Below are 72,089 nucleotides of genomic sequence, written 5' to 3'. Positions count from 1 at the left end.
AGATGCAGATTTAAAAATGTTGAAAATTATTTTTTAAATTACATTAACATGTTAAAGCTTGTTGTTGGTACTTTCCATTTCTGTGGACAATTGTTCTTTATGTTACATGATTTTTTTTATTATTATTATTATTATTATTAGGGATGGGCCGAACACCCCCCGGTTCGGTTTGCAGCAGAACATGCCAACAGGCAAAAAATTACCCGTATTTATCGGCGTATAACACGCGTCGGCGTATAACACGCGTCGGCGTATAACACGCACCCCAAGTTTAGGAGGAAATTTTAAGGAAAAAAACTTTTAGGAGGGAAGTTTAAGTTTAAAAAAACTTACATTTAAATGCCCATCAATGCAGCCTAATCAGTATTCATCTGCAGCCTTGTTAGTGCAGCCTTGCCCCAGTGTCCAGTGCAGCCTTGTCAGTGCAGCTTTGCCCCAGTGCAGCCTTGTCAGTGCAGCTTTGCCCCAGTGCAGCCTTGTCAGTGCAGCTTTGCCCCAGTGCAGAATTGTCAGTGCAGCCTTGCCCCAGTGCAGCCTTGTCCCCAGTGGTCAGTGCAGCCTTGTCCCCAGTGCCGCCGATATACACAAGTTTAGTGTGTATTTTTAAATATGGCGCCGTGGAGTTCGGAGGGACTCGGCGGCGCTCGTTCAGCTGAACGAGCACCGCAGAGAACACAGTGACTGGGCGGAGCCGAGATACACATAGCCGAGGGTTCTCGGCTCTTCTCGGCGCCGTTCACAGTCACGCCCAGTCCCTATGATGGACATAACAGAGGTCCAATGGCGGGACTGGGCGGGACTGTGAACGGCGCCGAGAAGAGCCGAGAACCCTCGGCTATGTGTATCTCGGCTCCGCCCGGTCACTGTGTTCTCGGCGTCGCTTGTTCAGCTGAACGAGCGCCTCCGAGTCCCTCCAAACTCCGCGGCGCCATATTTAAAAATACCCACTATGTGAATGTCGGCGGCGATAGCGGCGATCGCTCCGATAGATCACAAAAATAGCGGGGATCGGCGTATAACACGCACCCACGCTGATAAATACGGTAGTTCGAACACGCGAACACCGTTAAAGTCTATGGGACACGAACATGAAAAATCAAAAGTGCTAATTTTAAGGGTTAATATGCAAGTTATTGTCATAAAAAGTGTTTGGGGACCCGGGTCCTGCCCCAGGGGACATGGATCAATGCAAAAAAAAGTTTTAAAAAGGCCGTTTTTTCAGGAGCAATGATTTTAATAATGCTTAAAGTGAAACAATAAAAGTGAAATATTCCTTTAAACTTCGTACCTGGGGGGTGTCTATAGTATGCCTGTAAAGTGGTGCATGTTTCCCGTGTTTAGAACAGTCCGAGAGAAAGGGGCAATAAATTATCCGATTATCTAATTGGGCACCCTTTAAGCATTGGCAAAAGAAAGAAAGACCCACGATGAGGGAATGGTTTCATAAAATTAATGAGATACATTGTCTAGAGTATTTAACGTTTAGGGGGATAAAAATGGGGGTCTATGAGATAAAGTGGAGAGAATGGGAAAAATTTAAAGATTCCTCAAAAGCAGTCGAGATGTGGATCACTTAATTAGATTGGGGGTTTTCGCTCTAGTGCAAGATACAGAGGTAAATCCAAAGTAGGGGTAGTTAGGAAGAGATTATGGGAGGCTTGAGAAGAAGAACGAGGGGAGATGGGTGGGGTCTCGGGGGGGGGGGGAGTTTTTCAGGAGGGTTGTAATCGCAACTTGTTGAGCAAATACCTTTTGTAATATGATGATTTGGTCTACTAAACAGATCTATAGCCACTATGATGTGATGATAAGATGGAAAAAATTTTGAATCTTTAAATAATTGAAAAATTTATTCCCGGGGAAAACCTTCTCGCTGATGTGGCAAAAAAAAAAAAAGAACAGTTCGAGAGCAAAATGACATTTCTAAAGGAAAAAAAGTCATTTAAAAGTACTGGCCGTAGCTAGTATAATGAATTGTCGGGTCTCTGCAATACACATAAAAGTCATTGAAAAAAATGGCATGGGATTCCCCCACAGTGCATTACCAGGCCCCTAAGGGTCTGGTATGAATATTAAGGGGAAACCCCGAACCAAAATTAAAAAAAAAATGCGTGGGAGTCCCCCCAAATTCCATACCAGGCCTTTTATTGTTTTACTTTAAGCATTATTAAAATCACTGCTCCCGAAAAAACGTTTTTAAAACTATTTTTTTCTTTGATGCATGTTCCCTGGGGCAGGACCCGGGTCCCCAAACACTTTTTATGCCAATAGCTGGCATATAAAAAATTAGCACTTTTGATTTCTCCCATAGACTTTTAAAGGGTGTTCTGCAGCTTTCGAATTTGCCCAAATTGTTCGCTATTCGGCGAACGGGCGAACAGCCAATGTTCGAATCAAACTCATGTTCGACCTGAACAGACAGCCCATCCCTAATTATTATTATTATTATTATATCTATTCCATTGTTCAATTTTCCTTATTCTTCTAATTATTCTTATTCTTGTGTTGTATTATTTTTATTTATTTATTTATTTATTTTACAAAATGACGACACAGAAATGAATAGAGCCACTCAAAGAGAAGGGCCCCAATGTCCAGTTTGCTATTCAACTGATACTTCAAAAATGTGCACGCCGACCTCAGTCACAATCTGCAGAGGCGAAACCGATCAATGCGCCACAATACGTGCGAGGATCAAAACAGCTGGTAATTTTTTTTCTTAATACCCAACTTAAGGCTATTATTTGTGTATGTTTGGTTGACAATGAACACAAACTCATGCCCCATAAACTGTTATGAACGGATCAAAATAATATTGGTCTGCAAACAAAGCAGTGAGAGAAGTTTTTACTTTCTATTCTGAATAGTTGGTGGGAGATTCCTAACTGCTATTAACTTTGGAAAATTGAATAAATCCCTTTGAGTTATTATTATTATTTTTTTTTTAAACTGATATAATCTATATACACTATGTATATATATTTTTTATTCTTTTGACTCTTGGCAGTCTATTTTCCATCTCAGCTCCAAATGGCTGCTTGAGATGCCAAATTAGAAAAGCTTATAACTTGTAAGCTTAAAATGAAATGTACAAATACACTATATTGTCAAAACTATTGGGACACCTGCTTTTACACGCACATGAACTTTAATGGCATCCCAGTCTTAGCCCGTAGTGTTCAATATTGAGTTGGCCCACCCTTTGAAGCTATAACAGGTTGAACTCTTCAGGGAAGGCTGTCCACAAGGTTTAGGAGTGTGTCTATGGGAATGTTTGACCATTCTTCCAGAAGCACATTTGTGAGGTCAGGCACTGATGTTGGACAAGAAGGCCTGGCTCACAGTCTCCACTCGAATTCATCCCAAAGGTATTCTATCGGGTTGAGGCCAGGACTCTGCACAGACCAGTCAAGTTCCTCTAACCCAAACTGGCTCATCTATGTCTTTATGGACCTTGCTTTGTGCACTGGTGTGCAGTCATGTTGGAACAGGAAGGGGCCATCCCCAAACTGTTCCCACAAAGTTGGGAGCATGAAATTGTCCAAAATGTCTTGGTATGCTGACACCTTAAGAGTTCCCTTCACTGGAACTAAGGGGCCAAGCCCAACCCCTGAAAAGCAACCCCACACCATAATCCCCCCTCCACCAAATGATTTGGACCAGTGCACAAAGCAAGGTCCATAAAGACATGGATGAGAGAGTTTGGGGTGGAGGAACTTGACTGGCCTGCACAGAATCCTGACCTAAACCCGATAGAACACCTTTGGGATGAATTTGAGCGGAGTCTGCGAGCCAGGCCTTCTCGTCCAACTCAATATTGAATCCTATGGACTGACACCGCCCACTGCTCTACTGACACTGTCCTCTGCTCTACTGGCACCATCCACTGCTGTACTGACACCATCCTCTGCTCTATTGACATCGTTCTCTGCTCTACTGGCACCATCCACTGCTCTACTGACACTGTCCTCTGCTCTACTGACACCACCCACTGCTCTACTGGCACCATCCACTGCTCTACTGACACCGTCCTCTGCTCTACTGACACCATCCACAGCTCTACTGACACCGTCCTCTGCTCTACTGACACCGCCCACTGCTCTACTGACACCGTCCTCTGCTCTACTGACACCATCCACAGCTCTACTGGCACTGTCCACTACTCTACTGGCACCATCCACTGCCCTAATGACACCGTCCTCTGCTCTACTGACACCGTCCACTGCTCTACTGACACCGTCCTCTACTCTACTGACACTGCCCACTGCTCTCCTGACACCGCCCACTGCTCTACTGACACCGTCCACTGCTCTATTGACACCGCCCATTGCTCTACTGACACCGTCCTCTGCTCTACTGACACCGTCCTCTGCTCTACTGACACCATCCACAGCTCTACTGGCACTGTCCACTACTCTACTGGCACCATCCACTGCCCTAATGACACCGTCCTCTGCTCTACTGACACTGCCCACTGCTCTCCTGACACCGCCCACTGCTCTACTGACACCGTCCACTGCTCTATTGACACCGCCCATTGCTCTACTGACACCGTCCTCTGCTCTACTGACACCGTCCTCTGCTCTTCTGACACCATCCACAGCTCTACTGACACCGTCCTCTGCTCTACTGACACCGTCCACGGCTCTACTGACACCGTCCTCTGCTCTACTGACACCGTCCACTGCTCTATTGACACCGCCACTGCTCTATTGACACCGCCCACTGCTCTACTGACACCGCCCACTGCTCTACTGACACCGCCCACTGCTCTACTGACACCGTTCTCTGCTCTACTGACACCGTACACTGCTCTACTGCACATGTTTGTTTCAGCTTTGGGGTGCACACCCTAATGCAATAGGCTGCGCACACCTATGCCTACCAGCATGTCTTTGAAGTGTGGGAGGAAACCCATGCAGGCACAGGGATAACATGGACGCTCCAGGCAGGTAGTGTTGTGGTTGGGAATGGAACAGATGACCCTAGTGCTGCTAAGGTGACGACTTAACCACGGTGCTGTGCTTGAGATGCTTTTTATTTAATTTGTATGCTAATGTTTATTATTTTTGTATTTTAGATGGTGAAAAGCGTGGTATTACTGCCCAGGGATGCATGTCAGCCTTGGCTTGTCAGTTCCCCGACTACACCTATACGGTTGGACTAGTTGTTGAGTTACTTGAGCATGTGTGCTATATTCCTGAAACAGAGCCTCAAAATGGTACAAAAGGAGATTGATGTTACAGATTGATACAGGAAAGAAATGCATCTAAATCATTTAAACAGCAAAGTGAAAATACAGCCAGCTAAATGCATTGCTTAAATAGTTACCAGTATAATTGCATCTCTGCACAGCCATGCTATGTATTCAGTGATTGACAGTGGTCTGCCTAGCCTGCTGCTTTACAGATTTCTATATCACATCCCTTCCTCCAAGCTGCTGATCGTCATTATTACCTACCCAGCCTGGATCACCATATTTGACACCCCCCCCCCCCCCCCGTCTGCTTATACTATCCTTTGCTGTGGAGAAAGATCCTTCTAGATCAGGGGTCTCCAAACTTTCTAAACAAAGGGTCAGTGTACTATCCTTCAGACTTTATGAGGGCCGGACTGTCGTCAGTGGGAGTAGAAAAGGTTCAGATGTCAGTGGGAAAAAAATAATGCCACATATGTTTTAGTGAGATTAATTGCATCCCATTATTGGTGTAAGTGGGAGGAATTGTGCCCCATTGTTGATGTCATTGGGCCCCATCATTGACATCAAAGTTGTCAATTTTGCACCATCATTGATGTCATTGGGCCCTATTGCTGGTGTCTTTGGGAGGATTTGTGCCCCATCGTTGGTGTCATTGGGTTCCATCAAAGCAAAAAATGTCACCAGCACACCAAGGATCTCCAGAGTGGGTCCAAAGCTTTAATCAGTGATCACATAGTTACAGCAGATAGGAACATTTCGGAGCCACGCAGGACACATGCCTGATGAAAGGGTCCTGAGTGGCTCTAAAACGTTGCTATCTGCTGTATTTATGGGATCACTGATTAAAGCTTTGGACCTGCTCTGGAGATCCTTGGTGTGCCGGTGACCTTTTTTGCTTTGACTTGACACGGTTCCAGCCGTTGTTTGCTACAACACCCACTTAGATGCACAGCCATTTTTACAGGAACGTGTGCTTTGGGATTGGTGTATTGTGCTCCATCATTGACATTCTTGATGTCGTTGGGCCCCATCGTTTGTGTCATTGGGCCCCATCATTGACATCGTTGGTGTCAATTGTGCCCCATCATTGATGCCATTGGGCCCCATTGCTGATGTCATTGGGATGAATTGTGCCCCATTGTTGGTGTCAGTGGAAGGAACTGTGTCCCATCATGTAGGTGTAATTGGAGGGAAATACCCCCTTCATTGGTGTCAGTGAGACAAATTATGGACCATTGTTGGTATCAGTGGATGGAATAGTTCCCCAAGGTCCACGGTTTGGAGACCACTGTTCTAGATGCCAGTAAAGGGCTTTAACAGGATACAGGCTGAGTATTGGTAAGAACAGACAACCCATAAAAAAAACTGATAAACAGGCTGATCCAACCAGGGAGGTATTTCTTTTTATTTAGATGCCCCCCACCCCCCCAGGCAGGCTACACAATAAAAATATCAGCTCAGACAGCTTTACTTACCTGCAATCTGAAGCCGTCCCCCACAATAATTCTCTTTCACCATAAGATGTCCTCAATCTTACTGGTTGCTAATCAAATAAAACATGATTGTGAAATGATTGTCATATGTAATCACAATAAAATCAAACAATTTCAAACAATTTAAGAACTAAATTTGTTTTTGTTTTTTTTTACCACGGTTGTAAAATATGTACAAAGATATAATAGTGCAATGGTCTTCATGTATGAAAACATCCAAAGCGGGATTTTTGTACTTACCATTTCTTGAAGTAAACTAGGGGGACACAGGATCAGAATTAAATGAATAGACAATTGGGTTAAACTGCCATCTTCAGACCAGGGGCGGATCCAGAGTCTAGTCTTGGGAGGGGCACTGCCAGAAAATAAGGTGTTGCTTACATAACTGAATTTAATGTATAATACAGTGTAATACAGTGTACAGAGGTCAGCAGTATGTAGGGTAGTGTACAGAGGTCAGTAGTATGTAGGGTAGTGTACAGAGGTCAGTAGTATGTAGAGTGGTGTACAGAGGTCAGTAGTATGTAGGGTAGTGTACAGAGGTCAGTAGTATGTAGGGTAGTGTACAGAGGTCAGTAGTATGTAGGGTGGTGTACAGAGGTCAGTAGTATGTAGGGCAGTGTACAGAGGTCAGTAGTATGTAGGGTGGTGTACCGAGGTCAGTAGTATGTAGGGTAGTGTACAGAGGTCAGTAGTATGTAGGGTAGTGTACAGAGGTCAGTAGTATGTAGGGTGGTGTACAGAGGTCAGTAGTATGTAGGGCAGTGTACAGAGGTCAGTAGTATGTAGGGTGGTGTACCGAGGTCAGTAGTATGTAGGGTGGTGTAAAGAGGTCAGTAGAATGTAGGGTAGTGTACAGAGGTCAGTAGTATGTAGGGTGGTCTACAGAGGTCAGTAGTATGTAGGGTAGTGTACAGAGGTCAGTAGTATGTAGGGTGGTGTACAGAGGTCAGTAGGATGTAGGGCAGTGTGCAGGGAACAGTAGGGCACACGCTAGGGGGGATTGGGAGGGCATACACTAGGGGGGGATCAGGAGGGCATACACTGGGGAGGATCAGGAGGGCATACACTGCGAGGGGATCAGGAGGGCATATACTAGGGGGGAGATCTGGAGGGCATACACTGGGAGGGCATCAGGAGAGCATACACTGGGGGGAGATCAGGAGGGCATACACTGGGGGGAGATCAGAAGGGCATACACTAGGGGGTCGGGAGGGCATACACTGGGGGGGTCAGGAGGGCATACACTGGGGGGGTCAGGAGGGCATACACTGGTGGGATCAGGAGGGCATACAGTGGGGGGATCAGGAGGGCATACACTGATACCCTGGGGGGATCAGGAGGGCATACACTGATACAAAGGGGGGGATCAGGAGGGCATACACTGATACACTGGGGGGATTCCGGAGGGCATACACTGATACACTTGGGAGGATTCAGTTGGGCATACACTGATACACTGGGGGGGAATTCAGGAGGGCATACACTGATACACTGGGGGGGGGGGGATTCAGGAGGGCATACACTGATACACTGGGGAGGGGGAATCAGGAGGGCATACACTGATACACAGGGGGATCAGGAGGGCATACACTGATACACTGGGGGGGATTCAGGAGGTCAGGAGGGCATATACTGATACACTGGGGGAGATCAGGAGGGCATACACTGATACACTGGGGGGGGGAATCAGGAGAGCATACACTGATACACTGGCGGGGGGGGGGGATTCAGGAGGGCATACACTGATATACTGGGGGGGATTCAGGAAGGCATACACTGATACATGGGGGGATCAGGAGGGCATACACTGATACACTGGGGGGGGAATCAGGAGGGCATACACTGATACACTGGGGGGGATCAGGAGGGCATACACTGATACACTGGGGGGGATTCAGGAGGGCATACACTGATACATGGGGGGGATCAGAAGGGCATACACTGATACACTGGGGGGGATCAGGAGGGCATACACTGATACACTGGGGGAGATTCAGGAGGGCATACGCTGATACACTGGGGGGGGGATTCAGGAGGGCATACACTGATACACTGGGGGGGATGCAGGAGGGAACACACTTATACACTGGGGGGCATTCAGGAGGGCATACACTGATATACTGGGGGGGGATTCAGGAAGGCATACACTGATACATGGGGGAGGATCAGGAAAGCATACACTGATACACTGGGGGGGGGAATCAGGAGGGCATACACTGATACACTGGGGGAGATCAGGAGGGCATACACTGATACAATGGGGGGATTCAGGAGGGCATACACTGATACACTGGGGGGGGGATTCAGGAGGGCATACACTGATACACTGGGGAGGGATTCAGGAGGGCACACACTGATACACTGGGGGGATCAGGAGGGCATACACTGATACACTGGGGGGATTCAGGAGGGCATACACTGATACACTGGGGGGGGGATTCAGGAGGTCAGGAGGGCATACACTGATACACTGGGGGGGATCAGGAGGGCATACACTGATACACGGGGGGATGCAGGAGGGAACACACTTATACACTGGGGGGGATTCAGGAGGGCATATACTGATACACTGGGGGGGTCAGGAGGGCATACACTGATATACTGAGGGGGGATTCAGGAGGGCATAAACTGATACACTGGGGGGGATTCAGGAGGGCATACACTGATACACTGGGGGGGGATTCAGGAGGGCATTGACTGGGGGGAGATCAGGAGGGCATACACTGATACACTGGGGGGGTCAGGAGGGCATACACTGATACACTGGGGGGGGATCAGGGGGGCATACACTGATACACTGGGGGGGAATCAGGAGGGCATACACTGATACACTGTGGGGGATCAGGAGTGCATACATTGGGGGGGAGATCAGGAGGGCATACACTGATACACTGGGGGGTCAGGGGGGCATACACTGATACACTGGGGGGGGGATCAGGAGGGCATACACTGATACACTGTGGGGGATCAGGAGGGCATACACTGGGGGGGAGATCAGGAGGGCATACACTGATACACTGGGGGGGTCAGGGGGGCATACACTGATACACTGGGGGGGATTTAGGAGGGCATACACTGATACACTGGGGGGGGGGATTCAGGAGGGCATACACCAGGGGGTAGTCATAATCTTTTAATGAGTTCAATTTCTCACTTGTCATGAAAATAAGATGAAGATCTCATTTGTCATCTAACAGCACCTCTATGATAAGCTACAGTAACTCAGCAGAGAGTCAGCAAACAAATCCCCAATGTAGTGCTAGGAGAGCTCACCTCCAGGAAAATTCACACGGCTCTCTCTGCTCAGCAGCTGCACACATCTCTATATTCCAGACAAGTGTGATCTTGGGGAAAAGGCACATCCCCATCCCGCCCACTCAAGCAGCAGCCTGCAGGAGAGAGGCTGAAAAACTGCAGGGGGAGGTACAGGGGGCGGAGAGTGCAGTCCCGAGGTTTCTGAGCAGGAATTCATGCTTAGAATGGCTGTCAGTTGTCCCGACCGCAGATCTGGTTACCCGGTGCCTGCTCAGCCTCAGTCTTTAATATTTTCTCGGGGGGTGCAATTGCCCCGTTGCCCCCCCTCTGGATCCACCCCTGCTTCAGACTTAGTTACTTAGATACTGCCAAACAAAAAAAAACATCGTCCAGCCATGTATAAGCCCTCCCACTTCCCGCATACCTCACTTTTGCAGAAAATCAATTTTAGGAGTAGATCACAAACACAGAGAGGTGGAACATTTTATCCCTTAAGCCTGGTAAACACTATTATTTATTTTTTTGTTCAACCCGGCTGAACAAAAAAAAACTGAAGAGCCCAGGAGGAGCCGTTGTACTAACTATGCAATGTTAGTACAGTGATCTCCCCCACTGAGCTATTGTGTTCTATTGTGCACCGCCCCCTCCCCTCCAAAACACAACGATCAGCGCCCTCAGCCATCGGCTGAGAGCACTGATTATATGCCAATCGGCAGACCTTTTTCGGTCATGCCCCTTCTCGACAGAAGCCGGCTTCTGTCAGACTGGCTGCTGTACACATGGGCCAAATGTCGGCCCAGATGTCGGCCCGTGTGTACTAGGCTTTAATGATTTTCAAGAAATGGAGTTCACATAAAATAAAAAACCTTGTTTTCTTTATCATTAATTGAGGAACACAGGGTCATAAATACATTTATAGACAATTGGGATGTTCAAACTCAGGAGTGGGCAACAGTAATACAACACTAATAGGCCCCAGTAACAAAGGCCCAGCTGGCATCACCTGAAACCTAAACTTCTACCTTGTAAAAGTTAGAAACCATGTGAATAGAAGACCAGGTAGCAGACTTTCAAATCTAGGAAACAAGTTGCCGATGCTGAAAAGTCTATGGCCCCTTTCAGACAGGTGGACCGATTGGGTCCAGCTGTCAGTTTTTCAGGCAGGCCCAATCAGACCACCCATTGCCCTCTATCGGGCGATGGATGTCAATGGTCATCCGATCCTATCTGCTAAAAACTGGCAGATGGAAATTTGTTCCCCATCCGTCAGGTGGATTGGTTTGGACAGCAGATGAATGTAAACAGCAGGTAGTCCGTTTCCATTTGACCACCCATAGAGGAGAGCGAGCTGTGTTCATGTCTGCTCTACATTAGCAGAGCGGACACGGACCTGTCATCTGCTTGCTCACTAAGCAGGCAGATCTGCTGGTGGAGTCAGCCCGTCTGAAAGGGGCCTAAGAAGCACTGACAGATTAAGTAGAGTGCACCTTGATAGGAAAAGGTGGAACCCTATCTATGATCTGTCAGAGCCACCAGAAGATAGTGGATGGAGCAGCTGGTTCCTTTTCATGGGAACCATCAGGGATGGCCAAGAGAGAATCATCCATCCTAATGAACGCAATAGCTACAAGGTAAAAGTGCTCAACCCAAACCACATCTTGACAATGAAAGGACATTTTCTTCTTCTGTGCAGGAGCTAGACAGAGAGATGGTAGAACAATGTCCTGGTGAAGATGAAAAAGCAGACACTGACAAAGCTCTTCACCATAAAATTACCTTGCCCTTGTATAGAATCAAAAGGGATCCTTTCAGAACAGGGCAGCCAGCTCAGCTACATGTCCCAGAGGTAATAGCAACAAGGAAATCAACCTGGTTTACCAAGTTGGAAAAGGGAATATTCCTGATAAGTTCAAATGGTAGTTTTTATTTTCAATATTTTTATTAAATATGTGCAATTAGTTTAGTTCCGAATGCATTTTTTAACGAATTTTGACAAATCGAATTAACGAAAACCGGTTTAATGAATTTTTCTGAATATTCGTAAATTCGTACATGTGTAAATTCAAAAATTTATACATTCGTAAATTCATAAATTTATAAATTCGTACATTCGTAAATGTGTAAATTCGTACATTCGTAAATTTGAAAATTCGGAAATCTAAAATAATAACTAACTAATAATAACTTAACTATTACTAACTATTAAATTATAAGTATTGGAATTTCCTTTTTAATTTGGCTGTTGGTGAACATAACTAATACAAATTTATCCAAAGTTACGAATTATCTGAAATAATGAATGCTGTATCTAAACGAATGGAACGTAGTGAATTAATAATAATAAATAACGTAAGAATAAAAACTTTTTGTTATTAATTTGTTCCGTTCCATTCGTTATTTTGGATAATTCGTAACTTTGGATGAATTCGTATTCTTTACGTCCACTAACAGCCAAATTTGAAAGGAAATTCCAATACCTATAATGTAATAGTTAGTAGTAGTTAAGTTATTATTAGTTAGTTATTATTTTAGATTTTCCAATTTTCGGGTCTTCAGATTTCCGATTTTCCGAATTTTCTAATTTCCAAAATTTCTAATTTCCAAATTTTTCGAATTTACGAATGTACAAATGTACAAATTTACGAATTGCGTTCATAACGAATGGCCCAAAAAACAAGCAAAAAAAAAACCGAATGAAACAAAAACAAACACATTTTTTGGCAGTGCTCATGTCTAGTTTTTATTCATTTTGTGTAGACACAATGCCAACAAAAGTATAAAAGGCCAGTAATCATCCATATCAAATATACAAAAAGAATGGAAAGGAAGATAAACAACTCCCATTCTATAAGGAAAAATATAAAACAATGCCATATACAATTATTCTGAGGCGATGAGCCAAACAATATCTCAAAACATCTAACAGATTCACTTCCCAAGACAAATATCATATAAGTGCACATTTGTGAAAGATCATGAAAGATCATATATCTGGTGAAAACCAACCTAGAAAATTATCAAAAAGTATCAGGGTGGTATGAGAGATAGAGGTAAGAAAGTAGGAAAAAGAATGAGATGTGCATATAATTAGGCCACGATTTCCAAGTTTGTAAAAATTTTTTATCATTCATCATCATTCATAACACTAAAATATTCTCATGCAACAAAATCTATGTAACTTTGTTCTTTACTTGGGCCAGAGACACAGTAGGTTGCTTCCAGAATATAGCAACAGTCATTTTAGCCCCAAGTAATATAAAAAAATTAAACATTGAAGGTGTTTGAGGACACCGTCAACCAAAGCATTGAGGAGAGCGATGTGGGGTGTCTGGGGAACCGACGCTCCCGTGACTCTGCGCACCAAATCGAAGATTCGGGGGCTCCCACCAAACATGGTAGATAGACCCTCGCAAGAAACACCCTGGAAAACAAAGAGGAGAAACAGAGGGGTACAATTTGGTTAGGTGCATCAGCACCAATCCCAGCGGGTAAGGACCTTCAGACTAGCCTCCGTCAAAGTAATATTCAAAATACTAGTATATGACCGTAAAAAAACACTTACAGGTATGCCATAGATCCAGATCCCTGTCCTTGCCAAGGTCTTTGTCCCAGGCAAGCATATAAGAAAATGTAGGTGGTGTGCCTAGCAGCAATCTAAAAGGACAGTTTTTAACCACTTGAGCCCCGGAAGGATTTACCCCCTTAATGACCAGGCCATTTTTTGCGATACGGCACTGCCTTATTTTAACTGACAATTGCACGGGCGCGCGATGCTGTACATAAATAAAATTGATGTCCTTTTTTTATTCCACAAATAGAGCTTTCTTTTGGTGGTATTTGATCACCTATGCGTTTTTTATTTTTTGCACTATAAACAAAAAAACACTGACAATTTGGAAAAAAACAATATTTTTTGCTTTCTGCAATGATACATATCCAAAAAAATAAAAATGTCTTCATCAGTTTAGGCCAATATGTATTCTTCTACATATTTTTAGTAAAATAAATCCCAAAAAGCGTATATTGATTGGTTTGCGCAAAAGTTATAGCATCTACAAACTATGGCATAGATTTATGGACTATTATTTTTTTTAATTGTTTTTATTGGTCATGTCAGTGATCAGCGATTTTTAGCGGGACTGTGACATTGTGGCGGACAAATCTGACCCTAAGTGTTACTTTTTGGGGACCAGTGACACCAATACAGTGATCAGTGCTAAAAAAATGCACTGATCACTGTATAAATGACACTGGCAGGGAAGGGGTTAACATCAGGGACGATCAAAGGGTTAAATGTGTTCCCTGTTTGTGCTTTCCTACTGTGCGCGGTATGGACTGACAGGAAGAACACAGAGATCGCTGTTCCTGATTACTAGGAACAAGGGATGAGCCGAACACCTCCCCCCCAGTTCAGTTTCACTTGTGAACAGGCAAAAGATTTGTGCGAACACTTCATAGTCTATGGGACATGGACATGAAAAATCAAAAGTGCTCATTTTAAAGGCTTATATGCATGTTATTGCCATAAAAAGTGTTTGGGGATCTGGGTCCTGCCCCAGGGGACATGTATCAATGCAAAAATAAAAGGTTTTAAAAACGGTCCTTTTTTCAGGAGCAGTGATTTTATGAATGCTTAAAGTGAAACAATAAAAATGAAATATTCCTTTAAATATCGTGCCTGGGGGTCCTCTTAGTCTGCCTGTAAAGTAGCGCATCTTTCCCGTGTTTATAACAGTACCACAGCAAAATGACATTTCTAAAGGAAAAAATTTAATTCAAAACTGCTTGCGGCTGTAATGTATCGAATCCTGGCAATATAGATAAAAATTATTGAAAAAAATGGCGTGGGTTCCCCCCAGTCCATTACCAGGCCCTTTGGGAATGGGCCCTGCCGTGAAATAGTATATGAAAAATTGTATTTACATGCCCCTGTTAAAAAGGGGCAGAAAAATTGGGCCTTGGGTGGTGGTGGTGGTGCCCTAAACCAAAAATATTGTTGGAAGCTAGCATCATCAAGATTGAGGAGGAATAGGATAGTCAGCATAGGCAGTCTTTAAGGGATCCCAGATTCATAGCAAATTCAATCAGTTACATGAGCATCAGGTGCTTGATAGCTGCTGATCCAAGACTGATTCATTTTTATGAATGTGAGCCTATCAACGGAGTCTGTGATCAGGCCCACTCTTTGATCCATTACAAACCCTCCAGCAGCACTGAATGTGCTTTCAGAAAGCACGCTGGATGCTGGACAGGCCACTAGCTCAAATGTATATTGAGCAAGTTCTGGCCAGTGGTCCAGACCCAGTAACCTAGTGGATGTTCTGTTGGAAAGGTTTCCAAGTCTGCTTTTGCCCCTAGATATTCCTGCACCATATAATACAGATGCTGGCGATGGTTGCTTGAACCGATCAGACCTTGGCGCTGAGGAATGAAGAATTTTTAAACGCATCGGTCGGCCGGCCACCTTCTCCACCGCTCTTCCTCTGACTGAACAAAGCCTCAGCAAGACATTGTCCAGCACCAGGAAATGGTAACCTCCCAGAGTCTGGAAATGCCTTACACAAACCTTTCTTCAAGGCCTCCTGAAGATGTTTTATCCTCTGCTCCCTCTGTGAAGGCAGGATGAGTTCTGCTACTTTACCCTTGTAACGTGGATCAAGAAGGGTTGCCAGCCAGTAATGATACCTCTCCTTGATACCACAAATCCTAGGGTCCTTTCGCAGGCTTTGCAGTATCAGGGAGGCTATGCAATGTAAGTTTGCAGAGGCATTCGATTCTGAGTCCTCTGGGTCACTAAGGATCACATTATCCGTAACTACCTCCTCCCAGCCACGTACAACTCCTTGGGTTTCTGGGGACTGAAAACTATCCTTTGAAGACTGCTGCTGAGTATCCTCTACATCCATGCTCACACAATCCTCCTCCTCCTCTTCTTCCTGTGTGTTTGGTGGGCCCGCAGGAATGCTATCTGGATAAAGGGGGCCTTGAGAGGAAAGGAAGTCTTCCACTTCCTCCCACTGTTCTGCCTCAAATGCCTTGTCCATGATTTCATGAAGCGTGTGCTCCAGCAGGAAGACTAGAGGGACAGTGTCATTGACGCATGCATTGTCACTGCTCACCATCCTTGTGGCCTCCTCAAATGGTGACAGGACAGTGCATGCATCCTTGATCAGTTGCCACTGTTGTGGTGAAAAGAAGCCAAGCTCCCCTGACCCTGTCCTGGTGCCATACTCGCACAGGTACTCATTGATGGCCCTCTGCTGTGTGTGCAGCCACTGCAGCATTGGCAGCATTGAGTTAAACCTGGTGGGCATGTCACAAATGAGATGGTTGGTGGGCAGGTTGCATTCCCTATGAATGTCAGCCAGCCGAGCACTGGCATTGTATGACCGGCGTACGCCTGGGTACTTGGTCAAGAACCGCTGCACCACCAAATTCAGGGCGTATGCCAAACATGGAACATGAGTCAAGAAAACCCTGTCCTGCATCCTTCCCAGCTGCCAGCAGAGTTACTCAGTGCGCTGTTAAGGAATGGTAACGTCCCTGCCCATGCCTGCTGAAACATGAGTCAGCGGTAATATGAACCTTTCTGCTGACCGTCCTGTCCAATGATGCCAAAACATTGTCTTCCACATGCTGGTAGAGAGCCGGAATAGCCTTCCGTGAAAAGAAATGGCGTTTTGGAACCTGCCACTGAGGTACAGCACATTCCAAAAATTCATGAAAAGGGGGCAGAGTCTACCAGCTGAAAAGCAGCAGTTGCATTGCTAGCAATTTGACTAAAAGCTAGCATTTAGACACCGAGCATGTGGATGCCTGGGACCGAATTTCTTTTTACGGTTCAGCAACTGGGGTAGGGAAATTTGCCTGCTAAAATCAATTGGTTGTGTACTGCTAGCAGATTGGTTGCAAGGACTTGGGACACATATTGCTATACCTTCATTCCTCTCAGTGCAGGTTTTTGAGAGGACTGGAGGTATAGTAGGGTTGTAGATCCCAGATGAGGAGCAAGAAGTCCGCCTTTTTCTATGATGTGGGTCTTTGATGCAATATGGTGGCTGTCCTTAAGCTGCCCCCTAGAGGACATCCTCCTTCATTGGAGTTGTGCCACCTCATCCTCCTCCTCACTTTCCTGCTCTCTTCTCTCAGGCACCCAAGTACAGTCAGTGACCTATTCATCCCCTCCCTCCTCATCACTGGAGCAAACTTGGCAGTATGCTGCAGCTGGGGGAACATGAGTGACAGTTTCTTGTCTTTCTGTGGCACCCCCTCTTTCTAGGCTCACTTTACTCCCTTCCTCAACCTGGGAACCAACATCAGAGCCTTCAAATTGCTGTGCATCCTCCAGCAGCATAGAGCCGACACTGTGGTCGAATAATTCTGGGGACTCCTCTGTGCATGATGGTGGGGCTACAGAAGGAGTGACTGTGGACAAGGAGCCAGTGGAATAGGCTGCTTTGGCAGCTGCGTTGGAAGGCAAACTACTCTGAGCCTGGGTGACAGAGGATAAGGACGGCTTTGTTATCCACTCCACCAACTCTTCTGCATGTTGTGGCTCAATAACACGGCCAGCAGCACCAAAAAAGGACAAGTGTGCCCCACAGCCACCTGCAGAGGATGCACCATGTCCACGACCACCACTGTTGACGGTAGACACAGAGGCTGCTTGTCCTCTTTCAGTAGCCTGTGAGTGTCTGCCTCTCCTTGGTGGACATGATGTATTTATGTTTTGCAACACCACACTACACTGTATTATATACTGAGTACACCGCATGAACTGTGTTAGAAACTATATGAGGATAAAAATAAGTGTAGCGCTAAAAAATGTAGATCTCTGTGACAGCGATCTACATTTTTTAGCGCTACACTTATTTTTATCCTCATGCATTTTGGACTTAGTTTGTTGTAGTGTGAGCAGCTATACATTTATCATTTATTTGATCATCAAGTTCCTTTTAGGGTTTAGCGCAGCAATTTCTTATACATCTCTATTAGAAACTATACACCACCAAATGCACTGTACTTGCTTCAGTTACTCACTGTGCTCCCTGGTAATAAGGTGGTTGGTCCCTTAGTGGCGACAGCTTCCCTTCTACCTCCGACCACCACAGGTCCTCCGGCTGGCAGAACCGTCACTTTTGGTTGGACTGCAAGCCGCAGTCCCAACCCTGTGCTGCTCTCTTGCTTCTGGATAGGCCCTTGGACAGCATAGCAGCCAGATGTGCCCGGGATAGGCCCAATCTCCAGCCTAGCAGCCCAGACAGTAAAACACACGTCCACCCAGATAGCTGTCCAGGTGGCACAGAACATAGATCACCTGACTCCACCCGGATATATAGGCTCTCCCAGTAGGCAAAGAGATCCTAGAAGACCAATGCCCTTTGGCTGAGACACCCTACATCCCCATAACCTGACCTTGGGTTGCCCTTCTCATATCTAGTACCACCAAGTATCTGGTCACCTAATGGTAGAAGAGAAAAGTGCACCAAGGCCAAACTTAGGGAGAAATCAATAGATCTCTAACAATCAACCAGGATAATTATTTCTGGCAAGCAAATTTGTGAGCAGCCAACCTGCTTAAACTCCATGGTGCTACAACTACATGAATACAAAACTTACCAAAAAATGTGTTTAGGTAAGTTATACTTATATTAGGCATGTTTTAAACAGGGATTTGTTGTAAAACACAGATAATTTACCTGACCAGGGCCATCTTTAAGGCAGGGCAAAAGGGGCAGCTGCGGGCCCCCCTACAGTGGCGGAACTCAAGGGCCCAGTCGCAAACGCGACTGGTGCGACCCTGATAATTCCGCCACTGTTACATTGGTGGCCAGTGTTGAAACTCCTCTTTATATTGCTAGCCGGTAAAAAAAATCAGCATTACCATTGATCACACCCTCCCCTCTCCTCCCCTCTCCCTCTCCACCCCTCTCCCTCTTCTGGCACCTGCAGAATGACAGCTCCACTGCTAATTAAATTAAGGGGTGGGGCCACCCAATGACCATGCCCCCTTATGACTTCACCAACCTGGGCATGTCCCCCATGGTGCGGCATGTGTCCTGGTATGATTCAGGAAGGGGGGCACTCGCTTGTGTTGTTGCTCGGTTGTGGGGAAGAGGCCCTTGTCCTCATCAACATGGGGGCAAGGTGCTTTGGGGGTGAGCCTCCTCCTGCCACAAACCACCTCCCCATGTTAAGGGCATGTCAAGGGCATGTGACTGCTCGCTCGCCCCCCCCCCTTTATTGGCCTGCCAGGCTTCATGCTCGGATAAGGGTCTGGTATGGATTTTGGTGGAGACCATGTATTTCATCTGAAGTTATTTGTGGGTTTTTCTTTGCATCCCAAACAATTTTCCTGACAGTTGTGACTGAAATATCAGCTGGTCTACCTGACCGTGGTTTGGTTTCAACAGAACCCCTGATTTTCTATTTCTTGATTAGAGTTTGAACACTGCTGATTGGCATTCTCAATTCCTTGGATATCTTTTTATATCCCTTTCTTGTTTTATACAGTTCAACTACCTTTTCCCGTGGATCCTTTGAAAACTCTTATGCTTTCCCCATGACTCAGAATCCAGAAACGTCAGTGCGGCACTGGATGAAAGATGCAAGGGTCTGTCAGGAGTCCAGAAACTCATTGACCTTTTATACACACACACTAATTACAAGCAAACAAATCACAGGTGAGGATGGTTACCTTTAATAGCCATTCAAACCCCTTTGTGTCAACTTGTGTGCATGTTATCAGGCCAAAATCACCAGGGTAGGTAAACCTTTGATCAGGGTCATTTGGCTAGTTGATTGATAATAAATGCCTTCAGGCAAACACTAACCATGAGTGAAAGAAAAGTTTTTGTGTTATCATTCATATTCTCTGAAAAATGACCAAGAAATCATAAATTCATCTAGGGTATGTAAACTTATGAGCACAACTGTATATACGATATTGCCAAAAGTATTGGGACATCTGCCTTTAAACGCACATGAGCTTTAATGGCATCCCAGTCTTAGTCCGTAGGGTTCAATATTGAGTTGGCCCATCCTTTGCAGCCATAACAGCTTCAACTCTTCTAGGAAGACTGTCCACAAGGTTTAGGAGTGTGTCTATGGGAATGTTTGAAAATGTACAGTATATATATATATACACTTTACTTGTTTGGAAACCCAGTGGCATAACAAAAAAAAGTGTCTTGTCATGTATTTATTTTTTATACAATGGGGCAAAAGAAATTAAAACAATAAAAAACACTTTCACACTTTTGTTAGACTGCTTTAAGTTTATTGCATACGTTGATTACAATTGACAGTATCAATTTACTACAAATTGGTTTAGCACAAACTTATGATACAGAAACACAAAGCATTAAGTCACCTATAGAAGTCAAGCTGGACTTAAATGAGCAAGCCTTGCAAAAATGATATTTCAGTTTTGACCTGATGCTTATAGGTGTGAATTATTTCTTGTGAATTATGATCCTAACATATAAAAATATAAAAAGGTCCATCATGAAAGGTCCTGGCGTCATACTCAACTATTAATTATTAGCGTTTTGTAACAGAAGCAAACAAGTCGCACTAAAAACTACAAAGTCCTGATTTAGTAACATTTGGTTCTTATTGCATTGCAGAAAATTATATTGCTGCATTTAAGGCAAGCCTGTGGACACAAAACCATTGGCAAACCCCTTGCAAGCATCACCTCTTTATCATAGGACATTTCCTTGTTTTTTTGGTTTAAACTTGGCTTAGAATATTGTGGCTGTACAAAAAAGAAATGACTGAATGTCTACCAATAATGCTACAATGTACATGAAAAATATGCTTTTTAACTCTTCAACTCATAGAGTAGGCACAAGTCATTCAGCAACTCCAGTCCTGCTGGTGACATGGATGTTTGAGATCAGTCATTGTTTGGCAGGACTTTTCCTTAGAAGAGTAAAACTTCTTTGCTTAGATAATGATCTAGATAGAAGAACAAAAGGTCTTATGTAGTATGGAGAAGGGAGGCAGTATGGACTATAGTGATAGCCCTAGTTGTTGGACATGGCAAGGGTAGAAAGCCAAGTGAAGATCTGCTTCTAGAAGGAGCTTTCAGGCATGGTGCAGATATATTGATGTACTGGAACAGAAATTTAACTTGGACAGTGTCAATTTTGCCTCAGTTTGGCAAAAAGATTGAGCAACCAAGATCTGCACCAAAGAAGGTAAAAATCTTATAGTGGACAACACAGACTATCCAAAGCAGTTCTTCTCCCAGACTCATTGATAAAGTAGTCCTTTTTTGCATCTCCAACCACGGCATAGATCAACCAGATCTGTAAAATTATGTACCGTAATTGATAATTCAAGTATCACAAAATTTTTAATCAAGTTTTTAACTATCAATCATTCATAAGGATGCTTTACATTTTTAGACCTCCAGACAAGTGTAAAAATCTCCTTATGCTGGCCTAACACACACAACAATTTTCTTAAAATTCTCAATCACCGTTCAGTAGCAAAAATGATCAAATGGATAAGCACTACCTACCCTGTTTCCCCGAAAATAAGACCTAGCGTGATTGTCGGTGATGGCTGCAATATAAGCCCTACCCCCCAAATAACCCCTTCCCTGCTTCCCCAAAAATAAGCCCTACCCTGAAAATAAGACCTACAAGGACTTTAACTAGGGCTTATTTGGGGGGTAGGGCTTATATTGCAGCCATCACCGACAATCACGCTAGTTCTTATTTTCAGGGAAACAGGGTATATAAACTTCACATAGTTCATAGTAAGTCACATAGTTACATAGTTACATAGTAGGCGAGGATGAAAAAACACACAAGTCCATCAAGTCCAACCTATGTGTGTGATTATATGTCAGTATTACATTGTATATCCCTGTATGTTGTGGTCATTCAGGTGCTTATCTAATAGTTTTTTGAAATTATTGATGCTCCCCGCTGAAACCACCGCCTGCGAAAGAGAATTCCACATCCTTACCGCTCTTACCATAAAGAACCCTCTACGCAGTTTAAGGTTAAACAGCTTAAACCATTAAACAGCTTTTCTTCTATGTTTAGTGTCTTATTAAATTCCCATTCATGGAAAAGTTTTATCTCTATTGTGGGGTCACCAGTATGGTATTTGTACATTCAAATTATATCCCCTCTCAAGCGTCTCTTCTCCCGAGAGAAAAAGTTCAGTGCTCGCAACCTTTCTTCATAACTAATGTCCTCCAGTCCCTTAATTAGTTTTATTGCCCTTCTCTGTACTCGCTCCATTTCCAGTACATCCTTCCTGAGGACTGGTGCCCAGAACTGGACGGCATACTCCAGGTGCGGCCGGACCAGAGTCTTGTAGAGCGGGAGAATTATCATTTTATCTCTGGAGTTAATCCCCTTTTTAGTGCATGCCAATATTCCGTTTGGTTTGTTTGCAGCAGCTTGGCATTGCATGCCATTGCTGAGCCTGTCATCTACTAGGACCAGCAATAGCACGCAATGCCAAGCTGCTGCAAGCATAGAAAACAGAATATTGGCATACATTAAAAAGGTGATTAACTCCAGAGATAAAATGATAATTCTCCCGCTCTACAAGACTCTGCTCCGGCCGCACCTGGGGTATGCCATCCAGTTCTGTGCACCAGTCCTCAGGAAGGATGTTCTGCAACTGGAGAGAGTCCAGAGAGATAAAATGATAATTCTCCCATAATAACCTGCACAGAAGCACTAAGGCCACAAGAGGGGTGACCAGCAGTGTCAGCCAATTAGGGTTCTTTTACAGCGCACGGATCTGTGATCATGATTACAGGAGGAGCGAGCAGATAAATGACCAAACAGCACGATGCTGCTGTTTCCAATCAGCAGTTTGGGGGAAGGGAAAGAGACACTACCGCATTTGTAAAAGAAAAGTGGTGTCACTTACCAGGCTGTATAAAGGTTAGACTGGTTGAACAGAATTACAAAGAGCTTGGCAGGTAAAACACTACAAATGTGTTTCCAATACCACTGATTCAAATTATGCTATTGGCAGCAAATTTTGCATTTTTTTTTTTTTTTTGTAAATGCAGCTATTTTAATGGAGTTCCACTTAAATTTCAAAACGATTCAAAACCTGATTTTTTTTTTTTAATGTTCTGAATCAGGATCGTAACACTTGAGCAGTTTAATATTATACACATATATTCCAATTAGAGTGGTGAAGTCAAACTGGCAGGCATTTTTCGACATGCATCCCTGACCTGTAAAGTTGGCTTCCACGCCACCTAAAAAAAAAAATCAAAATAGCAATCGTTACCACTTTAAAAGTACACTCCTGTTAAAAATGAAATCTTAAGATGAATCTTAATCTTTAAAGTGACTTATGCAAGGCAGCCTGCCTGAAGAATGGTTTTCACTTTGAGGTTGACCTGTTACATCCCTTTGCCTTTATTTTGGCCTCAGCAGGATTCAAACTGGGAGAGGACAAAGCAACACTGTATGCAGATAAAGCTTTAATGCCTTAGGAAGCTGACTGACGAGAGAGCACAGGGATGAATAAGTGTGTTTATGCAACTTTGCGATCCGATCACAGAGAGGGGGTGGACCTTGACCTTGCTATACGGCTTTAACTGTAGCAGAAACAAGTGAGGTCAGAATATATGAAGAGTGACTTAGTACGTAGATTACAGTTTTCTGGAGAGGTAGGATAATTCATAGTTCCATATTTTAGCTGTGCTTCTGACATGTTTTGTGCTAGGCACAGAATTTTCTCTTTGAGAAAGGGCAGTGCCTAGCATGAAACATTTAGAATAGAACCTGTTCATGCTGGCTAGCCATATGCACAGCAGAAAAATTTCTTTATTTTCATTTTCGTTTAATTTGTTTTTCATTTTTCAGGTCATTCATTATGATTGCAATTCGTAAATTTGTAAATTTGAAAATTCGTGTATTCGTAAATTCGAAAATCCAAAAATAAGTAAGAAAATCAGAACATTCGAAAGAATAACTAACTAATAGCAACTAACTATTACATTATAGGTATTGGGATTTACTTAGTGAACGTAATGAAGTTACGAATTATTCGAAATAACGAATGCCGCACCTAAACAAATGGAGCTGAACAAATTAATAATAAATAATAATAATAAAGAGTTTTTATTATTATTATTGTTATGTATTATTATTAATTTGTTACGTTCCATTTGTTTAGCTATGGCATTCGTTATTTTGGATAATTCGTAACTTTGGATAAATTTGTATATATAATTTGGGTATATAACATGATCTGGACAAATAACAACCTTCATGGACTTACTAGGTGTTTTAGCTGACCCAATGAACTGGACACATTGGTCGGTTTCTCCTTTGCAGACGGTCTTCTTTTCTGCGTTGCACATCTCTGTCGTATTCGCAGCAAAGCAACTTGGACATAGACACCCATCAGTTTCATTGCTTATTTTTGGTACTGTGCCACAAAAGAGAAAAAAGCTAAACATGACATGTTTCGATGGTGAAAAGCTGACCATTTAAAGGTCAGCTACACTCAAAGATGATTTGGTGGGCACCAGACCAGCTAGTTGGATCACTTTCCAGATCGCTTTAATACCCTGGATGGGCAGAATCTCTCTGAGAACAAACAATTCCTCAAGAGTTTGACATTTCCCCTGTACAAATCTCATCCAGTCCTTGTAAGTGATGGTGGAACTCCTTCAAATGATTGGGCAGTGTAAGAGTAAATCAGTCCATGTGTCTTCAAAGCGGCACCAATGAAATGCCTTCACAGTGTGAATATGTGCAGAAGTTCTAATTCACTCAGCTTCTCCACCACGTGAATAGACCACCACCATAAGTTAGGATGTACTCTTACCAGAGAGTGTTGACCACCTATTACGGGTGGTCAAAAGGGGCTCATAAATATCAAATGCTCCATCCACAGTTGTTCCTTAGCATACAAAGAGCAGGAGGGATCATCTAACTGTCACATGGAAAACGATACTCCTCTGATCTCAGATCATAGTATCCAGTGGAATGTATCAGCAAAGAGATAAACGCCACATAGTGTAAATCCTTAAAATTAAGTTTTATTCAAGTAATGCACTAACATGCCATTACATTGAAAGAAAAAAACGTCATCAGCCAAAACAACGGGCTCAATCCAAACATGAAAACAGGAAACAATGCCTTTAGCCTTTTATGAGCCCCTTTTAACCACCCGTAATAGGTGGTCAACACTCTCTGGTAAGAGTACATCCCAACTTATGGTGGTGGTCTATTCACGTGGTGGAGAAGCTGAGTGAATTAGAACTTCTGCACATATTCACACTGTGACGGCATTTCATTGGTGCCACTTTGAAGACACATGGACTAGCGCAACACATATGTTTTTTATTGTCTTGTTTATGTGATTATATTTCGAGTCAGTGGTGTTGCTATTTACACGTCTAGTTACTCACGAGCGCAGTTTTGTCTTGTTTTTCATTTCAGCGTAAGAGTAATCTGTAGACTCGATGCTTATGCAGTTTTTATGTTGCACCTTATACATATTTCCTAATCTATTCTGATTTTCCTATTTTCCTTCTTTTCTTCCTTACAAGCTCATCTCATATTCAGATCCCTTCTAGGAGGTTCATACCTCATATTTTGAACTGCCCTTCCTTCTTCCTTTCTTCAATGCAGGTTTATATCTCATATTTTGCTCCTTATTAGCTTACTACCTTCCTTCCTTTCCAGAGGTTAGGATCTCAATTTCCATCCTGTCTTTCCTTCCTTTCAATAAAGAAAACCATTCAAAAGGAGATGGGATTTAATTTCTCATTTACCTCTCATTTATATAAAACAAAAATGGCCATGTGATGACTCAGAAGGTCATTTAAAGTACAGAAGGAGCACCAGGCCAAGTTATTTTAATGGTTCACGAAAAAATAAATAAAAATAAAAACATCCAACAGGCTTCAAAGGTCTTTATTTAAAAGTTGGTATAAATTTGGCTGTTTTTTTCTATATGTGAATTAGACATCTGCGTTTGTAAAACAAATGGATTTTTGGACATAAATTTGATTTTCAGAGATTTAGATGTATACGGATCTTAGAATGGACATAGTAACGAATGTCAATGTAAAAAGTTCTAACGAAATTAAAGAATGCATTTAATTTATTTGTTTTTTGGGATGCAATAGTAGTTCTGGCCCATGGAGAAATTAATTCAATTTTCTAATTTGTTTGATAATTTGGACTTGGATAACGAATGGATCTGAATTTCAATTTCCGATTGTGCTGCCTGTGTAGTGCCCGATAGGCCTTAGTGACTGTGCAATAAAGTAAATTTATAATTTAAATTGAAATTGTAATTGTCACAGTCAGTTCATTTCAACAGTCTTAAGCTTGAAGGATTCGGTGACTTGCCGAATTTTGCATTATTTATTCTGTTGCCTCCGAAAAGATCAAATCCTTCTGAATATATTAAATAGATTCAATATACCGAAAACTAATATATAGCAATATTCTGAAAGAAATGCAAAATGTTTCAAATCTGATCGGAAACAAATTCCGTTAACGAAATGGTTCAACATAACAAATATGATGAAACAAAATTCTTCAAATAATGTATGTATCCAAAACTAAACAAAAATTTCCGGCATGCACATGTCTATTGCAATTTTACAATTTGGTCTGGTGCTCCTTTGGCTGGCGTATGCCTTCATCTTCCTTCGAAGCAGGCTCATATCTCAAATTCTGATCCTTCCTAAGAGGTAGACATGTGCAATTTGTTTCGTTCCAAATTCGTTTTTAAAACCCGTTTAACAAATGTCTCAGAATATTAGGAAATTCGAATATTCGAAAATTTGGAAATGTAAAAATTTGGCAATTCGAAAAATTCAAAATTTCGGAAATTCGGAAATTCGAAATGAGAAAATGCAAAAATTCGGAAATTCAAAAATTCAAAAATTTGGAAATTTGGAAATTCGAAAATTCAAAAATTCAAAAGAACGAAAATAATAACTAACTAATAATAGCTTAACTATTACTAACTATTAAAGTACAGGTATTTGAATTTCCTTTCAAATTTGACTGTTAGTGAACTTAACGAATACGAATTTATCTGAAGTTACAAATTATCCGAAATGACGAATACCTAAATGAATGGAATGTAACAAATTACTTTTTAGTACTATTATTATTTATTGTTAAATAATTTAATTCCATTTGTTTAGATGTGGCATTCTTTATTTGCAGATAATTCGTAACTTCAGATAAATTTGTTACGTGCACTAACAGCCAAATTTGAAAGGAAATTCCAATACCTATAATTTAATAGTTATTTATTATTAGTTAGTTAGTTATTATTTCAAATTTTCTGATTTTCTTTCTTATTTTAGAATTTTAGAATTTTCTGAATTTTGAATTTTTGGATTTTTAAACTTCCAATTTTTCAAATTTCGGAAATTCAGAAATTGGCAAATTCTGAATTTTTAAAATGTTCGAATTTCCAAATTTACAAAAAAAGAACACATTTTTTGGCAGTGCACATGCCTACTAAGAGATTCATATCTCATAATCTGTTTCTTCATTCCTTCTTTCCTAAGTTGCTACTTTGCTCCCACAATCCAAGCCATACCAGCAGCAAAATGTATTATGAATAAATGTATCCTGTCGAGAATGCCACTAGATAAAATCTCATGCCCCTTTTTAAATAATGTTCAAAATTCTGGCACAGAAGAGCAGCCACCAAAAGCCAAGCCTGCAGCAAAATGATCCATATTATTCTCTTTTTCATCCTTATCCTTGCCTGATTTTCTTTACCTTTTTTTAATTTGGTTTACTTTCAAAATTGGCTTTTTTGCAACTTGTTGCAATTTTAAGCTTTCTAAATCACTGAACCAAATCAATCATTTAGATCGGGAAACTCATAAATAAGTGAGACATCCTTACATGCATACTAGTTGCAGGTCAGTGACTCGTGGTAGTGATGTCAGAGTCTCAGCAAGACAACCAACCAACCAGCATGCCTCAAAAGAAAGGTAATCAATGGCAACTTCCATGTCTCTCTTATGTTAGATTACCTTTAGTGGACAATCTACAGTGATTTTTTAGATATTTAAAAAAATAAAGGAATTAAAACACACATAGAGGGAAATCTGATTAATTGCATACGAATATTTTACATTTGAGTGAGCAGGTGGAGCTCTTGGCTCTTTTATACACATACAGTTAAACACACACAGAAATGAACTCACTTTCAAAAACCCCATCATTGCAATGATCATTGTGACAGCATTTTGTTGCAAGGCCAAAGAAAATCGATTCATTGGAATACGCATACATTGTAATGTTGCAAGGCAGGTCATAAGCACAGCGCTTCTTTATAGAATGAAAACTTCCATCTGTGAAAAAAAGTTGTAACAAATATACAATGCGCTATATAAAAATAAAAATAAATAATAATAATAAAAAAATAAGATTTTTTCAACATTACAAAATTTTAGCAACAGTCTCTTCTAAATGTAAACTGTAGTGAGTCAATCTGAAGACAGAAGGAATCTTTAAAGCCCAACTGAAAGCTAGGTTCCTCCCTCATCTCCAATCAGAGCACCCCTCAACAAATGTTGGATGTGAGCTTGTTGGCGGATAGTCCGTCCGTGTGAATGCTCCACTGAACATTTGTTGGCGGACTTTCCGCCAACAAATGTTGGCTAGCAGGTTCTCAAAAAAAAGTAATAATAGTAAAAATTAAAAAAAAAAATACCTTCTCCAGGTGTCTTCCACTAGGTGCAGTGATGTCATAGGATGTGAGCTAGTTGGCGGAAAGTCCGACCGTGTGTATGCTCCATTGAACATTTGTTGTCGGACTTTCCGCCAACAAATGTTGGATAGCAGGTTCTCCAGAGGGCTATGGACTCCATTCATCTATACAGGACCCGTTCTTGTACCATAAAAATAACACCTCATCAGATAGGAGCATGACCTTAAATATTGAGGAACAAAGATAGACCTTATCCTTGATGCTAACCCTAGCATTAACCTTAACACTTTGTCAACAAAGCCATGTAATCACTGTATTTGAAAGTTTATTGAAATTGGCTAAATTGAAATGCTAAATTTGGTAAAACTTTGGTCATGGCAAAATCTGAAATGTTGTTGTGTTATCCTACTCCTAATATCAACAAAGTTTCAATGAGTCATTTTCATTGTAATTCATTGTTGCCTTATTTCACAGTTTTTTTTTTTCTGTACAGTGGAACCTTGGATTAGGAGCATAATCCGTTCCAGGAGAATGCTTGTAATCCAAAGCACTCGCATATCAAAGCGAGTTTCCACATAGAAGTCAATGGAAACGAAGATAATTTGTTCTGCATTGTCTTCGATTGCATGCAATACCGCATGTGGCCAGAGGTGGGGGGGCGCTGGAGAGACTCGGAAATACTCGGAGACAGCTCGGCTGCACTCGGAAACCTATGGAAAGGCTCGGAAAACACTCGGGAACTGGGGAGCTTCCAAGTATTTCCAAACCGCTCCGAACGGCTCCGAACGGCTCCGAACCGTTCTGAGTGTCACCAGCCCCCCCGCACCTCTGGCCAAATGCCATACTGCACAATGCAGAGGCTTGAATCCTGCTCATTTTGTGAGACAACACTCGCAAACAGAGTCAGGATTTAAAAAAAAATAATTGCTCGTTAACCACGTTACTCGCAATCCGAGGTTCCACTGCACATAGTTCTATAATAACATTATAATAACATTCTTTTAATCTCTTTATAGCTACTGAATGGATTTGCAGATTTATTATTGCATTGTATCATACATAAAAAAAACAAATTAGTACATATGGAGAGATGCTGGATATTAGTAGAGTACTTACAGCACTCTAGTTTTTCATAGAGGGTCATACAGCCACTGTGAGCTGGGCATTGATGATCTTCACCCTTACAGTAGTCGGAGTTACGAGCATGACACTTATAACATGTGATGTTATTAGCTAGGACTAAACCAAAGAGAACGTGTTAGTAATCTGCCCAAGTCACCCAACATTGCCTGAGCATCATCCAGTTTAAAGCACACAGTTTTACAATGATCACATTTACATTTCTAACATGTATATACAGTGCCTTGAAAAAGTATTCATACCCCTTGAAATTGTCAACATTTTGTCAGGTTACAACCAAAAAGGTAAATGTATTTTACTGGGATTTTATGTGATAGACTGTAACAAAGTGACACATAATTGTGAAGTGGAAGGGAAATTATAAATGATTTTCAAATAAATATCTGAAATATGCGGCGTGTATTTGTATTCAGCCCCTCTTTACTCTGATACCCCAAACTAAAATCAAGTGGATCCAATTGCCATCAGAAGTCACCCAATTAGTAAATAGAGTCCATCTGTGTGTAATTTAATCTCAGTATAAACACAGCTGGTCTGTGAAGCCCTCAGAAGTTTGTTAGAGAACCTTAGTGAACAAACAGCATCATGAAGGCCAAGGAACACACCAGACAGGTCAGGGATAAAGTTGTGGAGAAGTTTAAAGCAGGCTTAGGTTATAAAAAAATATCCCAAGCTTTGAACATCTCACGGAGCACTGTTTAATCCACCTAAACTGACAGGCCGGGCAAGGAGAATATTAATCAGAGAAGCAGCCAAGAGGCCCATGGTAACTCTGGAGGAGCTGCAGAGATCCACAGCTCAGGTGGGAGAATCTGTCCACAGGACAACTATTAGTCGTGCTCTCCACAAATCTGGCCTTTATGGAAGAGTGGCAAGGAGAAAGCCATTGTTGAAAGAAAGCCACAAGAAGTCCCGTATTCAGTTTGCGAGAAGTCATGTGGGGGACACAGCAAATGTGGAAGAAGGTTCTGGTCAAATAAGACAAAAATGTAACTTTTTGGCCCAAAGGCAAAACGCTATGTGTGGCAGAAAACTAACACTGCACATCACTCTGAACACACCATCCCCACCGTAAAACATGGTGGTGGCAGCATCATGTTGTGGGGATGCTTTTCTTCAGAAGGGACAGGGAAGCTGGTCAGAGTTGATGGGAAGATGGATGGAACCAAATACAGGGCAATCTTAGAAGAAAACCTGATAGAGTCTGCAAAAGACTTGAGACTGGGGCGGAGGTTCACCTTCCAGCAAGACCCTAAACATACAGCCAGAGCTACAATGGGATGGTTTAGATCAAAGCATATTCATGTGTTAAAATGGCCAAGTCAAAATGCAGACTTAAATTCAATTGAGAATCTGTAAGAAGACGATCTTCTTCCAATCTGACAGAGCTTTAGCTATTTTTCCAAGAAGAATGGGCAAAAAAGTCACTCTCTAGATGTGCAAAGCTGGTAGAGAAGTCCCCAAAAAGACTTGCAGCTGTAATTGCAGTGAAAGGAGGTTCTACAAAGTATTGACTTAGGGGGGCTGAATACAAATGTACCCCACACTTTTCACATATTTATTTGTAAAGAAATTTGAAAACCATTTATCATTTTCCTTCCACTTCACAATTATGTGCTACTTTGTGTTGGTCTATCACATAAAATCCCAATAAAATACATTAGGTTTTTGGTTGTAATGTGACAAAATGTGGAAAATGTCAAGGGGTATGAATACTTTTTTAAGGCACTATAGATGCAGAACACACAACTGTCTCTGTTATGGGGGATCATGAAGAATAAATAAGCAAAAATGTATTGATTAAACCCATAGCCCCCCTTTTTTCTGACTTTCAAAAATGACAAATGCAATAATTTAGGTGAAAGGTTGAATGAAGTTTAACACTCTTGGGAATTAAACAACAATTTTATAGTAGAGACAACTAAGGAGGAAAGGGATGGATGGGTTTGGTTACTGCCAAATGAAGGACAGTTGGGAGTTATGTTACTATACTAGTAGTAGCTGTAAAAAAAATCCAACATGCAGGGTCAAATTCTCCAATAGCCTTATATAACCTTAGATTTAGGAGTGAGAGAAATTGCGATTTTTTTATTTTCCCAAAATTTTAACAAAAAATTGGGAGATTTTGGCAGGACTTTTTTGTAAAATACATTGAAGTGAAAGGGAAAGTCAAAATGAAGGTGTTTTCTAACCACTTGGGCACTTTTACCCTTTCCTGCTCATGCCAATTTTCAGCTTTCAGCGCTGTCACACTTTAAATGAAAATGGTGCGGTCACGCAATACTGTACCCAAATGAAATTTTTATATTTTTTTTTCACAAAAATAGAGCTTTCTTTTGGCGATATTTAGCCACCACTGTTTTTTTGTTTTTTTTTCTGCTAAATAAACGAATAAAGACCAAAACTTTGAAAAAATAACAAAAAACGTTTTCATAGTTTGTTATAAATTTTGGAAACAGGTCATTTTTCTCCTTCACTGATGGGCATTGATGAGGCGGCACTGATGAGGCAGCAATGATGGGCATTTATGGGCACTGATGAGGCGGTACTTGTAAACACTGATGAGGAGGCACTGGTGGGCACTGATGAGGCTGCACTGATAGGCGGCACTGATGGCCACTGGTAGGCAGCACTGGTGGGCACTAGGGATGAGCTTCGTGTTCGAGTCGAACCCATGTTCGACTCGAACATCGGCTGTTCGATCGTTCGCCGAATTGCGAACGTTATGGGCCGTTCGCGCTAAATTCGTGTGGCGCGTCACGGCCCATAATTCACTGCGGCATCGCAGTGCATTGCTGGCTGATGATTGGCCAAGCATGCACTATGACCCGCATGCTTGGCCAATCACAGCGCTGTCAGTAGAGAGAGCTGTAATTGGCCAAAGCCAGGGTGGCTTTGGCCAATTACGGCTCAGGGCATTTAGTACACACCCCACACTATATAAGGCCGCCTGCACGGCGGCCCTGTGTAGTGTGTGTTCCGGTGTGCTGAGAGATAGAGAGAGAGAGAGACAGTGTCATTTGATTTGAGTTAGATAGATTAGGCAGAACAGTCAGTCAGTTAGCTGCACTTACAGTGTATTGTGTATATATATGCATCCCAGGTGTTGCATATATATATATATACACTGTATTCAGTTTAGCTAGATCCGTTCCTGTTATCTTCTATCTAGACTATTTACATTTAATGCAGTGCGTCCTGCTCACAGTGTTCAGCTAGATCCGTTCCTGTTATCTTCTAGACTATTTACATTTAGTGCAGTGCGTCCTGCTCACAGTGTTCAGCTAGATCCGTTCCTGCTATTTACATTTAGTGCAGTGCGTCCTGCTCACAGTGTTCAGCTAGATCCGTTCCTGTTAAATTCCTACTGACCGGCAGGCTTGTCTGGTTACAGTATATAAAGCTACCTGAAGAAAATTACAGGTGTTCTATTTGATCCTATTAGTACCACGGTCAGGCAGCTAGACTATTTACATTTAGTACAGTGCGTCCTGCTCACAGTGTTCAGCTAGATCCGTTCCTGTTATCTTCCTACTGACAGGCAGGCTTGTCTGGTTACAGTATATAAAGCTACCTGAAGAAAATTACAGGTGTTCTATTTGATCCTATTAGTACCACGGTCAGGCAGCTAGACTATTTACATTTAGTACAGTGCGTCCTGCTCACAGTGTACAGCTAGATCCGTTCCTGTTATCTTCCTACTGACAGGCAGGCTTGTCTGGTTACAGTATATAAAGCTACCTGAAGAAAATTACAGGTGTTCTATTTGATCCTATTAGTACCACGGTCAGGCAGCTAGACTATTTACATTTAGTACAGTGCGTCCTGCTCACAGTGTTCAGCTAGATCCGTTCCTGTTATCTTCCTACTGACAGGCAGGCTTGTCTGGTTACAGTATATAAAGCTACTTGAAGAAAATTACAGGTGTTCTATCCCAGCTTAGTGCAGCTACAGGCCATTAGTATGTCTGGAAGGCCAAGAAGGAGAGGCAGACAGTCACAAGCCAATAAGAGAGGGCAAGCAGGCTCTGTGTCTAGTGCTGGTCGTGGAGACGGTGCATCCTCATCAGCACGTGGCCATGGGACACGCTTGGCCTTTTTTTCGGCAGCTGGCCGTGTTGAGCCGCAACATGTGGAACACTTGGTCGAGTGGATGACCAAGCCGTCCTCATCCTCCTCATCCTCTCTCACCCATGCCCAGGGTGCTTTGTCTGGCAAAGCAGCGGCCTCTTCCCTCAGCTCAATGTCATCAGTGACTCCTTCCCTAGCTCCACCATGTCCTCATGAGGATTCCCTCGAACTGTTTGACCACAGTGTTGGGTACATGCTCCAGGAGGATGCCCAGCGTTTGGAAGGCTCTGATGACGATACTGAGCTCGATGAAGGCAGTAACATGAGCGCGGACAGAGGGGGTGCCCAAGAAGGACAGCAATCTGGCAGTCATGCTCCCCCTGCTGCAGCATACTGCCAGGTTTGCTCCAGTGATGAGGAGGGAGGGGATGATGAGGTCACTGACTCAACATGGGTGCCTGATAGGAGAGAGGAGGAGGAGGAGGAGGAGGAGGAGGAGGAGGAGGAGGCGGCAGCACATCACCAACGAGGCAGGATGCCCTCCAGGGGCCAGCCTAAGGGCAGCACATTGACTGCATCACACCCCAAAGCTCCACATGTGCAGGGCGCTGCAGTCTCTGCGCGTTATTCAAAAAGTTCTTTGGTGTGGGCCTTTTTTGAGACGAGTGCATCAGATCGCACCGCTGCTATTTGCAACATATGTCTCAAGCGTATCTCGCGTGGCCAAAATATCTCCCGCTTGGGTACCACATGCTTGACCAGACATATGTTGACCTGCCATGCAGTTCGTTGGCAAGCGTATCTAAAAGACCCACACCAAAGAACAAAGAGGATCTCTCCTTGCTCCTCATCAGCTGAGATTTCCAACCCCACTAGACCTTCAGTCCTCTCTGAGACCTGCAGTGAGAGGAATGAAGGTGTAGAATTAGGTGTGTCACAGCCAAGTACTTGTGGGCAATCTGCTTTTGGTACACCGACGTCAGATTGTACCAGGCAAATTTCCCTGCCCCAGCTGCTGCACCGCCGAAAGAAGTTTGCTCCCAGCCATCCACATGCCCAGCGGTTGAATGCTAGCTTGGCAAAATTGCTAGCACTTCAACTGCTGCCTTTTCAGTTGGTAGACTCTGCCCCCTTCCGTGAGTTTGTGGAATGTGCGGTTCCTCAGTGGCAGGTACCCAAACGCCACTTTTTCTCACGGAAGGCGATTCCGGCTCTCTACCGGCATGTGGAAGGCAATGTCCATGCCTCGCTGGACAGGGCGGTCAGCGGTAAGGTGCATATTACCGCTGACTCATGGTCCAGCAGGCATGGACAGGGACGTTACCTAAGTTTCACGGCGCATTGGGTGACTCTGCTGGCAGCTGGGAAGGATGCAGGACAAGGTGCAGTAGTGTTGGAGGTTGTTCTGCCACCACGCCTCCAAAATGCTGATTGTGACACACCTCTCTCCTCCACCCCCTCCTCTTCTTCTTCCTCCATGGCCTCTTCCTCGGAACCAGCGGTGCTCCGTAGGCGTTCAAGGGGCTACGCAAGTACGCAGGCCAAAAGATGCCATGCGGTGCTTGAGCTGGTGTGCTTGGGGGACAGGAGCCACACTGGGGCAGAGGTTCTGTCAGCTCTGCAGGGGCAGGTTCAGAGGTGGTTGACGCCACGCCAACTTAAGGCAGGAATGGTGGTTTGCGACAATGGCACCAACCTCCTCTCTGCCCTCCGACAGGGACAAATGACCCATGTGCCCTGTTTGGCTCACGTCCTTAACTTGGTGGTGCAGCGGTTCTTGGGCAGGTACCCGGGCTTACAGGATGTCCTGAGGCAGGCCAGGAAAGTCTGTGTGCATTTCCGCCGGTCATATAATGCCAGTGCTCGGCTGACGGACCTCCAAAAGGAGTTTAACCTGCCCAAGAACCGCCTAATCTGTGACATGCCCACCAGGTGGAACTCAACGTTGGCCATGCTGCAGCGGCTGCACACGCAGCAGAGGGCCATCAATGAGTACCTGTGCGACTATGGCACCAGGACAGGGTCAGGGGAGCTTGGTTTTTTTTCCCCACGCCAGTGGGCCATGATCAGGGATGCATGCACTGTCCTGTCACCATTCGAGGAGGCCACGAGGATGGTGAGCAGTGACAGTGCATGCATCAGTGACACTGTCCCCCTTGTCCACCTGTTGGAGCACACGCTGCGTGGAATAATGGACAGGGCACTTGAGGCAGAACAGAGGCAGGAAGAGGAGGACTTCCTTAGCTCTCAAGGCCCCCTTTATCCAGACAGTGTTCCTGCGTGCCCGCCGATCACACAGGAAGAGGACGAGGAGGAAGAGGAGGAGGAGGAAGATTGTGTCAGTATGGAGGTGGAGCCTGGCACTCAGCATCAGCAGCAGTCTTTAAGGGATCAGTCCCAAGAAACACATGGACTTGTACGTGGCTGGGAGGAGGTGGCTGCGGACCATGTCGTTCTTAGTGACCCAGAGGACTCCGGACCGAATGCCTCAGCAAACCTACGCTGCATGGCCTCCCTGATCCTGCAAAGCCTGCGTAAGGATCCTCGTATTCGTGGTATCAAGGAGAAGGACCAATACTGGCTGGCAACCCTCCTTGATCCACGTTACAAGGGTAAGGTTGCGGACCTTATCTTGCCATCGCAGAGGGAGCAGAGGATGAAACATCTTCGGGAGGCCTTGCAGAAAGGTCTGTGCAACGCGTTCCCAGAGACTGGGAGGTTACAAACTCCTGTTTCTGGACAACGTGTTGCTGAGGCTTCGGTCAGTCAAAGAAGGAGCGGTGGAGAAGGTGGCCGTCTGACCGATGCGTTCAGACAATTTTTTGGTCCGCAGCCCCAAGGTATGATCGGTTCCAGCAACCATCGCCAGCGTCTGTTTTACATGGTGCAGGAATACCTAGGGGCAAGATCAGACTTGGACACCTTTCCCACCGAAAATCCTCTGGGTTACTGGGTCTTGAGGATGGATCACTGGCCAGAGCTTGCACAGTATGCAATTGAGCTACTGGCCTGTCCTGCATCCAGCGTTCTTTCGGAACGCACATTCAGTGCTGCTGGAGGCGTGGTAACCGATCACAGGGTGCGTCTGTCCACCGACTCGGTCGATCGGCTGACCTTCATAAAAATGAATGAGTCTTGGATCACCACCAGCTACCAAGCACCTGATGCTGATGTAACCGAATAATTTTTTTTGAAATCTCAGATCCCTTCAAAGACTGCCTATGCTGATGCTGAGTGACTATCCCTGAGTAATTATCCTCTTCCTCCTCAATCATCACGCTGATAGCTTGTAAGAACATTTTTGGTTCTGGGCGCCACCACCAGTGCCTAAGGCACAATTTTTCAGCCCCTGTTTAACAGGGGCGTGTAATTACAATTTTTGATGTAATACTTTGCAGCAGGGCTCGTTCCTGCATTCCAACTAGAGTGTCTGTGAGGGGTTGCAGTGTTGTGGCACCAGCACCAGTGCCTAGGGCCCAATTTTTCTGCCCCTGTCTAACAGGGGCGTGTAATTACAATTTTTGATGCAATACTTTGCAGCAGGGCTCGTTCCTGCGTTCCAACTAGAGTGTCTGTGAGGGGTTGCAGTGTTGTGGCACCAGCACCAGTGCCTAAGGCCCAATTTTTCTGCCCCTGTCTAACAGGGGCGTGTAATTACAATTTTTGATGCAATACTTTGCAGCAGGGCTCGTTCCTGCGTTCCAACTAGAGTGTCTGTGAGGGGTTGCAGTGTTGTGGCACCAGCACCAGTGCCTAAGGCCCAATTTTTCTGCCCCTGTCTAACAGGGGCGTGTAATTACAATTTTTGAAGCAATAATTTGCAGCAGGGCTCGTTCCTGCGTTCCAACTAGAGTGTCTGTGAGGGGTTGCAGTGTTGTGGCACCAGCACCAGTGCCTAAGGCCTAATTTTTCAGCTCCTGTTCAACAGGGGCATGTAATTACAATTCTTGATCTAATATTTCACAGCAGGGCCCTGTGAGGGCTTACAGTGTTGTGGCCACAGCAACACCTAAGGCCCAAATTTCTGCTGAGTATATAGGGCAGGACCCTACTTTCAAACATCTAACTTACAAACGACTCCTACTTGCAAACGGAAGGAGACAACAGGAAGTGAGATGAAATCTACCCCTAGGAAGGGAAATTCTCTCCTGTAAGAGTTAATATGGGAAAACAAGTTCTCCTTTCCACTGATGCTTTCCAATCCTTGTTCCACAAAAAAACCCAAATTTTCAAAAAACATTTTTCATTGGGACAAAAAAGTGAGGTGAAATCTTCTGAAGAGGAGGAAAGACAGCAAAACAAATGTCACAGGGGTGATAACCCTTCCCTATGTTTTCCAAAAAGCTTAGAAAAGATTTTTTGGCTGGAGCTAAACACGTTAAAAATGTTCAAAATTACAAACAGATTCTACTTAACAACAAACCTACAGTCCCTGTCTTGTTTGCACCGCCTGTATACTGCTGTTCAGAGTATATAGGGCCTGGTGGCCCCACACCTTTCCTTATTTTAATTTGGGTGCGGGGTTCCCCTTAATATCCATACAAGACCCAAAGGGACTGGTAATGGACTGGGGGGTACCCATGCCGTTTGTCTCACTGATTTTCATCCATATTGCCATGACCCGACATGACATTAAACCCGCAAGCAGTTTTAAATGAGATTTTTTCCTTTAAAAATGACATTTGGTGCAGGGACTGTTCTAAACATGGGAAACACGCGTCACTTTACAGGCATACTATAGACACCCCCCAGGTACGATATTTAAAGGAATATTTCACTTTTTTTTTTTTACTTTAAGCATCATTAAAATCACTGCTCCCGAAAAAACGGCCGTTTTTAAAAGTTTTTTTTGCATTGATACATGTCCCCTGGGGTAGGACCCGGGTCCCCAAACCCTTTTTAGGACAATACCATGCAAATTAGCCTTTAAAATGAGCACTTTTGATTTCGAACGTTCGAGTCCCATAGACGTCAATGGGGTTCTAACGTTCGTGCGAACTTTCGGTCCGTTCGCGGGTTCTGGTGCGAACCGAACCGGGGGGTGTTCGGCTCATCCCTAGTGGGCACACATTGGCAGCACTGGTGGGCACTATTGGGACTGAACTGATAATCAGGACACTGGTTAGAGAAGCCGGTTCTCTTCTCCAATCCTCATGCTGTCAGCATGAGGAAAGGAGTGCCGATAACCAGCTTGTCTTGTGTTTGGACACAGCTGATCAAGTGGTAAAGAGTCGCTGATTGGCTCTTTACCTCAATCTGAGATCAGCAGTGTCCTCCGGACACTAATCACAGAACATGCCCCTCGCGCCCCTCAGCGGGCGCGATCACGGAAGGCCTTCATTTGACTATAGCGCAGTCGGCAAGTGTTTAAGGATGACATGGACTTTTAATGACTACTAAGGGTTAGGAAGTATGGGAGTATTTTCCTTTTTTAAAAAAAGAAGAAGTACAAAAAAACAAACACTCCCGCAGTGATCTCTATTATCTTCCAGGTCCCGTGCCAAGTGGTTGCCCTGCAAGATTTTGAACACAGGAGGTAATTTGCTCGGCATTGGTGTCATTCAGGGAACACTTTTGCATTTTCTGAAAAAAATGTCAACATTCGGAAATCCACATCAAACCAAAAACCTGTGACTATCTTCAAAAAGAGTTGTTTACAGGTTTTTAATGTGTATCGTTCCTCATCTAGTGACAATAATAAAAAAACTATAGGGTTGAATGAATAGTCCATTGTAACAGCTAACTCTGGATCCACAATGGAATCTAGCATCTACACTGGAAGCAATGGAAGATATGCAGCATGAAATGAGCATACTACACTTACCTGCAAAAAGACTGAAGGTGAGAAGTAAGAGACAGACAAGGAAAGTCTTCATTTTGTTTCTTCCTAATGCCTCCAATATAGTTGAAATCTTCTAGTGCTTCTGTGATAAGGTTTGCCCTCAGTTACGGATATTTATATGCTGTTAATGGATGGTGTAGGGGTGTTGTTTAATTTTGTTGTGTGTTCTATTTAGACAAATGTAAATGTTAACAGTAATATTTGTTCTAAATTAGGACCTAGATCAACTTTATGAATCCAGCAATTCAGATCTTCCAGCGCTAATGGTAAATGGCACTGGATGTATTTGTTTAGCCCTTGAGAGGATACCATTTGTTTCTCTGAATAATATCAACATTAAACAGTTAGAGGCATTTATACATTTCTAAATAACAAGAGAATAGTATAACCATTTGTTTTTGCTTGTTCGGTCTAGAGCAAGGTTTTTAAAGTTGAGGTATAGGCCAGTTGTATTGATAATTAGAATTGACTCCAATTATCATAAAGTTGTTTAATTCTAGGTGGGTCAATGGTCATCATCAGAACACTATATAGAAACCAAGTTTTCTAGTATCAGGACTTATTGTTTGGCAGCCTTCCAGCTTCTCCCATCACCTGATGCCGCGTACACACGAGCGGACTTTACGGCAGACTTTGCCCAGCAGACTGGATTTCGTCGGACAATTCGATCGTGTGTGGGCTCCAGTGGACTTTGTTTTCTTAAAAGTTGGACAGACTTAGATTTGAAACATGTTTTAAATCAATCCGTCGAAATCGAGTCCGGTCTAAAAGTCTGCTCGTCTGTATGCTAGTTCGACGGACAAAAAGCCACGCTAGGGCAGCTATTGGCTACTGGCTATGAACCTCCTTGTTTTAGTCTGGTCGTACGTCATCACGTACGAATTCAACGGACTTTGGTGGATTGTGTGTAGGCAAGTCCGTTCATTCGGAAAGTCCGTCGTAAAGTCCGTCGAAAAGTCCGCCGGGCAAAGTCTGCGGTAAAGTCCGCTCGTGTGTACGCGGCATGAGGGTTTATAAGTCTTCTCAGACTCCTAGCTGCTCCCATCAGCTCTGAGTTAACGAGTCTGGCCAAATGCCCCCTAGCTGGTTTGATCTTCAGCGCAGGAGGCAACTTTTTTAAATCTCATCTGCCTGTGTCTCCGTGCTTGTGATAACGTTTGTTTCCTGGCTCCAAGTTTTTGTCTTTGACTGGCTACTGCTGCTATTATCTTGGTTTCTGGTGTTGCCAACCTTTGCCTTGAACCTGAATTACTGAATTACAAATTGTATTGCAGAGATTGCATTGCACTAAATTATTTCTTGACCAGATATACACTTTCCCACTCTTACTTTGTATCATGTATCTGTGGGAATAACATGATTTGGACCAGCTAAAGTCCTCAATACAGGATCTGCTTTTTAAGCACCCCCTTCCGTACTAAAATACAGCATAGGCATTAAAAAAAACATCAGTGGGGTAGTAATATTCTCATCATTCTATGGTCATGGTGCAGGGGGTGACATCTTCCTTCTACCAATGACATCCCAAGGAAGTACTCCAAATCTCTCCAGACACTACAGAACAATTCAGGGAATGTCTTCTCAGTGAGATTTGAGGACCCTACATTCCTCAGATCTCCCCGAAAGGAGAATGGTACCACCCTTGTCTGGGTACTGCATGCTGTATCTGAGGGTAAGCAATCTATTTAACTTCTCTTATCGTTTTAGCTGCTATTCAGAAAAGGGGGGGCTTTTATAAGCAGGTCGTATATAGCTGTTTCAGTCTGTTTTATTCCCGGAGATATGTAGATGGCACATTACAGCATTGACGGGTGAAGTTGTGAGTGAACAGTGAGAGCCTCTTCTCCCCAGACTCAAAGCACAATCACATAGTTCTATATTTGCACATCTGATAACAACTATGCATAGATTTTCTCAACTAATAATAGCATCAAATAACAAAATGACTCTCGGAGTAAGATATAATGCATAATAATGAAAATACTGCATATTTTTGGGATTCGAGTATTTAGACCATGGGCCTCAGACTTTCTAAACAAAAGGCTAGTTCAATATCTCAGGGTTGATAAGCAGTGGAAGTAAAACATAGCCTAGTACCTGTGGTTAGCGGAATGAGGGAATTATGTTCCCATCATTGAAGTCAGTTGAAGGAAAAGTACCCCATTGTTAGTTTCAGTGGGAAAAAATTGTGCCCCATCTTTGATGCAATGGGAGAAATAGCGACCCACCGTTAGTGTCAATGGGTGAGGTAGTGTCCTACTGATGGTGTCAATGGGAGGAATAGCGTCCCATCATTGGTGCCAGTAGGAATAAATGATGCCCCATTGTTGGTATCAGCGGAAGGTGTAGTGCCTCCGTGTTGTTGTCAGTGGGACAAATAGTACCCCAATGTTGGTCTCAGTTGAGGAAATAGTGCCCCATATTGGTGTGAGTGGAAGGAATAGTGCCCCATCATCGATGTCGGTGGGAGGAATAGTAATCTACCTGTGATATTAGTGGAAAAAATAGTGCCACATTGTCAGAGTCAATGGAGGAGGTAATGCAGCACCATTGGCGTCACTAGGAGGAATAATGCCCCATAATTGGTCTCAGTTGGAGAAATAGTGCCCCGTATAACCAAAAAAGAAAAGGTTAATTAAATCCACAAGGACTTTTTTTTACCACTACTATTTCTTTATATTGGATTTTAAAATGTCCCTCCAAATCAGGGACAGTTGGGAGCTACGCAGGTGGGCTTTAAACTATTTTTAACCGATTGCCGCCTGCCTCCTGTCATATGACGGGCAGGCGGCGCAGCTCTCGTTCTGGGAGGGCATCATATGACGCCCTTCCCAGCCCACCAGGGGGCGCGCCGCTGACGGGAAACTCGCGCGCTCCTGCCGTGTCACTCGGGACCCGATGCGCGTGCCCGGTGGCCACGATGTCCGCCGGCACCTGCGATTGCCCGGTAACACAGCAGGACCGTGGATCTGTGTGTGTAAACACACAGATCCACTGCCTGTCAGAGGAGAGGAGACCGATGGCGTGTTCCCAGTACAAAGGAACACCGATCGCTCTCCTCCCCTTGTGAGTCCCCTCCCCCTACAGTTAGAATCACTCCCTAGGAAACATAATTAACCCCTCGATCACCCCCTAGTGTTAACCCCTTCCCTGCAAGTCACATTTATACAGTAATCAGTGTATTTTTATAGCACTGATCGCTGTATAAATGTGAATGGTCCCAAAAATGTGTCAAAAGTGTCCGATATGTCTGCAACAATATCACAGTCATGATAAAAATCGCAGATCGCCGCCATTACAAGTAAAAAAAAAAAATAATAATAATAAAAATGCTATAAATCTATCCCCTATTTTGTAGACGCTATAACTTTTGCGCAAACCAATCAATATGCGCTTATTGCGTTTTTTTTACCATACATATGTAGAAGAATACATATCGGCCTAAACTGAGGAAAAAATTTGTTTAAAAAAAAAAAATTGGATATTTATTATAGCAAAAAGTAAAAAATAATGCGTTTTTGTCAAACTTGTCACTCTTCTTTTGTTTATAGCGCAAAAAATAAAAACCGTAGAGGTGATCAAATACCACCAAAAGAAAGCTCTATTTGTGGGGGGAAAAATTATAACAATTTCATTTGGGTACAGTGTAGCATGACCGCTCAATTGTCATTCAAAGAGTGACAGCGCTGAAAGCTGAAAAATGGCCTGGGAGGGGGGGGGGTGAAAGTGCCCTGAATTGCGGTGGTTAAAGTAATAGTTCAGTTTTCTTCTCACCATGTCCGTATTCTGCACTGGGGGATGAGATCTGGTATGAATGAGACATATTATAGTGAAGTTTTCTGTAGCGGAATGAGACACCGGAGACAATTGGGTTGCAGAGTAAAGTATTGTTTTATTGAAGCTCATAGCTCAGGACAGAGTCCAGGTACAATATCTTGGAGGTTACAAGAAGGTGCATTTCTCTAGCGGTTGCAAACATATAGCAAAAATTTTCTTGCATGAAAGATCAATTCATCAACTTAAAGTGTAACAGCAGCCAAATAAAATTTCGGAAAACATACCATTAGGAAGTAATAATAGGCACCTTTAGGTGTTTGTGGATTAGTGTGCTCTGAGATTCTCAGTGCCGGATTAAACTCTGGAGGTCCCTATGCCTAGGGACCTTAGGGCCTTAGGGCCGTCCTCACAGGTTTCTGGTGTTTTCTCCTGTGCGCCCTCTAGTGGGATAACATTAAACTAAGTAGTGTACATGTCAGCCTCTAGGTTTGCCTTTTTCCACCTTTTCAACATGGAGGAACCCTTGAATCAACTTTCCAGTCTCAGGGAACCCCTGGTAAAAGTTACTACATCTACAACTAATGATACATAATGTGATGGACAGTGGGAAGAATGCTCCTTAAACTTGTGGTATTGGGAAGAATTACCCCCATACAGATAGCTAAAATACCAATGGTGTCAGTGGGAACTTATCTGAGAGGTAGAAATTGCTCAAGGAACCCCTAGCAACCTCTGGAGGAACCCTGGTTGAAAAACCCTGCTCTAGGTGGAGAAGACCATCACTACTGTACATTACATGTATGTAGGTTGCACCACATTTTTTGTAAAAAGAGAGCTGAAAGAAGATGAGCTTTTAAGAGACAAATGCCGCGTACACACGACTGGATTTTCCGACGGGAAATGTTGGATGTGAGCTTGTTGGCGGTAAGTCTGACCGTGTGTACGCTCCATCGGACATTTGTTGTCGGACTTTCCGCCAACAAATGTTGTCTAGCAGGTTCTCAAATTTTCCACCAACAAATGTTTGTTGTCGGAAAGTCCGATCGTGTGTACACAAGTCCGTCGGACAAAAGTCCAAAGTACAAATGCACATGCTCAGAATCAAGTATGTGCCGGTCTTGTAAAACTAGCGTTCGTAATGGAGATACCACATTGGCTCATCGTACGTCTTGTGCGTTCCCACATTTGGAATTGTTGGCCAACATTTGTGTGACCGTGTGTATGCAAGACAAGTTGGAGCCAACATCCTTCGAACAAAAATCCACAGTTATGTTATCGGAAAAGTCCGATCGTGTGTACGAGGCAAAACTGTAATGTGAACCTGATGTCTATGGCGTATGTACAAGTTGTTATTGGGTGCATTACATTAATGCAATATTTTCTCTATAGAGTCTTTAATGATAGAGTTGATTTGTTTGTTTCTATTTTTTATAAACAATTTAGGAAAGCTTTGTTATAATTTTCTTTCAAGATCAAATCAATAATACTTTGATCTGTTGTCGAGAGGCCCTTAAACGGTGTGGGGCCCATAGGCTGGAGCCTACTTGGCCTATTTGGTAATCCGGCTCTGCTCTTGGAGTATCTAGGTGAAAGTTGGCACTACATGCAGGCACACTATAGGAGCCTAATATCACTTTTCAATGTCAGTTGACAAAGTTTTACAAACTGCAGGTTTGCGTTAAAGTGGTTGTAACCCCTTCCATATACCCAGTGAAGTGATTGGCCTCAGGTGACACACAGAGAGATAAACAAATCCTCCGACATAAGTTGTATCTGTCTATCTGCAGTCTTCTCTTCTCTACATCTGTGCTGACCTTTTAAAGCTTATCTCAGAGTTCAGAAAAAAAAGGGGGCGGGGAGATGAATTTACACTCTACAGATCTCAGTGAGGAGAGCTATGAGAGCTGATTGGATGAAAGAGACACACCCCCCACCTCCACACAGAACACAGGAACGGATCTGAGGCTGTCAATTAGCTGGTGCTCCCTCCCCTGTCACCTTTTTGCTCTTGGTGTCAGGAAAACTTGTCAAAAGTGATTCATGCTGATAGCAGGGGAAGGAAGCAGCAGACAAAAGTGACACTTAGTGCTCTTAATTGAGACAGGTACACACTATAGAGGGATATGCTTTGTTTATATTTCAGGTCTGAGGTTTACAAGCACTTTAAGGCAGATAAGTAAAGCGTAATAAATGCCCAGCATGCTGGTTCTGCCACCCTACTTGCATTGGTTACTCATTGCTCAACCTGTTGTCTTCTAAGGAATTGCCCAGTGCACCTAGGACTACAAACCCAGGAGCGGGCTACCTACCCCCACAAATATTAAGCCACATAGAAGACTGGGACTTCAAAGACATGGCAGTGCCACCCCATACCCCCAGTGTCTCAGCACCACTACATAGTGGTTGGATGTGGCTTCGCAATGCAAATGCAACCTGCAGCAGACAGAAAACAAGAAGGCGAGAGGAGGCGGTGATCTCCAGCATGCTGGGCAGGATCAATGTAAAGCAAATAACTAAATAACTACAACAGCTTTGTTAACTCTGCAATCCATCAAACTTTCCTCTAATAGGTGCAGGCAAACTTGGCATTGCTACCAACCTTACATCCGGGCATATTTGTAAGGTCAATCTTGCATAAATTGTTATCGGCACAACCTTTAAATGCATAAAGCCTATCCACGTTTCCTGCAACAAGGGGGAAAAAAAAAAGATAAAAATAAGAAATGTTGTTAAAGGTCATACACTTTTCACTTTTTACACATATTCCTTGTTTTAAAATTGTCAGTCATTTTCCTAGGGCTGTTGTGTACTGGATACAACTTTGTGTTCCAACTATTATTACTTTTGAACAATTATACTGTATGGCACCACTGTATTCAGTCACGTTGTACAGAGATCACCAAGGGCCCGCTGGCACGTATCTGTTTTGCTCTGATGTTTTCCATCGAAATAAATTGGAAACACATGACACCGCAAGCAGTGTTAATTTCGTCTACTAAAACGACTAAAACATTTTAGTCGACAAAATGAATACTATTTTAGTTGACTAAAATACAACTAAAACTAAAACAACTGAGATGACTAAAATACGACTAAAACTAAAATGCCATTTTAAAAGAGTAAAATGGGACTAAAACTAAAATGGCATTTTAGTCAAAAGACTAATGCCCCGTACACACGGAATTTCCGACGGAAAATGTGCGATCGGAGCGTGTTGTCGGAAATTCCGACCGCGTGTGGGCTCCATCGGACTTTTTCCATCGGATTTTCCGACACACAAAGTTTGGGAGCAGGCTATAAAATTTTCCGACAACAAAATCCGTTGTCGGAAATTCCGATCGTGTGTACACAAATCCGACGGACAAAGTGCCACACATGCTCAGAATAAATAAAGAGATGAAAGCTATTGGCTACTGCCCCGTTTATAGTCCCGACGTACATGTTTTATGTCACCGCGTTTAGAACGATCGGATTTTCCGACAACTTTGTGTGACCGTGTGTATGCAAGACAAGTTTGAGCCAACATCCGTCGGAAAAAATCCTAGGATTTTGTTGTCGGAATGTCCGATCAATGTCCGACCGTGTGTACGGGGCATAAGACTAAAACTAGATTGAAATTTGACTTCAAAATTAACACTGGTCTGTAGTGCATGTTCATACCTCAATCCCATAATAAATAACATATTTGATTTTTCACTCCAGCAGTATATAATGAGTTTGGAAATTGTAGAGAAATGTTAACTAATGCATTACAATTTAATTACACCCATTAGATTTTAGATAACTAAAATGAGTTTTAGTCGACCAAAATGTACTGGAGCTTTAGTCCACTAAATACGACTAAAATTAAAAAAATTGCAGAAGACTAAAATGGGGCTAAAACTAAAATGCCATTTTAGTCCTAAGACTAATGCCCCGTACACACGATCGGACATTGATCGGACATTCCGACAACAAAATCCATGGATTTTTTCCGACGGATGTTGGCTCAAACTTGTCTTCCATACACATGGTCACACAAAGTTGTCGGAAAATCCGATCGTTCTGAACGCGGTGACGTAAAACATGTACGTTGGGACTATAAACGGGGCAGTGGCCAATAGCTTTCATCTCTTTATTTATTCTGAGCATGCGTGGCACTTTGTGCATCGGATTTGTGTACACACGATCGGAATTTCCGATTTTGTTGTCGAAAAATTTTATATCCTGCTCTCAAACTTTGTGTGTCGGAAAATCCGATGGAAAATGTGTGATGGAGCCCACACACGGTCTGAATTTCCGACAACAAGGTCCTATCACACATTTTCCGTATGAAAATCTGACCGTGTGTACGGGGCAGTCCGTAGGGTTCAATATTGAGTTGGCCCACCCTTTGCAGCTATAGCAGCTTCAACTCTTCTGGGAAGGCCGTCCACAAGGTTTAGGAGGGTGTCTATGGGAATGTTTGATCAGTCTTCCAGAAGCACATTTGTGAGGTCAGGCACTGATGTTGGAAGTGAAGGCCTGGTTCAAAGCCTCTCTAAGTCATCCCAGAGGTGTTTTATCAGGTTGAGGTCAGGACTCTGTGCAGGTCAGTCAAGTTCCTGCATCCCAAACTCGCTCATCCATGTCTTTATGGACCTTGCTTTGTGCACTGGTGTGCAGTCATGTTGGAACTGGAAGGGGCCATCCCCAAACTGTTCCCACAAAGTTGGGACCATGAAATTGTCCAAAATGTCTTGTTATGCTGACGCCTTAAGTGTTCCCTTTACTGGAACTAAGGGGCCAAGCCCAACCCCTGAAAAACAACCCCGCACCATAATCTCCCCTCCACCAAATGATTTGGACCAGTGCCACAAAGCAAGGTCCATAAAGACATGGATGAGCGAGTTTGGGATGGAGGAACTTGACTGGCCTGCACAGAGTCCTGACCTCAACACTTTTGGGATGAGTGGAGACGGCGAGCCAGGCCTTCTCATCCAACATCAGTGCCTGACCCCACAAATGTGCTTCTGGAAGAATGGTCAAACATTCCCAAACTCAAAGGATGTGCTTCAAGCCTAAATCAGGTTCTGCACCACTGAAGCTTACATTTTAATGTCTCCAGTACTGGGACAGATTCATCCAGTGCTTAGGGCAAGGATGGAGAACTCCCCCCCTTGCTGCTAATGTATATATAATGTAGAATGAGTGCACTCCTCTGCGCCAATTCTTTGCCCCTTGTTCCTGCTGCCCATGGTTAGCATGGAACATGCTCTGCACATGCATTGCCAACTGCTTGCTTTCCAGTAGCTAGAAGGCAGTTGCACCCCCCCACCGCCATCACTGCACCAAGGGCAGCTGCCCCTCCTGCCACCCCTTGTCCCAGCCCTAAATGTCTCCACCCCTGTAACAAACTATTATGCTTACATTTGTATAGCTCTGACAAATCTCATAATGCCATATTTGAAATCTTAAAGCGGAAATGCAGGCAGTTATAAAAAAAAAACAACCCACTAAATACCTTTTTTCATCAGCAGTATAAAGTAGTCATGTGACTTCTATCAGTGTCTGGTTAAAGCTTGTAGGAGGAGTTTTCATTCTACTCTGACTGTCCTATGAGGCTGTAGGACCCCTGACCCTCTGTCTAGACAGTGTTGATTGGCCCTGTGCTGATCACATGCACCCTCCCAAGAAAAAATCTCTCTAGCAATACACACCAAACTGAGCATGTGCAGCTTGTCCCCTAACCTCTGTTCTATCAGGAGATGGATTGGGGACAGTGGAAGAAGGGGAGGATCAGAGAAGACCGGATCAAACAACCTTTTTACACAATGCAGAGGATTAACCCCTTAGGTTCCACAGTGAGTATAACAAGCATGTTACACTACATATACAGACTGATTTTACTGTTGTGGGTTTAGTAACACTTTAATTAATATTCTTTAATCGTATGAGAGGTTTAGGACAGTCAAGACTTTTGATAGTTACTGTACATGGGGATGTAGTTCTAAAAAAAAAAAAAATGCAGAGCTATTTTTTTGGTGAAACTTCATGTACAGTCATTCTGTCAAAAGTATTAGACTAGTTTCTCTCCAAGTCAACTGTTACTCATTTATAAAGAGTAGAGTAAATCAGGGAAATCCTCCGTTATGGCCACTAGATGGAGCTGACGATTATATAAATAAATACCTATTTACTATGTTCGCCAGCTCCATCTAATGACCGTAATGCAATATTTTCCTGATTCACTCTTTTCTGTATAAATGAATAACATTGGACCTAGAGAGAAAATAGCTTTGCAGCATTACATTTTGTCCTTGTCCCCATTCGCACAAAATGAATGTACAGTACATGCAGTTTTGCAGCATGAGTAGCTCTGTAAACGTTTTTTTTTTTTTTAAATATGCCCCTATAGTGTATTTTTTTGTAGTGTCTATATCTCAGACCAGTAAGAGGAACATTTGATTAGTAAACGTGGACACAGGGATCCAAAATAGGGACAGTCCCTCTAAATCAGGGACGGTTGGGAGATATGTATTACCTGCGCGTTGTACATGGCCTGAGAAGTCAAAGCATGCCTTTGCACTGCCAGTACAATCTTTCAGTTTGGTTTCTGGACACTTGTCAATGTCTTCCGCAAAGCAGGTTGGGCATTGATGACCATTCTTGGCTTTGTTGATTGCCGGCACTTGACGTTGTAGAAAAAGTAATTTTAAGAAGGAAGAAAAACATAGTCAATGACCATCAAAAGTAAAAAACTGCTCTAATATCTCAATTCCATGAATCTGTAGTTGCTTTTCAAAGAAAGTTAATTTCTTAGATACCCCTAAATACACATTACATCCAAAAGTAATACTTCAGTCCTAAGTAGAACCTCCTGGGTTGTGTCCTTTTCCAGCACCTTATCGCTTAAGAACTCTACCCATGAATCTTCCCTTTTGTAGTTTCTGGCACTTTTCTGCTGCTGCGAGGCTCCGGGGATCTTCAGAGGGAGAGCCAGAAAAGGAGGTGTGTGTGTGTGTGTGTGGGGGGGGGGGGTGACGGTAAATATAGCATACTTACTGGCCTCTTCCTTTCCTTAATGAACACAGCGAGTGACTGGTACCAATCACTCACTGTGTTAATTTATAACCGAATAATAGTTAACTGTGTTTACTATGCTTCAATTTGTGAATGAACAGGAATCCTCAGAGTGCTTCCCTTTCATTCATCTCCAGTGCACCTGAGGCTGCAGAGAAAAAGGATTGGGAAATCTATGTTCTGTGGAACCCTAGGGTTCCTCCAGAGGTTTCTGGGGGTTCCCTGAGTGGTAGCTGATTGAAGACCCACCATACTCTAGGCACTTTGACACCCATAGCACTTATTCATTTTTGCACTTTTTGCAAGGCACATAGAACCTTACTCACCCCACATTAGTAGGGTGTAGGTCCTCAGACATGCCATGAAAGTCTTATGGGGAGGGCATATGGTCTTAAGGTCAAGTTCTCCCCATTCACGGGGTCAACCTAGTACTTGGGTGAACCTTGCCATGGCAGGTAGAAGGGGGTCCACCTGGTTTCATCCATTTGGTCCACGAGTACCCGAGTCCCTGTCAGGAGCCTTGCACTCCTGGGGAATCAGGGTCGGGGTCCTTTTTTCTTTGGAGGGGCCCTTTTTTTGTGGTTTACTTTTTGTGCACTGTTGAGCAAAAGAATTAGAAACCTTCTATCTGATGGTACTTGCGTTGTCTTGGCACCAATGCAACTTAAAAGCGCCAGCAGCATGACACCGATAATCGTTTTAGCTGTTTGTAAGGGGGGAGCATTCTGACCACCACTGACCTGCAATGAACTTGTTTTAGAAGGGGTTCCCCTAAATCTGAAAATTATTTCAAGGGTTCCTCTCTGGGAAAAAAAAGGTTGAGAAAGGCTGATATACAATATGTGAACTTCAGACAGAACTCTGGGAAGCCCTTCAAGTTGGCAACAGCTGGTGGTCAGATCTTTCTAGAGGTCTAGGGTCTACAGAACCCTCACCACTACAAGTTCTGAGAAATATCCAAAATCGATATGAGGTTTGGTGATGAACTCCACCATCTCCTTCAGTCTTGCCTTGTTGTACAGGCTCCCCACCCCCGTAAAGGCATTTTGATCTTCGCAAACTTCTCCTAACAGATGCCCTACTGTTTGCATCAGGGCTGTGGGCTCTGGAGAGGAGTACTGAGGCAGGGTGCTGTGATATGTTCAGGGAGCCATGTACAGCACCCTGTCAGTCGCTCCAACCAGCCATGATCTGCCTGCATTGCACAGAGACCCAGTGATGACATCACTAAGTCTAAAGTTTGGAAAGTTTTTATAATTGGAAAAGGGAGAAAGAAGCACAAAAGGGAAGGCAAAATATAAGCAAATTAAACTTCAGCCAGGTTAACCACATGCCAACCAGCACACAACGGCACAGTTGGGCAAATGGGCGTACAGGTACGTCCCCTTTAAATCGCGGCATTGTGGGCCGGTACTCCGTGACCGTGGGTCCCGCGGACTCGACGTCCGCTGGGGGCCCGCGATCGTGTCACGGAGCGGCAGAACGGGGAGATGCCTATGTAAACAAGGCATTTCCCTGTTCTGCCTAGCAACATGACAGAGATCTACTGCTCCCAGTCATCGGGAGTAGTGATCTCTGTCATGTTGTAGTGAGCCCATCCCCCCCTACAGTTAGAATCACTCCCTAGGACACACTTCACCCCTTGATCGCCCCCTAGTGTTTAACCCCTTCCCTGCCAGTGTCATTTACACAGTAATCAGTGCATTTTTATAGCACTGAGCGCTGTATGAATGACAATGGTCCCAAAATAGTGTCAAAAGTGTCCAATGTGTCCGCCATAATGTTGCAGATCGCCGCCATTACTAATAAAAAAAAATGAACAATAAAAATGCTATAACTTTTGCGCAAACCAATCAATATACTCTTATTGAGATTTTTTTTTTTTTTTACCAAAAATATGTAGAAGAATATATATCGAGAAAGAAATTTGTTTTTTTATATATTTTTGGGGGATATTTATTATAGCAAAAAGTAAAAAAATATTGCTTTTTTTCAAAATTGTCGCTCTTTTTTTGTTTATAGAGCAAAAAATAAAAACCGCAGAGGTGATCAAATACACCCAAAAGATTTTTGGGGAAAAAAAGGACGTCAGTTTTGTTTGAGTACAACATCGCACGACCGCGCAATTTTCAGTTAAAGCGACGCAGTGCCGAATCGCAAAAAGTGCTCCGGTCAGGAAGGGGGTAAATCCTTCCCGGGCTGAAGTGGTTAAAAGACCCTCAACATCGTTCGATCCAAAAAACAGATGACATCTAGTAGCTGAAAGGAGTCACTGCATTTGGCAGCGTTGGATAGGTGGTGAGTACTGCAGCCAGAGCTGTTTTTTTTTTTACCTATACCTAGGGGGGCCATTCATGTAAGAAAAAGAGCTAGTGCTTAAAGTAATCAAACTGGGAGCAGAAAAGGCAATGCTCTAAGTCAATCAAACCAAATGGAGCTTGCTGATTGGAGAAAAAAAAACATCAAAGTATTCCCATCAGCAAGCTGCTGCTACTTCATTCTCCAATCACAGTGTTAACCAAGCTTATTGTTTTGACTGCAGCAGGAAAATGTAAATGGTCCGAACCTGGCTACATTGTCTGCCAAAGGTGCCTGTATTAGAAAATGAAATAGAATTATGCCTGTTTTAGCAGAGAGGGATATATTCAAACTGACCATTCAACTGTTTGCATACAATCAAACTTAGAAAAGTCACACTTACTGTGGAGCTCCTTTGAATTACATTCATCTTCAAAGCAGCATTCTGAGTACAGGTAAAATGTCATGTTACCGCAATCTAATGGCATTGGTTCTGGTTGGCAAACATCCCTGTCAGCAGCAGGCAGGCATCTCTTTCTGACTGTAATTATGTCATCAGTGCCTAAAGGAGGAACAAAACACAGCAAGTCATTTGGAATGTATAATGCTATATAGAGTATTGTAATCATTATTATGGACTAAGAAAAGCAAAAATGATAGAAGATGATATATCAAGTCAGGTAAATGTGAAATATTGCAAATTAATAGTTTGCATTCCTCTTTTAAGCCAGCAGGTGGAGCTTTAGACAGTTTTTTCACATTGTCCAGGCTCCCCCTTTGCTTCTTTCTGTATTTTATAACGTTTAACAACTAATTTATTTCAAATTTCCACAATAAAGTACAGTGTACAAATGTAGTTCTCAGAGTGAACATAACCTCACTGAGTACATCAGACAAAACACAATGGGGGGGATTTACTGAAGGCAAAAAGATTGTGCACTCTGCAAGTGCGGTTGCTCCAGAGCTTAGTAAATGAGACTAAGCTTCACTTTTGCAAAAAATACCCAATCACGTGCAAGGAAAATGAAAAAAAAAAAGACAGCATTTTTTTGCTTGCACGTGATTGGATGATGGATAGCATAAAGAATGAGCATCCAACTATGCCTAATTAGGTTGCCAACATCCCTGGTACAATAGATAGAAAAAAAGGGTGCCCCCAAAAATAAATGGGACTTTGACGGCAACAGGGTAAAGATAAAATACAATGTAGTTTATTACTGATTGGATGAAGGAAGTCAGCAGAGCTTCCCCTTCATTTGCAAAGTGAACAGTCTATTTGCTTTTAGTAAATCAACCCCCATAGTTTTCAACTCCACAGTTGGGCTTAAGGCTAGGTTTCCACTATTGGGTCCCCAAAGTTGCGCGATTTACACTGCGACTTTGCTATGCGATTTGTGATGCGATGTCATGCGACCGGTGAAAACCATGTGAGAACAAGTCGCACCGATGTCGGAACAAAGTAGTGCAAAAACCTTCTTTGGAGTCGCTGCAACTTGAGTCGCACCAATTAGAACAGGGCCTATTGAAATACATGGGTTTTAACTTGTCATGCGATTTCACATGTGTCAAGTCGCACAACAACTCGCAGTAGTGGAAACATAGCCTTAAAGTCAATTTCCATTTTTGCAGCCAAATTGGGATCAAACCTACTTTATATTTGTTATATGTTCCCTTTAACATAACATAACCTAAAAAAAAATGCTAGTTACCTTTGTAAGTGCTTTTTTACTTGTTTAAATATCCTTACAAGCTCTGCCTGCTTTGTTATGTTTAGCAGGGAACCGCAGAGTAATGTTTAAAGTGGTTGTGAACCGAGGAAAAAAGAAAAACCTGCAAGACAAAGACATAATGTGCTAGTATGCATCACATACTAGCACATTATGAAATACTCACCTTAGAATGAAGCCCTCTCAGGGGCGCCTGGTCACCGCCGAGAGGGATGACATATTCTCCTGTCCTTTCTTCCGGGATTGCGGGCTCCAGCGCTGTGAGTGGCCAGAGCCGTGATGACCTCACCCCCGCACATGTGCAGGGGAGCTCTTGGTTTCGACAAGAAGCTCTGAAGTTCCGGCATGGTAAGCTGTACCTTCAGAGTGCATGTGCCACTGACATCAGCGTCTGCATGCAGAGTGAAAATCTCCAGTACAGGTTTAGGAGATATTCATTTTAACTGCAGGCAAGCCTTAATATAGGCCTCAATATAGGCTTACCTGCAGGTAAAAATCACAAAGTGGGGTTTACAACCACTTTAAAGTGTTGCTAAACTCACAACAGTAAAATCAGTCTGTATCTGCAGTAAAGCATGCTTGCTATACTCACTGTGGAGCTTAAGGGGTTAATCTTCCACATTGTATTCAAAGGCTGTTTGAGCCTGTCCTCTCTGATCCTCCCCTTCTACTGTCCCCAATCCATCTGCTGATAGCACAGAGCCTCAGGGGCACTCTGCACATGCTCAGTTTGATGTTTATTGCTAGAGAGTGTTTTTTTTTTAGGAGGGTCAATCAGCACTGTCTAGACAGACCGTCATGCAGCCTCATAGAACCGTCAGAGGAGAATAAAAACTCCTCCTAAAAGCTTTAATCAGTGCTCGGCCGGACACTGATGGAAGTCACAAGTAGGGATGAGCCCGATGTTCGAGTCGAACATAAGTTCGACTCGAACATCGGGTGTTCACCTGTTCGATGAATAGCGAACAATTTGGGGTGTTCGCGGCAAATTCGAATGCCGCGGAACACCCTTTAAAAGTCTATGGGAGAAATCAAAAGTGCTAATTTTAAAGGCTAATATGCAAGTTATTGTCATAAAAAGTGTTTGGAGACCTGGGTCCTGCCCCAGGGGACATGGATCAATGCTAAAAAAAAAAGTTTTAAAAACGGCCGTTTTTTCGGTAGCATAGATTTTAATAATGCTTAAAGTGAAACAATAAAAGTGAATATTCCTTTAAATTTCGTACCTGGGGGGTGTCTATAGTATGCCTGTAAAGTGGCGCATTTTTCCCATGTTTAGAACAGTCCCTGCACAAAATGACATTTCTAAAGGAAAAAAAGTCATTTAAAACTACTCGTGGCTATAATAAATTGTCGGGTCTATACAGATAAAAGTCATTGAAAAATACGGCATGGGTGGTCCCCCCTAAAAATCCATACCAGGTCCTTTGGGTCTGGTATGAATATTAAAGGGAGCCCCGAACCAAAATTAAAAAAAAAATTGCTTGGGGGTCCCCCCAAATTCTATACCAGGCTCTTCAGTTCTGGTATGGATAACAAGGAGAACCCTGCGCCAAATTTTTTTTTTTAAATGGCGTAGGGGTCCCCCCTCAAAATCCATACCAGACCCGGGTCCCCAAACACTTTTTATGAAAATAACTTGCATATCAACCCTTAAAATTAGCACTTTTGATTTTTCACGTTCGTGTCCCATAGACTTTAACGGTGTTTGTGTGTTCGAACAGATTTTTTGCCTGTTCGCATGTTCTGCTGCCAACCGAACTGGGGGGTGTTTGGCTCATCCCTAGTCACAAGACTGCTATATACTGCTGATGAGAAAAGGTGTTTAGCAGTTTATATTTACTAAAATAATTGCATTTCCATGTTCTGTGCACTGTGGCTGAGACCAGATATAGTGAATGCAGTGTCCGGGGTTTAGTAACACCTTTACATAATTAAGCCTGTCTGTACTGTTCTCAGTTCTTCATTATCAGTAAACTGTAAACTAGATTTGAACACTGTCTCTCCCAACAATGGGTTAAAAGTTTAAAAACCGCTCCTGATCAGCGCTCTCAGCCAATGGGTGTTCTGGGAAGGGGGGCCATCCCCCTGTCAGAACACAGCAGCTCAGCGGGGGTGGGTGGGGGGGGGGTCACTGTACTAACATCGGATCGTTAGTACAGCGGCTCCGACTGTTGAGTTGAGTGGAAAAAAACTCATAGTGTGTACCAGGCTTTAGGCTGGCCACGGGTTGCAGGAAAAACATTTGCAGAATTCCCCCTTCAACGAGTGAGAACAGGGGAATCCCACCTGCCAGGCCATTGTCGTCTCCCGGTGGGGGGGCGGGAGAGAGCGGGGGAAGCCGCCCCCCCCACTGGGAGAAGACAGTGATGACCGCTAGTGGCTATAGCAGCCACTTGCAATAATCAGAAGCAAATTCAGCAGGCTGATTGTACCCAGGTTGATCAATCGATCAACTTGATACATTCAGCCTGCCCATTAATGATTTGAACCACGTATGGCTGGCCTTAGGCAAGCTACACATTTTTATTTTTTTTTTATCATGAAATTAACAAATTCCCCCATCCACACATTCGATGTGTGGATAGGGGACAGGCAGGGACAGGCATGGGGGAACCAGACATGCTTGTTGTACATCGATTGTTGGTCCTTGCTGTGCCAGCCAAATTTTGATCCATATATGGCTTGATCTATTTCTAGGACAATGGTCTTTAATGTATATATTTTTTATATGTTTATCAATTGTTGTACTCAACATGTTGTTCACTGTCCATATAATAAATGCATATACGGTATATATTTTTTATTGACTAATTTTCTGACCATATTGAACATGCTTCATTTAAAGTCCCAATTTGCTGCTTATTTACATTTTCTTAGGGGTAGAAACGTAGGTTTTCCTGCGTCTCATTTAAAGTCCCACATTTTCCCCTTCCCCCTTCTTTTTCATTTGTAAATAAAGGGCAGGTTCACTGTCCTTAAAACTTTAAGGAGGCCAGACTGTGGTCATCAGGAGTACAAAATGTCCCAGCTTCAGTGGGAGTAAACAATCCCCCATCATTGGTGTCCTTAGGCCCCATTGTTGGTGTCATTGGGAGTAATTGTGCCCCATCATTGGTGTCTTTAGGCCCCATTGTTGGTGTCATTGGGAGGAATTGTGCCCCATCATTGGTGTCTTTAGGCCCCATTGTTGGTGTCATTGGGAGGAATTGTGCCCCATCATTGGTGTCTTTAGGCCCCATTGTTGGTGTCATTGGGAGGAATTGTGCCTCATCATTGGTGTCTTTACGCCCCATTGTTGGTGTAATTTGGAGGAATTGTGCCCCATCATGGTGTCTTTAGGCCACATTGTTGGTGTCATTGGGAGGAATTGTGCCCCATCATTGGTGTCTTTGGGAGAAATTATGTCCTTCATTGGTCTCAGTGAACAAAATATCACCCCAAGGGTTGGATATAGTATATGAATGTATGAATGTGAGTTAGGGACCTTAGATTGTAAGCTCCTTGGGGGTAGGGACTGATGTGAATGTACAATGTATATGTAAAGCGCTGCGTAAATTGACGGCACTATATAAGTACCTGAAATAAACAAAAATAAAATAAAAGCAAGGAAGGGTCCACATCTAGCCCCAGGGCCGCAGTTTGAAGACCACTGATTAAAATGGAAAGAAATATATAAAAAAAAAAAAAAAAAGTATTCTGTGTGAATGGGAACACATACAAACATATGGTGGGTTTTCTCAAATTAGGCTGCAAAAGTGAAAATACCCTTTAAGGGGCAAAAGTTAAAATGTATTTGATCCTCCCTTACTGCAAGCTTGTCTTACATTTAGGTCAAGGGAACAGGAATTTTGTTGACTTGTACATGTCTTCGTATGTACAATTTACAATATTTTTAGACGTGTCTTTAAATCTTACCTATCTTACTGGATTCTTTTTGTGTTACACAGAAATCATCATCATTTTCACACTGCTGCACATCACCCTTACAGTTTTTTATTCCTTTACCATAGTCTACGCATGTGACACAGCTCATGGCACTGCCTAGAAAAGAAAATCGTTGCATGTTAGATGGCACAAGACATGCCTAGAAATTCACAAATTAAATATTCAGACTGCTTGTCTATCCCTATATCCATCTAATATCATCAAGATTGTCTATTTATTGTAATCAAATAATTGTATTTATTCTAATCAAAATCTATCTATCTATCTATCTATCTATCTATCTATCTATCTATCTATCTATCTATCTATCTATCTATCTATCTATCTATCTATCTATCTATCTATCTATCTATCTATCTATCTATCTATCTATCTATCTCCAGGGTACTGCCTAAAATGCACTGTAGTAGATTGCACATAGAGGGGCACAGTGTCTAGGAGATCCTTTTGTTATCAAAGGGGGCTTTTAGATTTCAATAAGCCTCTGACCCAGTGGCGGGACAATGTCATCTAGTTCCCAGGGCAAAGATGACAAAGTGCGCCCCCCCCCCCCCCCCGTAACGTATGCGCATCATGTCTCAGCAACCCCCCCACCCCCAAGCATAGTATCTCTCTGCAAGCCCCCAATATCTCCACAAATAAAAATGCAAACATTCCCTCCACTCCCAACTCAAATAAATGTCCCCAATTCTACCCTCCTAGAACAAGTCCCCCCCCCCAAAAAAAAAACCTCCTACGCAAATACCCTCCCCTCCAAATTTCCCCATCTAGCACAAATTCCCCCTACCCAAATCCCCCCTTCTAACACAAATTCTATCCCCTCCCTAAATCACCCTCCTATTTGTACAAATTGCCTTGTCACCACCTGTCAAATATCCCCTCCTACCACAAATCCAGCCCCTCGCCATTGTGTCCCCCCTCCCTTCCTGAAACTTACATAGCTAAAATGCTACAGGGACGGGAACTTACCATACGGTGCCCCCCTCCCTTAGATGGCAACGGTCCTTCACTGGCACAGTTCACTGCCCCTCCTGCTCACCCCTTGTCTTGGCCATGGTCCCGCCCACAGACCCCCACAACCACTGGCCATTATTGTGGGGAAAAGGCCCTTGTGCTCATCAACGTAGGGACAAGGTGTTTTGCCGGAGGTGGGGGCTCCCTGAAATGGAAAAGTGCTCTATGAATTGAGGAGGGGGACCTTTCATTCACCCACCCCTCCTCCATTCATAGAACAATAGCACAAGGGACACTTATCATTTAATGTAAGTACTGTCCCCTGTACTGATTACTGATTTTTTAAAATGTATTTTACCTAAATGTATATATATATATATTATATATATATATATATATATATATATATATATATATACACACATGCATGCATTATATTACCAAAAGTATTGGGACGCCTGCCTGTACACAGGAACTTTAATGCCATACCAGTCTTAGTCTGTAGGGTTCAATATTGAGTTGGTCCACCCTTAGCAGCTATAACAGCTTCAATTCTTCTGGAAAGACTGTCCACAAGGTTTAGGAGTGTGTCTATGGGAATGTTTGACCATTCTTCCAGAAGCGCATTTGTGAGGTCGGGCACTGATGTTGGATGAGAAGGCCTGGCTCGCAGTCTCCGCTCTAACTCAGCCCAAAGGTGTTCTATCGGGTTGAAGTCAGGACTCTGTGCAGACCAGTCAAGTTCCTCCATCCCAACCTCGCTCATCCATGTCTTTATGGACCTTGCTTTGTGCACTGATCCAAATCATTTGGTGGGGGGGGATTATGCTGTGGGGTTACTTTTCAGGGGTTGGGCATGGCCACTTAGTTCCAGTATAGGGATCTCTTAAGGCATCAGTATACCAAGACATTTTGGACAATTTCATGCTTCCAACTTTGTGGGAACAGTTTGGGGATGGCCCCTTCCTGCGCACCAGTGCACAAAGCAAAGTCCATAAAGACATGGATGAGTGAGTTTGGGGGGGAGGAACTTGACTGACCTGCACAGCTGTGGACAGCTTTCCCAGAAGAGTTGAAGCTGTTATAGCTGCAAAGGGTGGGCCAACTCAATATTGAACCCAACGGACTAAGACTGGGATGCCATTAAAGTTCACGTACGTGTAAAGGCAGGCTTTTTGGAAATATAGTGTGTATATCTACTCCACTCCAAAAAAAAATAAAAAATACTGTTTTCAGTACTTTCTTACCTGTAGCAATCAAGCCACTGAAGACTAAGAAGGCAAGGATGTAATTCATGATTATGGAATCTGGAATTCAGCTCTGTAGGTTGTTGAGTTGATAGACAAGTCTGCTCACTCTGGTGTAATGGATATCCATGGGATTGATATTTATATTATTCAGAGTGCCCTGTTATGCCAAAATTTAAACAATTCTTGGCAAAAGCCATGGTCTCTTATTTAACAATTGGAAGAACGTTTTATTTAATTAACCAGGGACGTGCAAAGTTTGAACACCTGTGCGGAAGTTGAAAGCATTGGAAACCAATTAACTTCTGAAGCAGATAGATATTCTGCCCAAGTACTATTTGTACTTTGCCCGAGGCGACCGGATGCTCAAGTGTTCTGTAGATGTCATACTGGAGAAGGTCTTCAGAACTGGATAATATTAATAATCTATGTGATAATATAGGTGGGCTCTCTGTGTCACCAATGGTGGACATGGGCTTCCTTAAAGTAGAATCAACTCCAATCACTATAGTCCCATATAATCACATGAAACCACAATTACAAAAGTTGTTTTCGATCTTTTTAAATCTGCAACTTTCATTAAAAAATAACTGGTGATCCGGTTATGAAGGTTGTTGATCAGTTACTTCCTGTTATGGGGGTCAGCTGTATCCCACTTGGGCTCTTACATTGTCACCTTGTCAGGTGTGCCCCTGCCTATATGCGGTCGAGTAGCATATTGAGGTAGATTTGCTAAAGGCAAATAAACTGTTCCCTTGTACTTTGCAAGATAATTTGCCCCAGAGCTTAATTCATGAGGTAAGGCTCTACTAACTAACCTTCATCCAATCATGTGCAAGCAAACATGCTCTTTTCTCTATTTTCCTTGCAAATTGGGTATCCTAGGTAATGTGAAATTAAAGTTTGGGCAAATTCCCTTGCAAGGTACAACTTCCCTTGGAAAGTGAACAGCCAATTTGCCTTTAGTGGATCAACCACACTGAGCACCATCATTGTCCAACGTCACCATCAGGAAGCTGGTCCAGAGTCATGATGTGCAGCCAATGCTGGAGGGAGTGCATGTAGACAGGAAATTGCTAGAGAGATCAGCAGAACTAAAATTTAAAGAAAAAGTTGAAAACGGTATACTTCTAATGCCGCGTACACACGGTCGGACTTTTCGGCTACAAAAGTCCGACAGCCCGTCCGACAGACTTTCGACTGACTTTTGGCGGACTTGTGGCAGACTTTCTAACGAACGGACTTGCCTACATACGATCACACAAAAGTCCAACGGATTCGTATGTGATGACATACACCAGCTGCCCTGGCGTGGGTTTTTGTCCGTCGGACTAGCATACAGACGAGCGGATTTCTGGGTCCGGCGTAGTTACGACGTAAAGATTTGAAGCATGTTCCAAATCTAAAGTCCATCAGATTTGCGGCTGGAAAAGTCCGCTGAAAGTCCGGGGAAGCCCACACACGATCAGATTGTCAGCCGGCTTTAGTCCGTCGGCGTTCGTCGGACTTTTGTAGACGAAAAGTCCGACCGTGTGTACGCGGCATAAGAAAAAAAAAAAACAAAAAACAGAAAAGCATGGCAATTGCTTATTATCTGCATGCCAGGCGCCCTATAGAGGATTTACTTCTACAGGGTGGCCTGTGCTGTGCAGAATCACGTATTTATATGTGATTCTGCACCCCTGGGAAGGGGGCACCTATGCGCGCCACCGGCATGTTGCTTCTGCTGTGATTTGTCACAGCAGGAGCCAATCAACTGGTGCTGGCCAATGGATGTCCACCGGATCCCACTGATCGCCAAGAGAGACACAGAACATAGCTCTTCCTATATAAACAAGGCAGAGCTCCAGCCTGACAGGGTGGAAGAGATGGAGAAAATCCATCACTTCATTTAGTAAAAGCATTTAACCCTTTGATTTCCCTAGATAACAACCCCTTCCCAGCCAGCATCATTAGTACAGTGACAGTGCATTTTTTTTCAAATTCTTTATTTATATAGGGTGCAAAAGGTAACCAACAAATCACATCACAGTCTGGACAGCTTACAAGTAGTCAAGATAGAGAAGTGCATTCAAGATACAAAAATGCAAATCAAATACTAGTACCAACATGCAAGTAGAGGGAGGACTACTAATATGTGCTCAAGGTCGGGTACCCAAGTTTTTATTAGGTTAGACAGGGAAAGAAAGAGAGGGGAACTAAGAAGAAGGAGAGGAATCAGGAGGGTAAGGGAAAAGAAAAGAAGAGGTAAGCACCAATGGATGGGGGGGGGAGGGGGGGGGATAACAAACCACCTCGCTGGCCAAAGCAAAGTGTTTAAGTTGGTTGAGTGGCCCTATCAAGTAGAGGCCTGCCCTCGTCTGAATATATAAACATATTCCAGAGGAGCCAGGTTTTTTGTAACGTTTGTGTTTGTTTTGTGCGGATAGGATTAGGTCTCCCATTTTATTAATGTGACAGTGCATATTTTTAACACTGGCCACTGTATTAGTGTCACTGGTTCCCACAAAGAGTCAAGAGTGTCAGTTAGTGTTAGAGTGTCCGCCGCAATTTCACAGTCCCGCTATAAGTCGCTGATCACCGCCATTACTAGTATATAAAAAAATAAATAAAAATCTCAGGATCCCACCAACTGTTTGATTCCTGGAGGATCAAGCATCCTTCTACTGAGCAATTCACTTTCTATTCCATGGCCCATAAAATGTACTCCCGCCTAGACCATTTTTTTATTTCAGCCCCACTTATCCATTATATTGCTGAATCTGACATCTCCCATGATATGGTCTGACCATGCCCCTATCACACTAGATGTCGTGCTATCTCAGACCCACACCAGGACATGTCATTGGCATCTCAGTGATCATTAGGGATGAGTAGGGTTGCCACCTTTTCTTCAAGCAAAATTCGAACAGTTTAGCGGCCCGCGACACATTTGGATGCCCCAAGGAGAATTGTAATGCGCTACTCATAGCATGCCACAGTGAACAGTGGGTGTGGTCAAATTGCTCTTGATGACATCATTGACCACCCCCAGTGATGCCGAACCTGCCCCTAGACAGCCGCCCGCAGCTCCCGCACGGCAACAGATTGTGTGTGACTATCTTGGTTACTTGGGGAGCCACAGCCCAGTTGTCTGAATAATGTGCCCGGGTTTCAGGCAGACTGAAATCCGGACATATGATTCAAAACCTGGACTGTCCAGGTGAATCCTGGACAGGTGGAAACCCTAGATGGAATGTCACTTCCGTTACCAATTCTAAAGGGCTGCCATATCTGACGGAACACCGGCATCAGTGTATGATCCGGGTCCACCGCTGGACGGCGTGCAATCCACGGACGGCGGAAGTTGCGTCAACGCGTTTCGCCCCTCCTCCAGGGCGTGATCAAGGACATGACTTCCGGTTTCCGATAGTGAAATTTATATACGATGAGCTGTTACCTCCTCTCCTCCATATAGCCAATAGTAAGCAACCAAATCTATCTGGTGTAATCAAACACCAACTTCCTCTGTGATACCAAAAAACGGAAAATTGTATACTCACCTTTCCGTAATTTTCCTTTCCTGTCGCATCTCATGGCAGCATACACCTAGGGGTTGTGGCTCCGTCTCCGCAACCTGATAGGACCGCGTAGCTATTAAATCCTGAGAGGGCACCCGCCCCAGTATTCTTCATATATATATATATATATATATATATATACACCTCACCTCAGACGGGTGGGCATCTGTATGCTGCCATGAGATGCGACAGGAAAGGAAAATTACGGAAAGGTGAGTATACAATTTTCTGTTTTCCTGTTCCATCATGGCAGCATACTCCTATGGGGAATAACTCGCAAACTGGGGGGTATGAGCAGAAGATAAGTTTATTTAGAAGGAATTGTGGTGTTAGACTGTATAATTGCTATCCCAAATTCAACCGTGGACAATCTAACGGAGTCCACTTTATAATGGGAAATAAAGGTGTTCTTTGAAGACCAAGTAGCTGTTTTGCAGATGGTTTCAGAAGATACCCTGCAGTAGGCCGCCCAGGAGGTCGCCATTGCCCTTGTGGAGTGTGCCCTTAAGCCCTCAGACATTTGTGTGTTGTTAGATACGTAAGCTATTTTAATGGTCTTCACCAACCATGCTGTGATGGTGCGAGAGGTCGCTGCTTGTCCTCTCCTAAAGCCATGTGGAATGATTAGGAGATTCTCCGTTTTTCTCAGGTTATGGGTTGCTGAGAGGTAGGCTTGGATACTGGTCTTTACATTGAGTAGGTGTGGATCACCCTGTTCTGTGGAGAGTGGGAAGGCATAACTCTTGATTAAAGTGGAAGGAAGACGACACCTTCGGGATGAAGTGATCCGATGGTTTTAAGACTACCTTGTCTGGGTAGAAAGTTAGGTATGGTTCCTTTGCCAGCAAGGCCTGCATTTCCTAGACCCTTTTAGCCGATGTAATTGCTATTAGGAAGGTGACCTTGAGAGTTAGGTCCCACAGAGAGATGCCTTCCAACGGAAAAAATGGCTCATGGGATAAGGCCTCCAGCATTACCGAAAGGTCCCATGTCGGGAAGGAAGGTTTTTTGGGTGGTCTCAACTTTAGGCAAGCCTTTTGGAATTGGATGACAAGAGGTTCCTGTGCCCACTTCACTCCTGTCATAGCGGACAGGGCTGACACATGTACCTTCAGGGTACTAGACCTAAGACCTTTATCTAATCCTAGCTGGAGAAACTCGAGGATCTGAGCGACTGTTGGAAATGATGAGTTCCAGGATTGCTGTTGTGCTACTGAGAGAAATTTCTCCCAGATCTTTCTATAGGTATTGTTGGTTGTGCATTTTCTGGCTTGAAGGAGAGTGTCTACCACTTTCTGGGAGCAGCCTTGGACTAAGAAGCTAGCCCTTTCAATCTCCAGGCTGTTAGATGCAGCCTCTCCGGAAATGGGTGAAGGAACTGTCCCTGCGACAGTATATCCGCTGTCATTGGGAGCGGCAATGGCTTTGCTGTGTTCAGTTGGAGGAGCATCATGAACCATGGTCATCTCCGCCAAAAGGGGAGGACTGCTATCACTGTAGACTTTGACCTCTTGAGCAGAGGCGGCTCTCTAATTAGGCAAAAAAGGTGGCCGCCTAAGGGCCTCGCGCTCCCAGGGGCCTCGCGGCCGCCTAGTTTGCCTACTTTGTGTGGGAGAATGAGAGAGAATATCCCCGGTCAGTGTCCCCAAGCTGGCAGGGTGAGCGCGCTGCCTGCTGCAGACGAACTGTACTGGAGGCGGAGCTGCTGGGCCGGCCACTGCTGAACCCGCCAGGGCATAGGAGGGACTGTACTGGGGGGCAGAGAGGCCTTGTGAAAATGCTGCTTGCTCCGGAGTCCGCACCGCTGCAGACAGCCGTGACATCCGCTGGCCGCCGGTACACTGTCTATGTGCAGCGGTGCGGTGCGAGTATGCTGCTGTGTGTCCAACCGACCGACGCATTCACTTCCCTGTCAGGCGGAGTGATCTCCGCCTGACAGGGGCTTCCTAGTCCCGCCCGGCGCTATGTCATTCGCAGGCTGGGATGAAAGAGCAGAGGAGATTGCTGCACAGACCTGCAAGGAGCCAGTGAAGCGCCGTGCAACAGTAAGTTTGCAGAGACTTAATAGTGGCTTAGATGTGTCAACTGCCTGAAGTGTTTAAGTCTTTAGGGGAGGAGGGGGGTAATTTACATTGGTATTTGTAATATGCAGCATGGAAGGCGTTATTGCATTACTACATTAGTGACTAGTGGCCGTTAATTAAACCCTTTGTGCTGCATTAGTGGTACCGGTATCAGAGTTAATGAACCCCTATATGGTGCAGCATGAAAGGGTTCACAAACTCTGATACCGGTGCCACTAATACAGCACAAAGGGGTTAATTAACTGCCACTAGTCACTAATGCATCAGTGTGTATTTGATACTACCCCCCACATACACTCCACACCCCTCTCATGTACATACTACCCACCGCCATACACTCCGCACCCCTCTCATGTACATACTACCCACCGCCATACACTCCACACCCCTCTCATGTACATACTACCCACCGCCATACACTCCGCACCCCTCTCATGTACATACTACCCACCACCATACACTCCGCACCCCTCTCATGTACATACTACCCCCCACATACACTCCACACCCCTCTCATGTACATACTACCCACCGCCATACACTCCGCACCCCTCTCATGTACATACTACCCACCTTCATACACACCGCACCCCTCTCATGTACATACTACACCCCATATACACTCCACGCCCCTCTCATGTACATACTACCCACCGCCATACACTCCGCACCCCTCTCATGTACATACTACCCACCTTCATACACTCCGCACCCCTCTCATGTACATACTACCCCCCACATACACTCCGCACCCCTCTCATGTACATACTACCCCCCACATACACTCCGCACCCCTCTCATGTACATACTACCCACCGCCATACACTCCGCACCCCTCTCATGTACATACTACCCACCTTCATACACTCCGCACCCCTCTCATGTACATACTACCCCCCACATACACTCCGCACCCCTCTCATGTACATACTACCCACCGCCATACACTCTGCACCCCTCTCATGTACATACTACCCACCGCCATACACTCTGCACCCCTCTCATGTACATACTACCCACCGCCATACACTCCGCACCCCTCTCATGTACATACTACCCACCTCCATACACTCCGCACCCCTCTCATGTACATACTACCCACCTATATACACTCTGCACCCCTCTCATGCAAAATACTACCCCCAACATACACTCCAAGCCCCTCTCATGTACATACTACCCACCCACATACCCTCCACTTTCCTCTCCTACTCAAGTTTACCGCCATTGTACAGTAGGGGCCCCTACTTCGGAGAGGGTGACCCTTGCCATACAGAAACATTTGTATGTGTTGCTAAATTATGCTACCTATTGGGCATGGCTTTTTAGTTTGATTAGAAATTTTAGTCATTTTTTTTTTTTTTTTTTATTTCTTACAGTGTTATTTTTATTTTATTTTTTACAATCTTTTTATTTATTTTTTACGTTTTATCGTGGGAGTTTTTTGGTTTCTTTGGTGAGATATCAGGGGTCTACACAGACCCCTGAAGTCTCACTTTTGAGACAGAGAAAGGAAATGAGGAAACACATTCCCAAGTTCCTTTCTCTGTAGCCTCAGCTGCACTGCATATGAATGAACAGGAGACAGAGGCTCCTGTTAATTCATAAACTAAAGCATAGTAAACACAAATCAGTTCCAATCACTGTCTGTGTTCGTTTAGAAAAGGTAGGGGGCTTTTCCCGGCCTCCATCCTAAAGAGCCCCCCCACACACACACACAGCAGTCAGCGTGAGGGCAGAGGAGGGAAGTTGGCAGTGCTGTGGGGGGGCACACCGTTATTTTTTATCTTTTGAATTATTTTTCCCATTATGGGAGTGAGTGGGGCCTCACAAAGTCTAGAGCCGCCTCTGCTCTTGAGTTTGAGTAGGAATCTTGGAATGAGGGGCGTCGGTGGAAAGATGTACCCCAGACGTAAGTTCCAGTTGTGCTGTAGACAGTCTGTGCCGTCCGCAGATGGGAAAGGAATTCTCGCCAGATACCTCTGGCATTTCGTGTTGGTCGGTGTCGCTGCCAGGTCTATATCCGGTATCCCCAAGTTTTTTTTATAAGGGCAAAAGCTTTGTGGCTTAAAGCCCACTCGTTGGATACAAAAGTCTGGCTTAGAGAGTCGGCCAGTTGGTTTTGAGTTCCTGGGACGTACATTGCCGTTAGCCCCGACAGGTTCAGCTGTGCCCACTCGAGAACTGGGTGGACTTCCTGCATCATGGAGCAACTCCTGGTGCCTCCTTGCCTGTTGATATAGGCCACTGCCACCCTGTTGTCCAATTTTAACAGGACTTCTTTCCCCCTGAGGAGGGGGCTGAAGGCTAGCAGAGCTTGGAATGCTGCTTTCATCTCCAAGATATTTGAGACCACGTTCTGTGTTTTGAAGTCCAACGGCCTTGGACTGCGTGGTGACGGTAGTGTGCCCCCCAGCCTTTCAGGCTGGCGTCCGAAGTGATTACTTCTTGGAGAAGGGGGACTATATGCCTGCATCTCTTCAGATTGTTCAATCTGGTCCACCACCAGAGTGATTGTTTCACTTCTTTCTGGATTGTGATTGGCTGAGACAACGACACCTCGTTCCACTGTCTTAAAAGTGATGTTTGAAGAGGTATTGTGTTCCATTAAGCCCATTGTACCATCGGGATGGTTGCTGAGAATGATCCCAATATGCTGAGGTACTCTCTGGCTGGCAGTGTGGTAGATGCAAGTAGCTTCTTTGCCTTTGAATTAGACTGGGAATTTTCTCCTGAGGGAGTTCTATTTTGTTGAGGCGGGTATCTAGTTCCGCTCCCAGGAAGATCATTCTCTGGGTGGGCTGTAAGTTGCTTTTCCCCCAGTTTATAATCCAGCTGAAGTTTTGTAGGGTGGTGGTCAGAATGGATCGATGCAGTAGGAGGGAATCCCGATTGTCCGCAAGCAGGAGGATGTCGTCCAGGTAATGATGGACTCTTAAGCCTTGTTCCCTCACTAAGGCTATTACTGGCAGTAAGACTTTGGTGAACGTTCTTGGAGCGGTGGAGATCCCGAACGGGAGACTTCGGAATTGGAAATGGTGATGACCTACCGCAAAGCAGAGGAACTTTTGAAATTAAATGTGAATGGGAATGTGCAGATAAGTGTCCTGTAAATCAACGGAAAGCTCCAATCCCCGATATTCATGGCCTGAAGAATTGACTGCAGGTTTTCCATTTTGAATGTCTCGACTAAGATTGAGCAATTGAGATTCTTTAAGTCCAGAATGGGACGCAGGTCCCCTGTTTTTTTCTTTACCAAGAATAACGGGGAGTAAAACCCTGTTCCCCTTTGGGATAGCAGAACTTCCACTATGGCCTCTTTCTGGAACAAATCTTGGACGTATTTTGTTAGTAGCATCCTTTTCTCTCGAGATTTCGGTAGTTTGGTTATACAGAATTGGTCTCTTGAATCTCCGTTTGTGCCCGAACTGGACAGTATCCACTGCCCATGGGTCCTTTATTGTTTCCGCCCAAAGCTGCTTGTATTTCATGAGCCTGGCCCCTACTATAGCTGGTTGGGCGGACACACCTTCAAAAAGACTTTTGATCCACTGTGGTAGGGGTCTTGGATTTTTGGAGCTTGAGAAATGATGACTGGGGATTCTTCCAGTTTCTCCTATACTCTTTTCCGGGCCTGTAAGATTTTGTCTCCCTGTATTTATCAGGGAGATTCCTTCTTGAGGCAGGTGGCCTCTGTTGTCTGGGCCTTCTGTCTGAAGGGATAAGCCCAGATTTTCCACCGGTGACTTTAGAAATGGCCAAGTCCGGCTTTTCTCCAAAAAGATTTATGCCATTGAAAGGTATTTTACACCAGTTGGACTTTGAGGAGGGATCTGCCGACCAGGGTTTTAGCCAAAGCGCCCTTCTGGCCATCACTGAACTTAACATTGCTCTTGAAGTGGTTTTAATTATATCCACGGAGGCTTCTGCGACAAAGTCGCCTGCAAGACTAAGCTCTTGGAGGGCTGAAATGACTTTCTCCTGTTCCACCCCTTATGTCACCAGCTTTTTGGCGTTAGTGGACCAGCTTGAGATAGCCTTACCCACAGCTGCCAGTGCTACTGCTGGCCTGCAAGCGCCACCTGCCGACAGGTAGGCTCTTTTAAGATCCAGGTTGATCTTTCTATCCAGAACGTCTTTAAATGTGACTGCGTCCTCTATTGGAAGTGTTACATTACTAGCGAGGCGCATCAGAGAGGAGTCGACCACTGGTGGAGATATTAGTGGGTTGACGTTAGGTTCTTTAAGCGGATATAGTGAGTATAAGTATAAGCAGGCATAGTGAGCGTGGGAAAGAAGCTATAGAGCTTACCTGGTACGTGGAGAGAGAGAGAGACAGGGCAGTGCAGACTGGATGATACAGCAAAAAAATCCGGTCGTTTCCTCCCTTGCAGAGCTCAGGGGAGAAACAAATACACAAACAGCATTTTTAAACTTGCCGCCGACACGGCGGTGATGACGTCATGCTCGCGCATGCGCACAAGCGCTCCGAAGTGTCCGGCACCATCTTGGAAGCTGGAAGAGAGGATCAATGGACGAGATACCGCTGTCTGCGCATGCGCGTAGAGCTGAGACGCTCAGCACTATACACACAGAGCAGAGAGGAACTAAAGGGCTCAGAGGCGCTGATGGAGGCAGAAAAAAGGGAAAGTTTTTCCCCCCGAGTGCTCAGAAAAAGCAAGCTGGAGGCCGCTGCAGTCAGTAAACCTATTTAAGATTTGTAATGCATTTAGAACATACCCCTGAGACCATCAGAGTGGGGTTCCTTCCGTTTAGCTCATTTAGAGGCTGTACAGGAGAGGACTTCCACCCAGGAGAGGCTTGAACCTGGCTGGGGCGAGAGCGGTAAGGGATGCATGTTCGGTCCTTGACAGGTGAGGAAAAAAAGGAGAATACTTGGGCGGGTGCCCTCTCAGGGTTTAATAGCTACGCGGTCCTATCAGGTTGCGGAGGTGGAGCCACAACCCAAAGGTGTATGCTGCCATGATGTGACAGGAAACTTTATTGACTAATGTTGTATACATATAACACAACGTTCTATGAAGTAGTAATCATTACATTAAAACCTTATATTTAAAAGAAAAGCAACAATGCATAAAACATTGATAACCTCATTGTTTACAAGAGAATAAATATAAAAATGAAAATAAAAATAAAAAAATTAAATTAAATAAAATTAAAAATATTAAAAATAAATATAAAAATAAATAATAATGAAATAAAAATAAAATGAAAATGATAATAAAAATAATATAAACAATGAAAACGAATTACCAATTAGACAGGAAACAATTCAAATCCAATTCTATATTTAGGCCAAAGGGTGGCTACATTCCTACATACAGGGGGACCAAGGCAGGGGGGCTACATTCCTACATACAACAAAAAAGACATTTGGTGATAAGAATACATTCTTGAATATCATTTTTTAAACTAGAGTTTATCGTATATGTTTGCAGACTGATAACCTTTTCACCAGAATTGCATATTTCAGGGTATGGCCATCCTTTCTACCCATCCAGTCTGCACTGCTCAGTTGTCGGACATTGATGGTGGGTGGTAACGGTCTCACATTGTCCTTCCTAGGTGCTGCGAAAGGCGACACCCTCATTGATATTGGCCCCGTCCCTTCCATCTACCAGCTCCTCTCCTCCTGTGAAGCCTTTAATGAGATTATCGCCACCTGGTTCACACAGAGCGAACTGCAACAGCTGCAGAAATGGCAGAACAAAGAATCCGATGCTTTCG

General features: G+C 43.8%; 3 protein-coding genes across 3 annotated transcripts in view; 1 reads left to right on the top strand and 2 right to left on the bottom strand.

Moving 5' to 3' along the window:
* Window positions 1–5,398, top strand: part of LOC141110543 (uncharacterized) — a 15,483-nt gene extending 10,085 nt beyond the window's left edge. Inside the window, exons 4-5 of the mRNA XM_073601937.1 lie at window positions 2,557–2,706; window positions 5,081–5,398. Coding sequence (XP_073458038.1) covers window positions 2,557–2,706; window positions 5,081–5,238 — 308 coding nt within the window. The 3' untranslated portion in view covers window positions 5,239–5,398. The remainder of the gene's footprint in view (window positions 1–2,556; window positions 2,707–5,080) is intronic.
* Window positions 5,399–22,563: 17,165 nt separating this feature from the next.
* On the bottom strand, window positions 22,564–39,794 carry LOC141109997 (uncharacterized). Its single transcript, XM_073601245.1, has 5 exons — window positions 39,688–39,794; window positions 29,770–29,892; window positions 28,148–28,294; window positions 24,229–24,378; window positions 22,564–23,197 (listed from the first exon to the last, which is right to left on the bottom strand). The coding sequence occupies exons 1-5, from the start codon at window positions 39,737–39,739 to the stop codon at window positions 23,061–23,063; spliced, it is 609 nt and encodes a 202-aa protein (XP_073457346.1). The 5' UTR covers window positions 39,740–39,794; the 3' UTR covers window positions 22,564–23,060.
* A 3,783-nt stretch (window positions 39,795–43,577) lies between these two features.
* On the bottom strand, window positions 43,578–60,846 carry LOC141110542 (phospholipase A2 inhibitor and Ly6/PLAUR domain-containing protein-like). The gene is made up of 5 exons (XM_073601936.1): window positions 60,698–60,846; window positions 58,467–58,592; window positions 53,225–53,383; window positions 49,985–50,131; window positions 43,578–46,167 (listed from the first exon to the last, which is right to left on the bottom strand). Exons 1-5 carry the CDS (start codon window positions 60,744–60,746, stop codon window positions 46,046–46,048), a joined length of 603 nt encoding a protein of 200 aa, XP_073458037.1. The 5' UTR covers window positions 60,747–60,846; the 3' UTR covers window positions 43,578–46,045.
* Between the last annotated feature and the right edge of the window lie 11,243 nt (window positions 60,847–72,089).

This window comes from Aquarana catesbeiana, linkage group LG10 (genome assembly GCF_042186555.1).
Source record: "Aquarana catesbeiana isolate 2022-GZ linkage group LG10, ASM4218655v1, whole genome shotgun sequence".
NCBI lineage: Eukaryota > Metazoa > Chordata > Amphibia > Anura > Ranidae > Aquarana > Aquarana catesbeiana.
The sequence above is the reverse complement of the archived record's forward strand: the minus strand, read 5'-3'. Positions and strand labels throughout refer to the sequence as shown.

Bases quoted from the DNA above. Each gene is read 5' to 3' on its own strand.
- LOC141110542 (XM_073601936.1), bottom strand. From the start codon at position 60,746: ATGAATTACATCCTTGCCTTCTTAGTCTTCAGTGGCTTGATTGCTACA. The intron at 58,593-60,697 runs GTAAGAAAGTAC...TTTCTTTTCTAG, and splicing joins CAGTGGCTTGATTGCTACAG to GCAGTGCCATGAGCTGTGTC. The intron at 50,132-53,224 runs GTAAGTGTGACT...TACAACGTCAAG, and splicing joins TAATTCAAAGGAGCTCCACA to TGCCGGCAATCAACAAAGCC.
- LOC141109997 (XM_073601245.1), bottom strand. From the start codon at position 39,739: ATGAAGACTTTCCTTGTCTGTCTCTTACTTCTCACCTTCAGTCTTTTT. The intron at 29,893-39,687 runs GTAAGTGTAGTA...TCTTTGGTTTAG, and splicing joins CACCTTCAGTCTTTTTGCAG to TCCTAGCTAATAACATCACA. The intron at 23,198-24,228 runs GTAAGTCCATGA...TTTTTTTTTTAG, and splicing joins TGGGTCAGCTAAAACACCTA to GTGGCGTGGAAGCCAACTTT.